We start from the raw sequence: 72,089 nt of genomic DNA, 5'->3' as shown, positions 1-72,089 counted from the left end.
AACAGACAGTTTTATAGATGAAATTCTTGATGATAGCGATGAAGAAAACTCAGTTTACTCTACAACACCATCAAACACAGATGATGATTTTTCCAACTGTTCTACCACACTTAGTATCGATGATGAATACCTATTCGACGGAATAGCACCAACCACAGACCTATTTACACCCGATATCACGACATCGTTACGAAATGCTGAAGAACAAACCCCAGAGCGGACAACCTTGTCTCGCGTCGACAAGAAAAAGAGGGGTACTAAGCGTCGACTTTTCTCGGACGAAGAAGATAATCACCCAGCTAAACGCCGACAAGCATTCACATGTGATGATGAAGATTTATTTTCAGTGCTAGATGGGTTATTTAACCACAATCAATGACATTAACGGTAATAACTGTTTTCATGCTATATAAGGATTTATTTTACTCAACTTGCTCAAATATATATTGTAGAACAGTGCGATATGACGAATGGTGCTTCAGTTTTATGGTGCTGAAATGTTATTACTAGTGCAAAATGTTTGTTAAAAGACTTTGTTATTGTTTATATGTTATGAAATAGTGCAAAAATAAATAGTTAAAAATTTACCTATTGCTGTTTTATTTCAATAACCTATGCAAGGACGTTAGATTTTTAGGCTTATTGTTCTAGTTAAGATTAAATAATTCATATACTAAAAGAACTGCTTTTCTATGAATAGATGTTAAAATGATGGAGGAGGAGAGAGTATACGATCTTAAATCAACAAAACTGTGACAGTCTATTTACCGTCTGTTGGAATATGAATAGCTAGAAGGATTACAACCAACTTCTTCTATATGGAGATATTTCAATTAAGATACAAAAACATAAATTTCAAGATGTGGAATATTGTTAGTAAAAATGATAAGTTAGATATTTGGTAAAATGTTGATTGGATGTTGGTCATTTACATGTTATATGTTTAATTCCATGCAGATACCATTTTTGTATCATATGATATGGGTTCATTGCAATAGAGACCATAACTTACGATGTCAATGCAGTATTATATGTGACAACTGAACGCTACAGATAAGCATTTTGTGCAGTACCACATAGTTCGAAATCGTAAACGAATATCCTCTATATCCTTTCAAGATTATATACAATTATATACAGGATTGCTTAGAAACTGCTGCATATTGCAAAATGCTCCCTCCCCCAAATAAAAAAAAGAAGAAAAGAATATTGATACAACTAATCTCGAGGGTTGAACCACGTGATTAGTTTCTTAGAATTCGAGGAAATTACTCACAGATGCCTTATCTTTAACTTCTCTATCTAAGCTTTCTTATAGCCTCAATATATAGCAATCAAGTAAATCTTTGTTGACATTCGGATACTCATGCATTGAAATGAAGCATCGATGAGCTCTTATAGCTCTTATATGTAAGACTTATAACCGACTGACCAAAATCAAGGTAAACAGACACACACAACAGATAAATGAACGTACTACGAAGCGATTTTCTGGATATATATAAAATTATATATACATACATAAAAGAGCCTTATTCGCTAACCTATCGACATTTTGCTTTTCGAAGGTACTGCCTATATATTTTAGTTTTAGAGATAATTAGCAAAAGACTCGAAATAAGTCCAAAATAGTCATGGAAGGTAAATAAGTTATAAAAAATGTCATCCAAAGATTTCGTTCAATTTTGTATTGTTTTTAGATCTGGTATTGCTGATCATTTTTGCTGTTTACGGTTTCTACCTATCTATTATAGTTTAGATTTATTCCAGAGGAAATAACTCATATATAAGAAACTGACATTTTCAACCATTTGACTCGTATGACTGTAGATCTTATTTTGATGATCATTGTTTCTTCCTATTTACTAAAGATTTTGACGAAAATGGACAAAATGGGTAAAAAGTGTCTTTCAATGTCAATAATTTCTGTATGGGGTCAATTAACGATTTCTATAATCTTGACTTATTTATAGATCTTATTTTGCTGAACCATTTTTTGGGGTTTTTTTTTAAATTTCCTTCTTTCTATTATGGCTTCTGCAAAAATCGAAAAAAAAATGTGTAAACAAATGGTCTTTATCCTGCAAAACCTTCTAAAAAAGGGTCAACTGAAGTTTTCGACCATGTTGACTCTTTCGAAGATCATTTTTCTATGTGCAATTTCTCTCCATCTATTATCGCTCCTGGAAAAAAAACAAAAACGGTAATACATATTGAAATACAGAGATTTGTCTCTCCTGTATGTAATCTAATAATAAATTGCAAATGCTGAAATGAAAATGACAATATACACCAACATATGTAAAAGATGAAAAAAAAATCAATTCAATAAAGCATGACTAAGGTGCAAGGTCAAATAATATGTATGGAAATGTACCTATATGCTAATACAACTGCATACCAAATATCATTGACTTTCTATTAGACCTTTTCAACAATTGTCTACACCTACAGTTGACAACGACTACGACAGGTAAGATGTAAGTGGTCGTCTCAAAGTAGTAATGGTTGTATATAATGGTTACCAGTAACTGAATTAAAAGGATTTATTTGTTGCCTATATATATTTACCACAACGATATTTTTTCTTTTTTTGGTTGTAAACCATTTACTGATTTAAATTCTTTGATTTTATTTTTGAATTAAGTATATGAATGAGGGTCTTGATGGGGCTTACAGAATAGACATAAATGGACCAATACTACAGAATCGTGGGGCAAAAAAATTAAGAATAGACAAAAATAGACAAAAAAAAATGAAGAATTGAGGACAATGGGGGTGCTAAATTATAAAGAATAGAGAATAATGGGCAACACAAATAAAAATAGAAAATGGCTTAAAAAGTAAGAGAATACAAAATTGAGGGACCCCCATGAATGAATAAAAGGGAGATCTTTAATATTCTATGCAATATTTTTAGAAGATGAGATTAAAGCAACTTCAAACTAGGAAAATGAAAAAAATAAAAGTAGTGTAAATATTTAAACAGACAATTGTTTTATGTCTATTGACATGGGCGGCACATTTCTATACAAAGTCCGTTATTTTTGGACTCGAGATTCCTTCGTTATGTACTTTATACTTAGCAGTTTTTTTTTTTAATTCACTCATACTATGTTCAATTTAAATCTGTATTCAGTGACAAGTTGTACAGAACATTTAGATAAAGCGAATGTCCTATTTCATATTTTGGTTATATTTTGTTTTTAATTCCAAAAGCACAAAACAGACTTTGACTGGCAATAATGGGATAAGGCAGACACGGCACGAATAAAGCATAAAATCTCACAATGCAACACATAAAACAGACATTTAGAGTTACCGCGTGATCTTCAATACTGTCGGTTAATCATTATCAAGCAGCGAGATCTGATCGACCCCGACAAGAAAAAAGGGATCAAATCCAATGCCGCATGCAGCATAATATTGTAAAATAAAAATTCTTCCGAGAAAAGAATGTACCATTGACCAACATATTCCGGGCTTGGAACCGTCGCATAACATATTCGGAGGGGGTTTTACTTATATAATTGGATCCAACACCTCTCCCTATGTTTGGTCAGAGGTGAAATAAAAAAGACAATTGGGAAGCATAGTGAAACTAGATAAGAGTAGAAAACCGAAGCGTAGATCAACAAAAGGGAAAATCAAGAAACAAAAACAAATCCGTGGACAAGAGAAAAGGACAATTTTCTCATAGAAAACCAAAGTTATATGAATAAAAACTGAAACGCTTAAACGCAAGTGCTTCGACAGGCTATGTAGTACTAGCTTCTGACAAGACACTAGACGTGTTTCTCGGTAACGGAGAAAATGTATCAATAACAAAGAGACAATTTATAACAGTCAATTATATTGAATATGTACAGGAGTATAGTGAAGATCTGTTGAGAAACGCAACCTCTACGATGTCCACAAGTGTGTTTTGGACGCGTAACGGACAGATAGAAAGTCCCGTTACAATGACAACCTCTCCGTAACTTCATTAATATGGGGATGATAAAATGTAGAGTCAAAACTGAAATAACATTCCAAAAACGAGTTAACGGCTATTGGCAAGCGGTGCGGTCTTCCATGGAAAACTCGTCAGCTAAATATTAATAATGATATTTATATTAAATAGATTGCCGATATTTTTTTTTCCGATTCATAGATTTGAAAGAGAAATGGTTTATTAATAAATGCTTATTAGTATATGAAAGAAAGGGACAAAAACACAGAAAATCCACAATAGCTATATTTGCTTAATATCCGTCCTTTTTCAAAATAATACCGTTCAAATCGAACGTGTACGTATATGTTACATGTATGTTATATATATACCTGAATGATTTTTATCTTTGATACGACCCCTCTATTTCTCCTGTAAACTTTAGGTGTCAATAGTCGGTGTCGAGAGTTGTTGAAAAGGTCTATTAGTAGTTTGCTGTTCCCCTTACAAAGACTTAATCACGAACTGTAACAAATTGTTGACGCCCCACCGTTTATACCAGCACTCCTAAGCTTCTTCGTCGATGCTTGAAAAATCTTTCAAGTGCAATAACTCATATACGGGGTAGATTGTAAGCTGGTTCTCGACTGACTACTACACTTTGTTCATAGGACCAGCTTAGGTAGATTGACGATGTCGGCCATGTTTGACTTATTTGTAGATATTCTATATTGCTGATCATTTTTTAATCTATCTATCTGCTGTAGTTTCCACAACAAGGCAATACACGGTAATAAAAAAAATCATCATTCGACGGCATTAACTCCTATAACGGACCAACCAACGACTTCGGATCGGTCATGCACTCTTATTTGTAGTTTTGGTTATTTTACTGTTTGAAGTTTCCTCCTATCTACTATAGTTTCAAAATAATTTAAAAAAAAGCTAAATTGTCAAAAAATGACGTAAAAGGGCAATAACTCCAAAAAAGATAAGTGATGACGATAGCCCACATGGCCCATTAATATTAGAAAAGAAGATTCAAAATAAAAACCCATTTAAGTGATGGCAATAGCTCACAAATATAAAAATATGGAGATGAGATGTGATTGCCAATAAGACAACTATCCACCAAAGTTCAAATAAAATGGATGTAAGAAATTATAGGCAACCGTATGGCCTTCAACAATGAGAAAAAAACCCATACCATATAGTCGGCTATAAAAGGCCCCAACACGAAAAATATTAAACAATTCAATTGGGAAAACTAACGGCCTAATTTATAACAAAACAATTAACGAATAACAAATATGACAGACATGAACCAGCGACAACCACTGAACTACAGGCTCCTGACTTGGGACAGGCACATAAAGCATGTGGCGGGGTTAAACATGTTCATGACCCTTAAGGCCAGGTAAGCCAAAACATGCAAGTAATTCAAATCTGCATACATAAAAGAAAGAAAATAGCATCGCCTTTTTTATCTCAATTCAAGTTAATCTTACCCATGTTAACTCTGGCATTCTGTTCAGGTAACAGTGTAAATAATACTTTTAACACATGTTATTATGTCCGTCATAATCATTGCAAAACAGAGTCTGCATGAGTATCTGTACTATATAACAAAAGAAAGTGAAAAAAGAAGTAAGAACAAATTCCAATTGCGTTTATCGTTCTTCCTTGTACCAATACATATCAATCTATTGGTGACAGGCTCTTCTAACCATGACAGATTTACCAATAAAACATTGCATGCCAATCTGGTGTATGGAACCCTGGAAAAATCTGATGTTGCAAAAGATTTATATGTGGAAAAAAAACTAACAAAAACACATGGAACCGCCTGTATGGTCATGTTTAATTTATTTATGTGTAATAAAATGTAAGCCCTATTAAGATCTGTTAATTTTTCATGATATAGCTTACTAATACTATTCTCAATAGAAAGCCTCTATACAGTATAGTATTCTGACATATTTTTGTTATATAACTTAGCTGGGACATAATAGTCCCAGAACTTAGACATGGTTATAACTGGGACATAATATATTAGTATAAGATAAGATCATATTTACTTCAGACTCAAAGGTCGATAGAGATGTACCAGTGTATGTAATGTGCGAATCCTGAAATGTCATTTGTACTGTATCCGTGATGAAGTTCTGATGTAGAATGATAAATAAACAGACGACAAATTCGTGATTTTTGAAAAAAATAAGAAATAATATATATTGTGTACTGTTTTATAAATTCATGATATAGGTAACACTATGAGATGCGGACGGGTTTTCATCGCGCCTACAGCCATCCAGGCGCAAAACTCGGATATACAAATAGATAAATATTAAGAATAGTTCACAAACAGAGCGTGCAAGGGATTTAAAAGTAGCAGTTAAGTTTCATTTGCAGAAAAATGTACATTTTAACATAATTATTAATGTTGTTTAACTTAAAACAGGTTTTGTTATTCAGCTTGTTGATATTGAATCAAATTCCACTATGCTGTTTTAATTATGCGATTCATGTTTACTGTCGAATAATGATACTAGACTTTCATTTTCACTGTAGGGCGATTCATTTCTATTGTATATGCGAAGCATTTTCACAGAAGGAAATTAATTAATTTTCGTTATATAAAGTCTTGATTCAGCCGACTCTCTAAAAAAATTTATGAAGTCAGAAGGATTGCTTATAAATATACTTAGTGAGTGAAAGTCTGAGGTAATATATCAATAAATTCCTTAAAAATGGTATTTATTGCTAATATAGTCAATTTTATTTTTTCTAATAATTTGTCCAGATCCAGATCTATATGTAGGATAAAATTTATCCTTTCCTATGACATGCCATCATTTAATACATATATCTTGGACAGTTCAGCCAATCCACGTCACCGAAAAAGCAAAGTTTCTGTTTCGGTCTAAATGTACATCGCATACTAATAAATTAAAACGTCGTATTAGCTATTTTTCTAATGCTTATAGTTTAAAGGTGTGGTTGGCTTGCTTGCTTTGATTGTGTAAATGTTGCCCTAATCATTGTAACTAAGATTGAGCAAACACAAAACGATCTCAATTCATGATTGAATGAGTGGAAACGTTTTCATCTTGCACAAACAATTGACGCTTGGATGACTGGACAACTGATATTTATCATGCCATTGTGTATACAGTAAAGGAAGTTCAAGCAACAGTCGAGTCACCTTAAATATGTTTGAATTTCTTATAAGACGGTGTTAAAAATAAGCAAATCCGCAAAGTGAGAATACAAAGAAATATTGAAAACAGTTTATTGTTACATGTTTATATGGGTTTATACCACGGGGTATAACCGCCGTACAGTTGATTCCTGACGTTAATCACTACATCGCGAAGCGATGTTGGTAGGTAGACCGTTCTTATATTTTCACCAAAGACTAATTGATGTACTGTTCAGTTTTTGTGTAACTCAAACTTGATTAAACTACAAATAAAGCATAGTTGGTTGGCTCTTACACTGAATACGACCGTGTATTTTGTGCTTTGTTGTTGTTAAAAATGAATCTCTTAACGAGGGTTTCTTATCGTCGAGTTGCAAGTTGCGAGTTGAAAAGGCCGAGTTGCGAGTTACGAAAGTCGAGTTGCGAGTTACGAAAGTCGAGTTGCGAGTTACTAAGGTCGAGTTTCGAGTTACAAAAGTCGAGTTGCGAGTTACGAAAGTCGAGTTGCGAGTTACAAAAGTCGAGTTGCGAGTTACAAAAGTCGAGTTGCGAGTTACAAAAGTCGAGTTGCGAGTTACAAAAGTCGAGTTGCGAGTTAAGAAGGTCGAGTTGCGAGTTACAAAAGTCGAGTTGCGAGTTACGAAAGTCGAGTTGCGAGTTACGAAAGTCGAGTGGCGAGTTACGAAAGTCGAGTTGCGAGTTACGAAAGCCAGTCGAGTTGCGAGTTACGAAGGTCGAGTTGCAAGTTACAAAAATATTATGTTTCTCTAATTTCTGAAGAATTATATATAAACGGTCGTGTCGTCTGATTTTTGAAACAGAATTTTCAGGTTTACTTCGCATTTAATAAACAAAGCATACATGTACCCGAACTAAGTTATATACTGCATAAGGAAGGGTCCCGGTATTTTGATTGCAGGATTTGAAAGAGTTATGTGATACTTATTTATAAGAGTTTATATGTTGCAAAGTCACGCACGCTTAAATTTCTTTCATGAGAACGACATTGTTCATTTTCTAAAATTAAACAAGATATACTGTAGATATAAGACAAAATGTATACCGTACTGAACAAATCAAGCATAAGAAGATAAATCATGTAGACAAATGAAATATACCTTCAAACAGGGGCGGATACAGGCGGGGGCGTGGCGGGCGCGCGCCCCCTACAATTTGCAAAGCATGGGTTGTCCTCAGCTTAATAAAGTATCTAAACAGCTAAAGAGACGACGAAAATTAAAGCCGTCGCATTCCATCCGTTTTAACATTCAAATTATATTATAAACAGTAAGTTTAACAGAACCAACGTGAATTGATTACTCATCAACTGAACTACGGTTTATTTAAGTTCTATAAATATTATATACTTCAAAGGAATGTGTCAAACGCGGTGATGCGTTTGATGACAAGTATTAGAGGTTTTTAGCAGTTAAAGTAAAAACAATTGCTACATTGTATTTACGGTTTTTATAAACAGTTTCTTTGATAATCGAAGTTTCAAAACATCCCTAACTCACATTCCCACGAAGTAGGTGAATGTGCCCTAACCGCGGTTGGGTTGGTTATTTCATCATGGCACAGCCAAGAAAACAATCCAGGTTATATTCAATCTTAATGAAAGATAGAAATACTGTTTCAAGCGAAAGGTTAGTTTATTAATTTGTATCATTATTTAATATCTCTGTGTCTATATATATTTCTCACTTGCAACCTTAAATTTTGCCGAAGTATGCATAAACGATCAAGGCCCCCGACCCGTACTACCGTATTACATGGGATCCCAAGAAAATAAACATAACTTCGTAAAAGCATCTAATTTTGATTTTAGTGGTTTGCGGCAAAAACAGTATATATAAAGTCTGGCACGACCTCCGAAAATCAAAAAATTAAAAACTCATTATGAATCCCTTAGGGCGTAAGTTAGGGATGTTAGGAGATCGTTGTTGATTTTTCCAATTTTGTAGGATACCTTGCCATCTAACCTCAGAGGCTCTTCGCGAAAACAGGGACATAGTTTTACTTCTGTCCGTTCATCCAACAGTCAGTCACTTGATATTTGGTCCGGAGGATCCGCTAGGAGTCCAGTATTGCATTTGCACGCATACAAATCTATTACATATTACTTCATTTCCCCCCGAATATATTCAATTGACTCATATGAATGTTACACCAGTTTTCTCATTAACCATTGACATAACATTCACTTGATTTTTTTTATATGGAGGGTCAGCTTGTGTACTCCGGATTGAGGTCTGTCTCTATTCTACTTGTCTTACGTCCCGTTTTCTGGTAAATATATGGGGTTAGTCTCAATGAATAGAAGCTCACAGATTTCTTGTACATTAATTTATGGTGATTGTAGATTGTTGTCAGGGGTGGATTTAGGCGGTTTTAGCTTGAAACTTTAATTTCTCGCTAATTTTACCACAAAATATTTTCGCTTGGCGAGATATCTACATTGCACCCACTCTAGAAGAACATTTCGATAATTTTACCTCAAATTTTTTTTTCTGCATATCAATCGATTCCTTTGGAATTTTTTCCCTGACTTTCTCGGATCTAGCTGTATATATATTCGGATAATTAGCATGTTCCATAAAGGTAAAAATAAATTGAAGTTGGTAACGTTTTCCCGTGAATCCATAATTGATAGCGTCCTTCCTAAAATGGGACAACATTGAGAAGATCCTGTTTTTAATATTTACAGGGGAGGTAATATGTTGTCACTAGATTTCCCACTGATGCAGCCTTGATACAAATGTTGTAGTTTCAGATATCAGCTGGGTATTGTACATTTTTCTAACCAAAAAAGTGCTTCCTTTTCATTTTAATATCATGTATAACCTGTCACGAGAGCACATGAAAAAAGTTTTACCCAGGTAAGTATGGCATCAAGTTGTACATTCAGGTATCTGCCATCCATATTTTGGAAAAGCGTAGGTTTTTTTTAAAGAATTGTTTGATTCTGAATTCCTTGAGAAAAAAATTGTCTAAAATGGAAGTGAATAAATTTAAAGATTATTTCTACTGAAAATTAGGAGAAAATATATATATTGACATTAAGTTTCTAATAAATTGTTCGGATTTTAATGAAAACAAAACACATTTGGTGTTTTATTTCTGGAAATGTTTGAAAAAAATGTATCCTTAAAGGACGCATGCACCCCAAAAAAAAAATGAATTAAATAGCCATTGTGTATCATATAAAACAACGTTTTAAAAAAGTCAAAAGAGTTATATTTGTCAGCATGTTATTCCTAAATTAACTTCATTGATTTGGTTATGATTTTTTTTTATTAGTTGTTAGTGGCTTTAAACTGCTGTCAGTAACTGCGAGTACTCTCAGATCTGTCACAGTACTAAGTGTCTTTCTGTTGTTTGGATGTACAAGTACCCGGCCACGTCCACTTGTATTTGTAGTATTTGTATTTTTATCCATCTGATGAGTTAAGCCTGTTTGAACTGATTTTTATAGTTCGTTCTTATGTTGTACTGTTACACCACTGTCCCAGGTTAAGGGGGGGGGGGGGGATCCCGCTAACATGTTTAACCCCGCCACATTTTGTATGTATGTGCCTGTCCCAAGCCAGGAGCCTGTAATTCAGTGGTTGTCGTTTGTTATTTTGTTACATATTTGTTTTTCGTTCATTTTTTGTACATAAATTAGGCCGTTAGTTTTCTCGTTTGAATTGTTTTATATACTTTGTCATTATAGCTGACTGTGCAGAATGGGCTTTGCTGATTGTTGAAGGCCGTACGTTGACCTATAAATGTTAATTTCTGTGTCATTTGGTCTCTTGTGGAGAGTTGTCTCATCGGCAATCATACCACATCTTCTTTTTTGTATTGGTTATGATTAACCCGTTTTTTAGAAAGAAGTTACATATTCCAATACTGCTTCTTTTGTCTCTTTTACAAAAGTATCTTTGACAGCTACATGTATAGAATAAAGAATGGAAATGGGGAATGTGTCAAAGAGATAACAACCCAACCAAAATATACAAGTCAACCCAAGGCCACCAATGTGTCTTCAACACAGCGAGAAATCCCACACCCAGAGGCAGCCCCGAGTAGGCCCCGAAACACAATGAACACTATATCAAGAATATGGACGCCATTCTATGCTCCAAAACATGTAGATGAACCAAAATTAAAACATATACAAGACCAACAAAGGCAAGAGGTTCCTGACTTAGGACAGACGCAAAAATGCGGCGGGGTTAAACAGGTATTATGAGCGTTCAACCTTCCCCCTTCACCTCTAGCCAATTTAGAAATACATAACTTAAACGTCCACAATTTTGAGTGTCACTGCCAAAGAATAAATTTTGGGGTCCCTAACAAATATTTCCTCTGCAGCTGCCACAAATAGTCCACTCTTAACAAAATCTGCAGAAGGGGTCTTTTACATATATGTACTATAGTTTAGTTGCTATCTCCCTTTACGTTTAATATGACGGTGCTAGCTATGAAATTTAATGATAATTAGAATACAAGCCATCCGCTGTATTTCAAAAGGCTATCTGTTTCTTCAGAAAATAACCATACGTTGCGTAGTGATTATATGTAAGCAATCCATTCATTTTTTTTTACACGAGACTCAGATGAAGTCCAAACAACAAAAAGAATCAACAATACTGTATACAATTCAATAAGCAATCATCATTCAAAAATGTTAAAGAGGTTCACCAAAAAATTTAAAATAGTTTACCCCATTTTCACGCAAATCTAATTTTGTAACTCGCAACTCGACTTTCGTAACTCGCAACTCGACTTTCGTAACTCGCAACTCGACTTTCGTAACTCGCAACTCGACATTTGTAACTCGCAACTCGACTTTCGAAACTCGCAACTCGACTTTTGTAACTCGCAACTCGACTTTCATAACTCGCAACTCGACTTTTGTAACTTGCAACTCGATACTCGACAACAAGTGAATAAAAATACATAATACGAATGAAAAACCCATTGTTTTAATTTTATTTGAAGACATTTACTTGAAAAACTGACCTCAGAATTTTGGCACTGTACGATTCATTCTCTTTGTATTTTGTTTACTTTCTTTACTATCGTTCGTTGTAGATATCAATATGAAGAAATATGTATGACACGGCGTGACAAATTTTCAAAGCGTTTTTTAAGCGAGTTCTTAAACTTTTCATCGTAGAAATACGTTATATTCATGGATGTTCTGCTCCAGTAAATTTTCGGATCCATGACAAGCTAATAACAAACACACCAACAATTTTTGAATATGCATGATATGAACGTGGTTACCTTATACCCGTGTATATTCAAGTAAGTATCTACGACTAGCTTGCATTTTAAATATCATCAATATCAAAGTTATTTAAAAACTATTTTCAGTTGTTGCATGTCGAATTATCATATAAAACGACAATGAAAATTCATCGCACCTCCAAAAATTCCACATCAGAAATGATTGCACTTACAGTGATAATTCATCGCATCTATAGTTAAAATGAATCGCATTCAGAAATTAATATTATGGATTCTGCTGCTTAAATTACACTTTCTTGGACTTTAATCCTGTTATTATGAATTAAAAATTTATATTCTATTGAAATTCTGTTAAAACATATATTCAAATCAATTATTTTGTATTTTCAAAAAGTAAACAAACGCAGTTTTTCCCATCATCCTTTATTCTACAATAGACATACTCGCATACAACAGTGAAAATGAACTAACTGGATACGCACTTTACACTGTGTACATGACACAAAACATTCTGTTTAAACGGAATACAACGGTTTACAATCCCACGGTTATATTAAGGCCGAAACACAATGGAGATTGTCCTATATAATTCGATCCACTGAAAAGAAATCTATGGCGGACTTAAATCGTATGGAAAAAGAAAGTAGAATACTAAACATGATGAAGGTAAATTATGCAAATATGTATGCTAAACGAAAGCTAATTTAGAAGGGAATAAAGTAGCCCAGTAACAAAGAGTTTAGTTATTATATATCTTATTAAAACAAATTAATGAGACAAGGAGTGTTGACAAGGGTTAGCATTTTGCCAAAATTGCCGTGTTTACAATATTTACGATTATTGGTATCCAGGTATTAGTCTATTAATAGTTAGGAGTGGGACTTGTAAAAAGCCCTATGCATTTTAGAATGTAAATATTCAAGTTTTGATAAGAAAATTTTAGTCGAAATAATAAAAGGATTAACTAGTATTATTACAACAATAAGATGATTAAACTAGAGGCTATCAAGAGCCTGTGTCGCTCACCTTTATTTACTGATGCTTTGGAAATCATGTTAAATAAGGTTAAAATCATAATTAATAGTATTAGATATATTAGATATTATAATGATATCTAAGATAACAACAAAAAACTGCAATTTTTTTGTAAAATTACTAACTCAGGGGCAGCAACCCAACAACGGGTTGTCGGATTTGTCTGAAAATTACAGGGCAGATAAATCTAAATCTGATGAACATATTTGCCACCTGTCAGATTTGCTCTAAATGCTTTAGTTTCAGAGATATAAACCAAAAACTGCATTTTACCCCTATGTTCTATTTTTAACCAAATTGGCCATGATGGTTGGTAGGCGGGGGTCATCGGACAAATTTTTTAAACTAGATACCCTAATAATGATTATGGCCAAGTATGGTTAAATTTGTCTCAGTAGTTTCAGAGAAGAAGATTTTTGTAAAAGATTACAAAAATTTACGAAAAATTGTTAAAAATTGACTATTAAGGGCAATAACTCCTAAAGGGGTCGACTGACAATTTTGGTCATGCAACTTATTTGTAGATCTTACTTTGCTGAACATTATTGCTGTTTACAGTTTATCTCTTTCTATAATAATATTCAAGATAATAACCAAAAACTGCAAAATTTCCTTAAAATTACCAATTCAGGGGCAGCAACCCAACAACAGGTTGTCAGATTTGTCTGAAAATTTCAGGGAAGATAGATCTTGACCTGATAATAAGTTTTACCCTATGTCAGATTTACTCTAAATGCTTTGGTTTCAGAGATATAAGCCAAAATCTACATTTTACCCCTATGTTCTATTTTTAGCCATGGCGGCCATCTTGGTTGGTTGGCGGGGTCATCGGACACATTTTTAAAACTAGATACCCTAATGATGATTGTGGCCAAGTTTGGTTAAATTTGGCCCAGTGGTTTCAGAGGAGAAGATTTGTAAACGGTAAAAAGCTAACGACGATGGAGGACGACGGACGACGGACGCCAAGTGATGAGAAAAGCTCACTTGGCCCTTCGGGTAGTAATAAGCATTGTGTATAAGTGTCATAACATTTTGTTGAGGCAAACTTAAGTAAGAGAACTAAAACTAAAAATTTTGCAATTTTTCCATTTAAAAAGGGGCATAACTCTGGAATGGTTAAAGTGACGCCATCAAAATTCAAACTTGATCTGTGTTTTGTGGTAAAAAGCATTGTGTATAAGTTTCATAACATTTGGTTGAGACAAACTCAAGTTAGAGAACAGAAACCAATTTTGGGACGTACGTACGTACAGACGGACAAGGGTAAAACTTAATGCCCTCACCGCATAAAAAGTACAATGTAATGAGATAAAATTGCTTATTTTTCAATATACACTGTACATATTCGTGATGGGTGTTTAGAAAAATATATTAGTTTCATGAAGAAATGTAGAAATATCTGTATATATATATTTTTTTGGGGTGATTTATTATGTTAAAGTTAGTTCTACAGAACACTTGTAGTATTCAGTTAGTTCTACAGAACACTTGTAATATTCATTTTAACAATGAAAAGAGTTATTTCCCCTAGACTGTTGTATTGTTAGCAGTCATGAATAAAAAAAAATAAAAAAATAAATATTTGGAACTATTATTATAGTTTAAATCTATCATGTTTATAGAAACATTAACCAAACTGTCTAATTATAATTGAAGGTTTTCTGGCCAACAAGAAGGTTTAATATATAACTGGCACTAGTCAAAATTAAAAATGAACAGAGTTCATAAAAAATTGTCAATTTCCTCATGGAAATTGTACATGGCCTTGGGGATAAGATGAAAGACCCAATGTTTCTGGATTTTTTAAATAAAGATATAAATATACTTTTAAAAACCTGGAAGGGGGGGGGTCGGAAGATTTTAAAATTGAAGGCTATAACATTATCTCTAAAATACGCAAGAAAACCAAAAAAGCCAATAGACATAGTGGAGGCATTATAGTCACGATTAAAAAACAATTTTACAAGGGGATTTCTTATCTTAAAGATGCTACGTCATCCCAGAATAGATTATGGTTAAAGCTAAAGTATTTCTTTGGACTAAAACAAGAATTATATCTTTGTGCTGTTTATATTCCCCCTTTTTCATCAGCACATTATGATAGTGACTTAGAAAATCTTGAAAATGAAATTAGTTCATTTTCTATTGAAGGACAAATTATTTTAATTGGGGATTTTAATTCTAGAACTGCAATGAAAGCAGATTACATAGAAAATGACTCAGATGAAATAAATAATTTTGGTGGTACATGTATTAACCTTCTTCCAGAGAGCTATATAACTGATATTGAAATCAGAAGAGTAAATCAAGATAACACTTTGAATACTCTGGGGAATAAATTACTTGAATTATGTTCATCCTCAAGGCTACATATACTCAATGGCCGTTTTTTTTGGGGGAGATTTCCTGGGATATTTTACTTATATGTGTAATACTAGGTTCAGTACAGTTGATTATGCCATTGCAAGTGAGAGTCTCCTGTCTGAGGTAAAATACTTTAAAACAAATGACTTTACATGTTTATCAGATCATGTTCAAATAAACTTATATATGAATTGTTCTATTATATCAGATACATCAGAGACATATAATATTGTATTATATGTCTCTGGATACATGTATGAAGAAATGTTTAGATGAAAAGAGATGGCATTTGATTAAATCATACAAATGGACAGAATTGTCATTTTCAAAATTAATTGATGTTCTATTAACAGAAAATGTTAAAAAGGAAATTTTAGATTTAGAGATGCAACATTTTGATAGCAATAAACTAGGCGTTGATGGTGCAACTGAAAAACTTACAAAAATTTTACAAACTTTTGCAGAAAATACATGTACTGTGTGTTAAGGCATATCTAAACCAACTAAAAAGAAAAAGAAAAAAATTAAACAAGTTATATGGACAGTACATGTGTATATGAAACAAAAAGACAAATAAACTATATGGGAAATAAAATCAAGAATAACTTAAATGACAATGAAAGTTTAAAACCTAAATATTTTGAATTATGTAAAAAACTAAAAAAAATGATTAAACAGAAAAAAATTGAATATCACCAAAAACTTTATAAATCACTTTCAGATAATTTTAAAAATAATCCAAAAGAATACTGGAATGTTCTAAAGGCAATAAACAGAAACCAAATATTGAAGAAGATATTCCTGAAATTTTAATGAATGAAAATAAAATCATAAAACATTTTCAGGATCAGGGTACACCAGCATCATATGATAAACCCTTTGTAGATAAACTGGAACATGAATTAAACATTCTAGAGGATAATATTGAATTGAATATGGAAACTGATGCACCAATTACATTTGCTGAGGTAAAACTGGTCATTTCAAACCTTAAAGTAAACAAACCAGCAGGTCCAGATAGAATTGTGAATGAAATAATATTGATAGAATTGTGAATGGAATAAACATTCACAACCTGTGATAATTAATTCTATTGTAAAAGTTTTTAATTTGAATTTAATGACAGGTAATTATCCAGATTCATGGAAATTTTCTTTCATGATCCCTTTACATAAAAAGGTGACAAGTTAGACCCTAGTAATTATAGAGGAATTTGTCTTATAAGTAATCGACCAAAAATTTTTAATGCCATATTGAATAATAGGCTAATCAAGATTGTTGACAAACAATTAAGTGATTGTCAGTTTGGTTTCAGAGAAAATCACAGAACAGCTGATAGCATCTTTTTATTGAAGTCCTTGATTAATAAATATTTACATAAAAAGAAAAAAAAAAGATTTATGCCTGCTTTATAGATCTAAAAAAAGACATTTGATTCAGTATGGAGAACTGCTTTACTTTATAAATTATGCAAAATGGGAGTTGGCAGGTCTTTTTACAGAGTTCTAAAACAACAATACTTAAATACTAAAACATCTTTGAAAAACAAAGATTATGTAACAGAATTTTTTAATATTGCTAGAGGGGTTAAACAAGGAGACACCCTGAGCCTCACTTTATTTAATGTCTTCATAAATGATATTTTAAAATTTTTTGAGGGAGATGATTCAAGTCCCCTTAAGCTTATAAATAGTAAGTTGGGATGCCTCCTTTTTGCGGATAATCTTTTGATCCTGTCAGAATTGAAAGAGGGTCTTCAAAACACTTTAAATAATGTTAAATTATTTTGTAACAAATGACAACTCTCTTTAAATACAAATAAAACAAAATCCATGATTTTCAGTCAGTCCAAACAAAATGGTGAAACATCACATATTTCCTATGAGAATGAAGCCATAGAGAGCATATCAGAATATTCATTTTTGGGAATGTTGATAAAATGTAAAGGAAATTTATCACAAAGTACTTTAGAGCTGACAAAAAAAGCAAAAAAAGTATTTTTTGCAATAAAGTCCTATACTAAATCATTGAATTATCTACCTATAAAAGTAGCAAATAGTCTTTTTGATTCTTTAGTAAAACCAATTATGACTATAATTCAGAAGTAACATACTTGGATACATATATTTCTTTTCATAGAGCCAAAAACAGAGCCTTATCTTCAGGAAAACAAATTAATCAACTTGATTTTACTGACAAAACCCCTATTGAAAATATGCATCTTAAATTTTGTAAATCTACTCTAGGAATAAGAAAAAATGCATCCAATTTAGGAGCAAGAGTTGAATTAGGGGCTTATTCTCATTTCGCCTTAGCTGTCAAAATCATTATATAAAATTAATCCCAGTTCGCCTTAGTACAAATTTGCAGGTACACAAGAATTAACTAAGGCGAAATGGGAGCTTGTGTAAACAATGTAATTAAGATATTTTTTGTTTGTATTGCAATTAGTTGATATTTGTTATTTTGATGCCAAATTCTGCCATGAAATACTTTTTAAAAGAAGATGTTTTTTTTTTAATTTTTGGTGTCTACCCGATTGTCCAACTTTTTAAATAATTCTTTTTTATAGTTGCACTTCTTTTTCTGAATATGTATCTTTTTACTTGTGCAATATATTTTGTAAATAAAGTCTTATTAGAGATGACAAATAGGATACGGAATATTTCATATTTTAATGAATAAATAAAGACAAATATCACACAATCATAAACAAATATTTTATTTCTGAATCAGCACTGAATTACAAGCACACACAATTTTAGATTAGCATACTAATAGAGAAAATGTACATGTAATAAATAATAGCATGAGAAAAAAGCACTGATACATAAAACATAAGAATTGTTTCCATAAACATAAATAAATAGTACTATATATGATAGTTCATATTGTGAAAAACAAGGCACTGATGAACACATTTGAATGTTCAAAATTCATTTAGTTCCCAAATTTAAGGATGTAGGATACAGCATCACCATACTGAATATAGTCAGTTGTACCATATGTAGGTTTTCCTTCAGAGTGGTGAATCTTTCTTCTACTTATCTATACTTTTTAGTTTTTCCCCTCATCTTGCCACCTGCTGCATACTGTACTTTCTTTACATCGTTAGCTGCTTGCTCTTTCTTGAACACATTGATAATTTCAAATATGTTTGGATGTGCTGTTTTGATCCTCTTTTTCAGCTTGTTATGCCAGCCCTCTAAATGATTATTTATCCTGGGTCCTTCTGTTTGGAGGTGGTTCCAGGTTGGTTGTGGGTATCTGCCCTCTATCCATGTCAGAATTACATAGGCGGTTAATTTGGTGCAAGCATCTGTCTGTGGTGCGTTTTCCAAGGCGTGTAACCAAACGATCCAAGGGCAGTAATGGTAAGGCTGCTGCACAACGGACGAGTTTGTTGACATCCGGGACATCTTTGTATTGAGTTTGAAGCCCATATTCTTGTGTCTTTTTCCATATGGCTTTTGCGTAGTGGAACAAACAACCTTTGAGTTCTGCGTTTGGAAAGACATGAGCAACTGCATTTCTGGATGCACATTAACACAATTTTAACGATTTTTTATTATTTCATTTTTTTATTAAAGTTTTTGTTTAATATATATGCTAACAAGTCTGTGGGAAAACAGTTGTTTTTTTTTGTTCTTTTTAACTTTTTGTGTTGCATAATGTAAAGTTTTCTAATTGCATAAAATTCATAAAATTGCAACTTTTATTAAATTAAAAACAAGAGAAGCAACTTTCGTACTGACTAATGTTTTTATTGAAGATTGTTTCTGATTTCACAACTTTTGAAATCATAAAAATTGTCACTTTTAATAAATGAATATAAAAATGATAATTCAAGAGAAACACTTCCTTAATTACATGTTGTTTAAATTGTTATAAAAACACAGAGGTTTAATTTGTTTATTTATTTTTTTTATCTAAACTCACATTTCACCTTAGTTCAATTCCCATATCGCCTTAGTATTTTTTTTACCTTTTTTACCTGGAATTCACAGCTAAGGCGAAATGGGAACACACCGAATTAGAAAGATTGCCTATAGAATGTTTTATTAAAACACAAACCCTTTTATATTTAGCTAGACTATATACTAATAATATTAATCCATTGATAAAGGAAGCTTTTTCTCTAGCACATGCAGTCTCTAGATTTGACTGGAACTTATTCATGGTATACATATGCAAAAAATATTGTTGAATAGACTAATATTGACCTTAATATTCTTTCTACTTGTAAGGACATAAAAGATGTAAATAAAATAAAAAAGATATAAAGTTAAAAATGAATAAAATGCTTCGCTGGGGCGCAGCTTGATACGACCGCAGAGGTCGAACCCTGAACAGTTGGGGCAAGTATGGACACAACATTCAAGCTTGATACAGCTCTGAATTTGGATTGTTATTAAATATTTGACACAGCATAGGTTTCTGACACAGAAAGAATGTGGTCTAAGAACCTGAATATTTTTAATTTACCTATTATGGTCCAATGTCCAAAATCAAAATACATGGTTAGATTCAGCATATCAAAGAACCCCATATATTCAATTTTTGTTGAAATCAAACAAAGTTTAAATACTGGACCCTATCTTGGACCAACTTGAAAACTGGGCCCATAATCAAAAATCTTAACACATGTTTAGATTCAGCATATCAAAGAACCCCAAGAATTCAATTTTTGCTAAAATCAAACTAAGTTTAATTTTGGACCCTTTGGACCTTAATGTAGACCAATTTAAAAAACGGGACTTAAAATTAAAAATCTAAATACACGGTTAGATTTGGAATATCAAAGAACCCCAATAATTCAATTTTTGATGAAATCAAACAAAGTTTAATTTTGGACCCTTTTGACCTTAATATGAACCAATATGATAATGGAGTTCACAAATTAAAAATCTAAATACGTGGCTAGATTCAGCATATCAAAGAACCCCATATATTCAATTTTTGTTGAAATCAAAAAAAGTTTAATTTTGGACCCCAACTTGGACCAACTTGAAAACTGGGCCCATAATCAAAAATCTAAACACATGTTTAGATTCAGCATATCAAAGAACCCCAAGAATTCAATTTTTGTTTAAATCAAACTAAGTTTTATTTTGGACCCTTTGGACCTCAATGAAGACCAATTTAAAAAACGGGACCCAAATTAAAATACCAAAAACACGGTTAGATTTGGCATATCAAAGAACCCCAATAATTCAATTTTTGATGAAATCAAACAAAGTTAAATTTTGGACCCTTTTGACCTCAATATGAACCAATTTGATAGCGGGATCACAAATAAAAAATCTAAATACATGGTTAGATTCAGCATATCAAAGAACCTCATATATTCAATTTTTGTTGAAATCAAACAAAGTTTAATTTTGGACCCCAATTTGGACCAACTTGAAAACTGGACCCATAATCAAAAATCTTAATACATGTTTAGATTCAGCATATCAAAGAACCCCATATATTCAATTTTTGTTGAAATCAAAAAAAGTTTAATTTTGGACCCCAACTTGGACCAACTTGAAAACTGGGCCCATAATCAAAAATCTAAACACATGTTTAGATTCAGCATATCAAAGAACCCCAAGAATTCAATTTTTGTTTAAATCAAACTAAGTTTAATTTTGGACCCTTTGGACCTCAATGAAGACCAATTTGAAAAACGGGACCCAAATTAAAATACCAAAAACACGGTTAGATTTGGCATATCAAAGAACCCCAATAATTCAATTTTTGATGAAATCAAACAAAGTTAAATTTTGGACCCTTTTGACCTCAATATGAACCAATTTGATAGCGGGATCACAAATAAAAAATCTAAATACATGGTTAGATTCAGCATATCAAAGAACCTCATATATTCAATTTTTGTTGAAATCAAACAAAGTTTAATTTTGGACCCCAATTTGGACCAACTTGAAAACTGGACCCATAATCAAAAATCTAAATACATGTTTAGATTCAGCATATCAAAGAACCCCATATATTCAATTTTTGTTGAAATCAAACAAAGTTTAAATACTGGACCCTATCTTGGACCAACTTGAAAACTGGGCCTATAATCAAAAATCTAAACACATGTTTAGATTCAGCATATCAAAGAACCCCAAGAATTCAATTTTTGTTAAAATCAGACTAAGTTTAATTTTGGACCCTTTTGACCTTAATAAGAACCAATTTGATAACGGGGTACACAGAAAAAATTTAAATACATGGTTAGATTCAGCATATCAAAGAACCCCATATATTCAATTTTTGTTGAAATCAAACAAAGTTTAATTTTGGACCCCAATTTAGACCAACTTGAAAACAGGGCCAAAAATCAAAATTCTAAATACATGTTTAGATTCAGCATATCAAAGAACCTCATATATTCAATTTTTGCTAAAATCAAACAAAAAAGTTTAATTTTGGACCCTTTGGACCTTAATGTAGACCAATTTGAAAACTGGGCCCATAATCAAAAATCTAAATACATGTTTAGATTCAGCATATCAAAGAACCCTAAAAATTCAATTTTTGTTAAAATCAAACTAAGTTTAATTTTGGACCCTTTGGACCTTAATGTAGACCAATTTGAAAACGGAACCAAAAATTAAGAATCTAAATACACGGTTAGATTCGGCATATCAAAGAACCCCAATAATTCAATTTTTGATGAAATCAAACAAAGTTTAATTTTGGACCCTTTGGACCTCAATGTGGACCAATTAAAAAACGGGTCCCAAAATCCAAAAACTTAATACACAGTTAGATTCAGCATATTAAAGAACCCCAAGAATTCAAGAATAAAACCCCATTGAAATTGATCAAGAAATAAGCAATTTATATGAAGTATCTTCTTTTGCACAATACTGTGCAATTGAATATTTCTTGCTATTGCGCAATACTGTACAATTGACAATTTCTTGCTATTGCGCAATATTGTGCTATTGGATATTTCTTGCTATTGCGCAATACTGTGCAATTGAAGATTTCTTGCTATTGCGCAATACTGTGCAATTGAAGATTTCTTGCTATTGTGCAATACTGTGCAATTGAAAATTTCTTGCTATTGCACAATACTTATTATATAATAATTTACACATCCTGTTTGGTGTGTATCTCCTACCATATCATTATTATTTGCTTTTAAATATAAATCAGAAATAACCAACTTAAAATGGAAAATTTTAAAAGAAAAAAAAAAGGAAAAAAAGAAAAGAAAAAAAATCCCCCCCCCCAAATTTTTTGAACCCCCTTATGATTCATCACCCCCAAACTCAATCCCAGCCTTCCCTTTGTGGTATGGTACCTTGCAGTACAATTTCAGAGAGATCCATACACTTGAACACAAGTTATTGTCTGGAAACTAGAAAAATGCTTATTTTTGGCCCCTTTTTGGCCCCCAATTCCTAAACGTTTCGGGCAATTACCCCCAAACTCAATTCCAGCTTTCCCTTTGTGATATGGAACCTTGTAGTACAATTTCAGAAATATCCAAACACTTACACACAAGTTATTGTCATGAAACTAGAAAAATGCTTGTTTTTTGCCCCTTTTTTGGCCCCTTATTCCTAAAATTTTGAGGCAATTACCCCCAAAATCAATTACAGCCTTCCCTTTGTGATATGGAACCTTGTGGTACAATGTCAGAGAGATCCATACACTTACACACAAGTTATTGTCTGGAAGTTACAAAAATGCTTATTTTTGGCCCCTTTTTGGCCCCTAATTCCTTAACTGTACCATAACCCCCAAAATCAATCCCAACCTTCCTTTCGTGGTATTGAACCTTATGGTAAAATTTCATGGAGATCCATTCACTTAAACTAAAGTTAGAGTGCGAAAACCAATGTGTCTTCGGACGACGCCGGACGACGCCAGACGACGACAACGACGACGACGACGACGACGCCAACGTCATACCAATATACGACCAAAAAATGTTTAATTTTTGCGGTCGTATAAAAATAGATATGAAGATTTAATTGAAACTAAATTTGAAAACATTGATGATAAAAGTAAATTTTATCTATATAAAAAACTTAAAAAAGATTGCAAACTAGAATCTTATCTAAATATATCTAATTTTTAGATAAGGAGATTGATCACTAAATTTAGACTAAGTGATCACTCCCTCTTAATTGAAAAGGGGAGATATTTTAAAATCCCAAGAAAGGAACGACTTTGTCATAAATGTAAAATACTAGAGGATGAGAAACATTTTTACTCTATTGTGATTATAATAAAACACTAAGAAATGCCTTTTTTGAACACATATGTACTGAAAATAATAACTTTAATAATTTAAATGAAGAAGAAAAAATTCATTCCTGACTAAATTCATCAACGCCTTACAAACAAACAAGTTAGGATCCTTCTTGAAAAAGTCATTAGAACTGAGGGCAGGGGACTCTTAACAGCTTGTTTGTTTTTATAAATTTTGATGCTGTTTTTTATTGTGTATGTTTGATATGTATGTATATATGTTTATTGTGTTAATACATGTTGGTCACAAACTGTAAAGTTTATACGACAATAAAATATTCGATTTGATTTGATTTGATTTACCATATTTGTAGTTCCTTGTGCGGGGCCCGGGCACCCTTAATCTGCCACTGCAACTGGAAAGGGTTTTAAACACCTGTTTACGGTACTTAGTATGGTATACAGTTGTCCGTCATATTAAATTTATTTGTAGATCTTACTTTGCTGAACATTTTTGCTGTTTACAGTTTATCTTTATCTATAATAATAATCAAGATAATAACCAATAAACTGCTTCGCTGAGCGCAGCTGGATACGCCCGCAGAGGTCCAACCCTGAACAGTTGGGGCAAAAATGGACACAATATTCCGGCTTGATACAGGTCTGCATTTGGATTTTATTAAATATTTGACATATTATAGGTTTCTGAATAAATGTAGTCAAAGAACTTGAAATTGGTTATATGAATTGAATTTATATTCAATTAAAGATTTCTTGCTGTTGTGCAATACACTGTGCTGTTGCGCAATACTTAGTAAATCTGTTGTCAGACTATAAACAATTAAAGTTCAATTAATTCTCAATGTCATATTAGAAATTTATGAAAATGTTACGGGAGCTTACATCACTAGATATAAACAATTCACCAAAGTTTCATGAGAATTGCTAACAGCACTTTTGAGTTATTGTCTGAAAACTGGAAAATCCCCCCTTTTTTACTGAATAAAACCCCATAACTCAGAAATGTAAAATGTAAAATTGATAAAATTCTAAACGGAGCTTACATCAATAGATATAAACAATTCACCAAAGTTTCATAAGAACTGCTGAAAGCATTTTTGATTTTTTGTATGAAAACTGGAAAATCCCCCTTTTTTTATGAATAAAACCCTGTAACTCGGAAATGTAAAATCTAAAATATATAAAAATCGAAAGGGAGCTCATGTCAATAGATATAAACAATTCACCACAATTTCTTGCAAGTTGGTGAAAGCATTCTTGAGTTATTGTCCGACATGTTGACGACGGACAGACAGACGGACGGTCGGACAGACGGACAACGGTATACCATGATACGACCCGTAAACGGGCATATAAGAACTGCAAAATTTCCTTAAAATTATCAATTCAGGGGCAATAACATTAAAATCAGATACCCGATTTAGCTGATAATTTCAGGGCAGGTAGACCTTGACCTAATGAAGACTTCTTGTCTGATTTGCTCTAAATGCTTTAGTTTTTGGGATATAAGTCAAAAACTGCATTTTACCCTATGTTCTATTTTTAGCCATGGCGGCCATGTTTTCTGCGGAAACAGAAAATTAAACACAAACTTTATTTTAGATAACCTAAGAATCATTCAGCTTAAGTTTGGTTTAATTTGGTTCTATAGTTTCAGAGGAGAAGATTTTTTAAAGTTAGAAAACATGATAAACAAATTGTGTAAAATTGTCTTTAAAGGGCAATAACTCCTTAAGGGGTCAATTGACAATTTTGGTCATATAAAACTTATTTGTAGATCTTACTTTGCTGAATATTTTGGCTGTTTACAGTTTATCTTTATCTATAATAATATTCACTCCAAGTGATGGCAAAAGCTCACATTTCCTTTTAGGAAAGGTGAGCTAAAAAAGGGGGATTTTCCAGTTTTCGGACAATAACTCAAAAATGCTTTGAGCAGTTTTCATGAAACTTTGATGAATAATTTATATCTATTGACGTGAACTCCCTTTTGATTTATATAAATTTTAGATTTTACGTTTCAAAGTTATAGGGTTTTATTCATTAATAAAATGCTCCGCAGGGCGCAGCTTGATACGACCGCAGAGGTCGAACCCTGAACAGTTGGGGCAAGTATGGACACAACATTCAAGCTTGATACAGCTTTGCATTTGGATTGTGATTAAATATTTGACACAGCATAGGTTTCAGACACAGAATGAATGTGGTCTAAGAACTTAAAAATTTTAAATTGGACATTCACCTATTATGGTCCAATATCCAAAATCTAAATACATGGTTAGATTCAGCATATGAAAGAACCCCAAGAATTCAATTTTTGATGAAATCAAACAAAGTTTAATTTTGGACCCTTTTGACCTCAATGTGGACAAAGTTGATAACGGGGCCCAAAAACCAAAAATCTAAATACATGGTTAGATTCAGCATATCAAAGAACCCCATATATTCAATTTTTGTTGAAATCAAACAAAGTTTAATTTTGGACCCCGATTTGGACCAACTTGAAAACTGGGCCCATAATCTAAAATCTAAATACATGTTTAGATTCAGCATATCAAAGAACCCTAAGAATTAAATTTTTGTTAAAATCAAACGAAGTTTAATTTTGGACCCTTTGGACCTTAATGTAGACCAATTTGAAAACAGAACCAAAAATTAAGAATCTAAATACACGGTTAGATTCGGCATATCAAAGAACCCCAATAATTCAATTTTTGATGAAATCAAACAAAGTTTAATTTTGGACCCTTTGGACCTCAATGTGGACCAATTTAAAAACGGGGCCCAAAATCCAAAAACTAAATACACGGTTAGATTCAGCATATTAAAGAACCCCAAGAATTCAAGAATAAAACCCCATTGAAATTGGTCAAGAAATACGCAATTTATACGAAGTATCTTCTTTTGCACAATACTGTGCAATTAAATATATCTTGCTATTGCGCAATACTGTACAATTGACAATTTCTTGCTATTGCGCAATATTGTGCTATTGGATATTTCTTGCTATTGCGCAATACTGTGCAATTGAAGATTTCTTGCTATTGCGCAATACTGTGCAATTGAAGATTTCTTGCTATTGTGCAATACTGTGCAATTGAAAATTTCTTGCTATTGCACAATACTTATTATATAATAATTTACACATCCTGTTTGGTGTGTATCTCCTACCATATCATTATTATTTGCTTTTAAATATAAATCAGAAATAACCAACTTAAAATGGAAAATTTTAAAAGAAAAAAAAAAGAAAAAAAAGAAAAAAAAGCAAACCCCCCCCCCCCCCAATTTTTTGAACCCCCTTATGATTCATCACCCCCAAACTCAATCCCAGCCTTCCCTTTGTGGTATGGTACCTTGCAGTACAATTTCAGAGAGATCCATACACTTGAACACAAGTTATTGTCTGGAAACTAGAAAAATGCTTATTTTTGGCCCCTTTTTGGCCCCTTTTTGGCCCCAAATTCCTAAACGTTTAGGGCAATTACCCCTAAACTCAAACCCAGCTTTCCCTTTGTGATATGGAACCTTGTAGTACAATTTCAGAAAGATCCATACACTTACACACAAGTTATTGTCCTGAAACTAGAAAAATGCTTGTTTTTTGCCCCTTTTTGGCCCCTAATTCCTAAAATATTGAGGCAATTACCCCCATCATCAATTCCAGCCTTCCCTTTGTGGTATGGTACCTTGCAGTACAATTTCAGAGAGATCCATACACTTGAACACAAGTTATTGTCTGGAAACTAGAAAAATGCTTATTTTTGGCCCCTTTTTGGCTCCCAATTCCTAAACGTTTCGGCAATTACCCCCAAACTCAATTCCAGCTTTCCCTTTGTGATATTGAACCTTGTAGTACAATTTCAGAAAGATCCATACACTAACACACAAGTTATTGTCCTGAAACTAGAAAAATGCTTGTTTTTTGCCCCTTTTTTGGCCCCTAATTCCTAAAATTTTGAGGCAATTACCCCCAAAATCAATCCCAGCATTCCTTTTGTGATATGGAACCTTGTGGTACAATGTCAGAGAGATCCATACACTAGCACACAAGTTATGTCTGGAAGTTACAAAAATGCTTATTTTTGGCCCCTAATTCCTTTACTATTGGTACCATAACCCCCAAAATCAATCCCAACCTTCCTTTTGTGGTATTGAACCTTGTGGTAAAATTTCATAGAGATCCATTCACTTAAACTAAAGTTAGAGTGCGAAAACCAATGTGTCTTCGGACGACGACGACGACGACGACGACGACGACGCCAACGTCATACCAATATACGACCACAAAAATTTTTTTGCGGTCGTATAAAAAAGGGGGATTTTCCATTTTTTAGCTAACCGGGGCCTGAAGGGCCCCATGTGAGCTTATGCCATCACTTGGCGTCCGTCGTCGTCCGTCGTCTGTCGTCGTCGTCTGTTGTCGTCGTCTGTTGTCGTAAACTATTTCAAAAATCTTCTCCTCTGAAACTACTGGGCCAAATACCTTCAAACTTTAACTAAATGTTCCTTAGGGTATCTAGTTTATAAATTGTATCCGAAGTTTTGATCCATCGACAAACATGGCCGCCATGGCTAAAAATAGAACATGGGGGTCAAATGCAGTTTTTGGCTTATATCTCAAAAACTAAAGCTTTTAGAGCAAATCTGACATGGGATAAATTGTTCAATTGGTCGAGATCTATCAGCTCTGAAATTTTCAGACGAATCGAACAACCCATTGTTTGGTTGCTGCCACCGAATTGGTAGTTTTAACAAAATTTTGCAGTTTTTTGTTATTATTCTGAATATTATTATAGATATATATAAACTGTAAGCAGCAATAATGTTCAGCAAAGTAAGATCTACAAAAAAGTTAATATGACCATAATTGTCAATTGACCCCTTAAGGAGTTATTGCCCTTTAAAGACAATTTTACACAATTTGTTCATCAAGTTTGCTAACATTTAAAAATCTTCTCCTCTGAAATACGGGTCAGCGATTCAGGCTCTTGAGAGCCTCTTGTTTAGGACAATAACTCAAAAGTGCTTTAAGCAGTTTTCATGAACCTTTGGTGACTGGTTTATATCTATTAAAATAAGCTCCCTTTAGTTTTTTTTATGAATTTCTGATATGAAATTGATGAGTTATGGAACATTAATCTTTGAAAAAGCAACGGCGTATCATGCGCTCACGGCGCAGCTCTTTATTTTGGCATGGTAGGCCCTAAATATCATTTGTTTTTACCTTTCCCTTGTTATTTGGTGTTTATTTATTTTTGTAGTAAACATTCATAGATAAATTAACCAATTTTCACTGTATTAATGTGTGCTTGCTCTCATCAAGAACACATTAAATAAGTGAAAAGAAGTAAAAATGTTAAAGAATATTTACTGAATATTTTAATGGAATCATTTGTATTTTTTTAACATGATGCCTTTTAAAAATCATAAAATGAAGATTCATCATAACAAATGGACAGATATGATTGTTTACATCTCAAAAGTTGCTCTGAATTCAGACAAACCTGTGGAAATGTTCTAAAGTCTAGAAGCACATTGATACATAAAAGTTAAATGCTTTCATATAGTGTTTCAGAAAATCAAAATCCAGGAAAGGGTCTTTCAGAAACACAAAATGCATTTCAAATTTATATATCAATCTGCTGCTAGGCTTTAAAACCTTTCCTGGTGCAAAGGTTTGTCTATATTCAGAGTAATTTTCAAGTTGTAAACAGAAGTTAATGTCCTTTTGTTATGATGAAACTTAAGATCTGGAGTAGAAATATGTGGTGTACGAGTGAGTGTTCCACAATTGCAAAAATCTTAAATTTGATATTATTTATGTTTTGTAGTGACAAGTTACTTTTGCATCATGGCAAGTAATATACCCCAATGTGAGCCATGTGCTGAAGATGGGTCCTATCTTGAAGCAACACGATGGTGCTGCGAGTGTCAACAGTGGCTTTGTGACCATTGCGGAAAATATCACAAACGTCTAGCTGCTACCAAAGCACATACTTTGCTATCAAAGTTAGAATATGAAAAACTTCCAAATATGGCATCAGCTATAAGCAGAAAATGCCATAAACATTCAGATAAGGATCTTGAATTCTATTGTAGTAATCACATTTCTGCTATCTGCTTTTCTTGCATGAAAGAAGAACATGCATTATGCAAAAGCGTAAACAAACTAAAGGATGTTGCATCAGGAATAAAATCGTCTGCAGCATTCACTGACATAATGGCTACATTAGAAGATTTTGTTGATGTCTTTGAAAAGCTACAAGAAGATCGAAAGAAAAATAAGGACAACCTAAAAGCAGCAAAACATGTTATTGATACAAAAGTCCAGAACCTTCTTGATGAAAACCAAAAATATCTAAAACAGCTAGCAGCTGACTTGCAATCAGAAGTACACAAGAAATATACTGAAGAAGCATCATCTTTAGATTTAGAAATAGACACTTATAAAACCAAAAGGTCTGTTTTAGAGAAGAAATTATCTGATGTAAAAACAATGGTGGAATATGCATCAGATGAACAAATGGTTTTGTCTCTTGAAGACATAAACAGAGATGTTTCAAAACATGAAGAATACCTGCAAAGTCTAAATGGACATGTATTCACAAAAACACTTGCAGTTGATCTAAATTTGAACGCCTTGCATTTAAATGATTTAGTGCCTTCCTTTGGTCAGGTATCCGTTCAATCTGTAAAATGTCCAGTGAGGCTTACTGGTAAAAACAAAGCAATGGTGGCAACAAATTTATTGCAAACAGCAAAGTCAACAGATGATGTACGAAGAAAAGCTGAAGCAAGACCAATTGATAACACCTTTATTCTAGTACGTCAATTTGCCATTCCCCTATCGAGACAGAAACAGAATGTTATAAGAGATATCAAATGCCTTCCTAATGGATACCTTGCAATGACTGATAGTGAAAATAATCGAGTTCTTATAATTGATCAAAATGGATCGACAATGTTACAAGAATCTCTTCAAGGTAGCCCAAGATGTCTTACCTTCACAAAAGATGGGAGAATTGCAGTTACGCTATTTGATCAGCAGAAAGTGCTCATCTGGAACCCATATCAACCATCAAAAAAGGAAAACATTGATGTCAATGATGAGTGTACTGGGATTGCTTGTGTCAATGATATTTTGATCATTAATTGTCAAAGAAGAGGTCTTCTGTTTTATAATGTAATAGACACAAATAGCAAAAGACTTATAGAGTACACAGGAAAATTGGACATACATGAACTTGGTGTAGATAATCTTTATATTTACAAGTCAAAAACTAACGACTTCATAACTCTGGACATAAATTCAGGACTTGAGAATAAAAGATTTAAAGTGTACTCTAAAATGCCATCCTGTCTAGCAAAAGATGATGTTGACAACTTCTACATTATCGATTCTTCAAATGCTATAAGAAAAATTGATACCAGAACATGTAAAAGTGAAATTGTTCTTGATATGACGTGTGGGATTAACAAACCACAAGCAGTAGCAACTTTTGTCGAAAAGTCAAGAGGCTTCATGTCATTTCAAAGTGTCACTAAATTTTACCTCTTTGTTGTTAACAATGAGGGTAGTTCTATTTTAATGTTTCAAAAAAAGTAATTACTTTTGTCAGTGACATTTTGAATTTATGTTTGCTATCGTAGTCACATAGCAAAAAAAACAAGCATTCTGAGAGTATTGTATGGCAATACATAGTCCCCTACCAGGTAAACATTCATTTTACTGGAACAAAATGCTAACTTGTTCTATAACTTGTCATGGTGTAAACAAAAAGTAAATATCATGTCACTATCTTCAAGCATGACTTAAAACAGTGTGGAAAACTGATTATAGAGTGAAAAAAACATTAGATATGATTAATAGTTCTCTAAAATTAGATATGATGTAGTACAATGTATATCTATTTTCAAATTATAATCAAATATAATTAATATTTTTTCTTTCATTTGTCACAAAGTAATATAGATTTGTAACTTATCTATAAAATGTCAACAACTTTTATCTACACAATGTAATGTATTGAAATATATACATTAATAAAAATAGATTATTATATAATTAAAGGATTTCTCTTCATAATTTTTTTTTATATATATAGCATTCAGAAAATTAGATTATACTAAATAACAAACAAACCTGCCAAAAAATTCTTCAACTAATATAACAAAGAATGTCTTTTAAAAAATGAGTTATCACCCATTTGTACAGCAATATGGTTTAACATAGTACCCTTACATTAGATATGGTCCAGATTTATGGTCCATAACTCTGGACTAAATCATCAGACCGGAACAAGATTCAAACTTGATCTATATCTTCTCATGATAAACTATATATACCAAATATCAAATAAATATCTTCAAGAACAAAGAAAAAAAGTGCGGAAAGCTGATTTGCCGGACTGACGGATGGACAGACGGACAGACAGACGGACAGAGTGCAAACCTGAAGTCCCCTTCGACTTCGTCGGTAGGGGACTAAAAACAATAACTTTATGTTCTAAATTGTGAAAAATTTACTTGTGAAAATAGGTTGGTTAATTGTGTTAATAATTATAAATATCTTGGTTTGCTTTTTAGTGCATCAGGGTCATTTTCATTTGCTCAGACTGAACTGTATAAAAAGTCTTTGAAGGCTTATTATAAATTGTATAGGAATTTGATATCACTTTGATAATCCAAGCATAAGTACCAGTTTACATGTATTTGATCATACCATAAAACCAATACTCCTATATGGGTCTGAAATATGTGGAACTTTTAACCCATTTTCAGCAAGATTCAGAAATGGAACCTAACCATTTGATAAAATCTATTCCAGTTTAAAATGTGAGCGACTACACATCAAATTTAGTAAACTTGTTTTAGGTGTTCATAAAAAAACCCACGAATTTTGGAATTTTATCCGAGCTAGGGCAATTCCCATTATATTATGATATAATTAAATCTATGTTGAATTACTGGTATCACTTGGAAAATCTTGATTCCAGTTTCTTTCTTCTCAAAGATGCTTATTTAACATCACAAAATCTTTTTCATTAAAAAAAAAACATCTTGGTATGGCTCTATGAAGTCAGTTCTTGAAACAATCCCAGACATCAATCATATAGCTTTATCATCACCATTAAGTAATAGCTTTGAAAGCTAATATGAAAAAAATATAAAAATCATACTTTTTATTTAACTATGGCACACTTAAAGGATAAATTATTTAGATGGTAAAGTTAGAACTTGTGTTACATTTAAATCAAATTTTGGAAGAGAAAAATATCTTTCCATTATGGGAAATTTTGAACAGAATTTCATCACACCACTTAAGAATTGAGTCCGGAAGGTGTCAGGGTACGCTCCTAAATGACAACTTGTACTCGTGTAACTCTGGAGATGTGGAGGATGAATATCATTTTCTATTTCAATGTGTTAAATTTAATGATGACCGCATTCATCTATTTCAAGAAATAACTAAAAATTGCCCCAATTTTCTAAGTCATAACTCAAAAGATAAACTGATATGGCTTATGAACACAGAAGATAAGTCGATTCTCACTGCTGCTGGTAAATTTTTTTCTAAAAATTATTAGTGGTGTGGCTTTCTTGTCTGCTTCAGACACGAGGAGGACTGCTCCTTGAGCACCAACCCTGGTGTCTGTTGCAGTGGGGAAATCTACACTATTCTCAATACCTATTACTGCAGTATATGTTATTTGCTGTGAATAAACTTGAACTTTTGTTACATTTATGTTTGTTTCTCTGCATCAGATACGAGGAGGTTTGTTAGAGCTCTTAAGCTCACAATCCTAGTGCATCGTCCCTTGGTACCTGTTGCAGCTAATCAATCAATTATATTTATACATTTCCAGTAAAAATATTAAATAAATAAAATAAAAGAACAGAGTTCCAATGTCCCCCGCGCTGCACATATTTTATATTTCCAAGGGGCATAACTCTTTTTAAAAAAGTCGATCGTCCTACATTATAAAACTTGTTCGAGATATTGCTGATATTAACCTATAGTATAAGTTTTATAAAAATCTGGCAAGAATTGTACCCGTGAGAGCGCTAACAAGGCAATTTTCCATAAATTTAATATTTCCAAGGGGCATAACTTTTAAAAAAAAAAGTCAATTGGCCACCATGATAAAACTTGTTCGAGGTATTGCTGATATTAACCTATAGTATAAGTTTTATAAATATCTGGCAATAATTGTACCCGTGAGAGCGCTAACGAGGCCATTTTCCATAAATTTAATATTTCCAAGGGGCATAACTCTTTTAAAAAAAAGTCAATCGACCACCATGATATAACATGTCTGAGATTGCTGATATTAACTTATAGTATAAATTTTATAAAAATCTGGCAAGAACTGTACCTGTGAGTGCGCTAACAAGACGGGACAGACAGACGAACACCCGGTATTTCCATGTCCCCTGCAACGCATAACGCGGGGGACAATAAAAACAACTGCAAATAAAATCAAGTGAAAGGACATTTGCCACATCTCTGGAATAGCAAATCTTAAATACTTTTTTTTATTTAACATATAATAGCCTGTATCACTTTATATCAATATTTTAGGTGTATTATATGAATGTCATGTAAAATACTGTATGTTGTAAAGATTATATTTGTTATATGTGTATACCCGCTTGGGATCCTAATTTGGAAATAATAAATCTTATCTAAATGCACCATGTTCGGTAGTTCTATTTTATTGTTTCAAAAAAAGTAATTACTTTTGTCAGTGACATTTTGAATTTATGTTTGCTATCATAGTCAAAGCAAAAAAATCAAATAACTTTATATTCTAAATGCACCATGTTGGAGACAACATGACATATTTCTGTGCTTAGATTGGTGTTCGTTTAAACCCTCATACAGAATAAGGCAAGACTTTTTCTGACACTGTAAGGGGATCTCATTGGGAGGAAGGGGGGGGGGGGGGGGGGGTCTGATCCAGGATCCTGCTTATTGTTTTGTCAGATTCCTGTATCCCTCTATAATCATTGTAATAATAGCCCCTGTAATTTCACATGTCCCGCCCTACTTTATTTCTCTTTTTCACACACAATAATTTGACTTTCACGAGTAATGCTTACAAAAAATCGGTCAATCCCATGGCACGCTTTGACCCCAATGAGACCCACCTATAAGACATGAAGACCATTTCATTTATTCAAATAATTCTTTGTTCTATAAATGTCCATTCATAAAAAAAAAAAAATGTCCTTTACAATTTACACTGCTGCTAAAACACTTCACCGAGTCAGATCACTAAAAATGAATATATTCTAAATGCACCATGTTGGAGACAACATAACATATTTCTGTGCTTAGATTGGTGTTCGTTTAAACCCTCATACAGAATAAGGCAAGACTTTTTCTGACACTGTAAGGGGATCTCATTGGGAGGAAGGGGGGGGGGGGGGGGGGGGGGTCTGATCCAGGATCCTGCTTATTGTTTTGTCAGATTCCTGTATCCCTCTATAATCATTGTAATAATAGCCCCTGTAATTTCACATGTCCCGCCCTACTTTATTTCTCTTTTTCACACACAATAATTTGACTTTCACGAGTAATGCTTACAAAAAATCGGTCAATCCCATGGCACGCTTTGACCCCAATGAGACCCACCTATAAGACATGAAGACCATTTCATTTATTCAAATAATTCTTTGTTCTATAAATGTCCATTCATAAAAAAAAAAAAATGTCCTTTACAATTTACACTGCTGCTAAAACACTTCACCGAGTCAGATCACTAAAAATGAATATTACATAGTCAGTAAACTGAAAAAAAAAGTTAAATCAAGATGCATTCACATACAGCTTTCAATAAACTTAATAAAATGCTCCGCTGGGCGCAGCTTGATACGACCGCAGAGGTCAAACCCTGAACAGTTGGGGCAAGTATGGACACAACATTCCAGCTTGATACAGCACTGAATTTGGATTGTGATTAAATATTTGACACAGCATAGGTTTCTGACACAGAATGAATGTGGTCTAAGAACTTAAAAAATTTTAGTTTACCTATTCAAACCATATCATTATTATTTGCTTTTATATATAAATCAGAAATTACCAATTTAAAATGGAAAATTTTAAAGAAAAAAAAAATCCCTCCCCCAAATTTTTTGAACCCCCTTATGATTCATCACCCCCAAACTCAATCCCAGCCTTCCCTTTGTGGTATGATACCTTGCAGTACAATTTCAGAGAGATCCATACACTTGAACAAAAGTTATTGTCTGGAAACTAGAAAAATGCTTGTTTTTAGGCCCCTTTTTGGACCCAAATTCCTAATCGTTTAGGGCAATTACCCCCAAACTCAAACCCAGCTTTCCCTTTGTGATATGGAACCTTGTAGTACAATTTCATAAAGATCCATACACTTACACACAAGTTATTGTCCTGAAACTAGAAAAATGCTTGTTTTTTGCCCTTTTTTGGCCTCTAATTCCTAAAATTTGGAGGCAATTACCCCCAAAATCAATCCCAGCATTCCCTTTGTGGTATGGTACCTTGCAGTACAATTTCAGAGAGATCCATACACTTAAACACAAGTTATTGTCTGGAAACTAGAAAAATGCTTATTTTTGGCCCCTTTTTGGCCCCTTATTCCTAAACGTTTTGGGCAATTACCCCAAAACTCAATTTCAGCTTTCCCTTTGTGATATGGAACCTTGTAGTACAATTTCAGAAAGATCCATATGCTTACACACAAGTTATTGTCATGAAACTAGAAAAATGCTTGTTTTTTGCCCTTTTTTGGCCCCTAATTCCTAAAATTTTGAGGCAATTACCCCCAACATCAATCCCAGCATTCCCTTTGTGATATGGAACCTTGTGGTACAATGTCAGAGAGATCCATACACTAACACACAAGTTATGTCTGGAAGTTACAAAAATGCTTATTTTTGGCCCCTAATTCCTTAACTGTTGGTACCATAACCCCCAAAATCAATCCCAACCTTCCTTTTGTGGTATTGAACCTTATGGTAAAATTTCATAGAGATCCATTCACTTAAACTAAAGTTAGAGTGCGAAAACCAATGTGTCTTTGGACGACGACGACAATGCCAACGTCATACCAATAAACGACCGCAAAATTTTTTTGCGGTCGTATAAAAACCTGTTATCCAATCTATTAAATACCCAACTTATTTGCATATTAACTGGTTTGTTCCCTTGTTATAAAACACGAGACAAAAATAAATAACTTTTAAACATTGGCATAATTTAATTGATTCAATTTGTTATGTAAATTTTCATCATAAACTATATGTTAATGAAAAACTCACTCAGGCAGAGTTGAGCTGAAATGGTTTTGTGTTTTTGACTTTCTATTTAGGCCCATTTGGTTTTTATGCTTTCAAACATTTTTGTTGTTGTTGAGTTTTTGAAACTTTTGGTTATGAGTGTACCTAAGAAAGGTTACCCCAGACATGTGTTATGGAAATCATGTCCTTTGTTTTCTACATGATCTAAACTTAAGATTTAAAGATTGCAATTATATATATTAGCAATTCAAAAATTTATGGAATAGGTCTAAATACCAAGAAACTAGAGGTTCCTAAATGTCTAAAGCCCCCACCACAAAAATATGCCATTCTGATATTTATATTCGTTTTAATCCTAATCTTTTATCACAATCAAAATGTTATTCCTAGAAAAGATTATTTGTTTTCAAATTGATGAAGAAATCAATGCATTTTTTTTTCTTTAATTTTTAGTTATAGTTCAACAAGCCAAAGGTGTATGCAAAATTTAACTAAAATCTGTGACAGCCTATTTACTGTATACTTTGAACTTTAAGGCAATAACCCCTATAAGGAGTCATCTGATAATTTGAGTGGAATTAAATATGGTATTATGAACATAATAAGATGATAAGTAAAAAATCGTGAATTTTCCCTTTAACCTTAACATTCTGGACATTTTTTGAGTTATCATATTTTCTTTATCCATTATGGTCTTAAATATTACAAACTTTATACTAGATGCCAAAATTTTCATTCAAATCAAGTTTGGTTTCATTTTGTACAGTGGTATCAGGATTTTTTTTAAACAAGACTTGACAGACAGATGTATGGACGCCTTGTATTTCTATGTCCCCCGCAACGTCTCGTGCGGCGACAAAAAAGTTTATGAAGATTGATGCCAAGTGATGGAAATCACTCACATGGCCAATAGGGCCAAGGGGGTTAGCTAAAACAGAATAACAAAAGTTTAGTTTAAAAACAGAACATAAATCATCTCCTGTAGTTAGGTGTCAGCATTTACTATGGGTTTAAGCCTGACTGTGACTTTGAGATGTAAACATACAAATTCATGTCACTTTTGACAATTCAATATAATTTTGTATTGTTTATTTAGTTTGCGTGCTCTTAGTTTTCATCTAATAAGGTATTCACCATTTAATTAAGGTGTTGTTTCAAAACACAATGCATTCTTTCTTTCTACAGTACTATCATCACTTTGATTAGTAATATCTTCAAGTATCAAGGCTTTTATTCAAAACCAAACATTAACAAATAACATAATTGGGCATTTCTTTTTTCACCAGAATGAACAAAAGCCTGTTCTTATCTGTTCATATTATCAGGCAACTCAGGATTTCAATAAAACTTTAAATTATTGCAATGGTAATTTTAATTTTCATCTCTTTGGTTGTTACAGCAACATTATGGGAACAATGTATTTATTCTCACAGTTTCACAGTTTTATATAATATATTCTATTACACATTTTTTCAAGGAAACAATTTTGTGGTTACCTTGAACATGTTTATATTAGTACATCCGAGTAATGTCAGATGATAGATTCTCACAGCTGACCTGGTGAACATCGCAGAATACCTAATTACCGGATGACATGTAGGATTTCAAAGTAAAACCATACTGGTGTAAATTTTTTAATTCAGTAGGTCAAGTAATGTCATTCATCAGTTTGTTGCACCTGTCCTGGAGGACATCACAGAATACTTCATAATGATGATTGATACCAGACTGTACATGAAGTTTATATTTAGATCCTAAAGCACCTTCTGGATGTGGGCTCCCATAGAAAACCCTTGATATTCTGGAATGTACTAAAGCCATTGCACACCTAAAATAAAAATGATTTTGTCAACTATATTGTTTCATGGTACATGTATTTTGATTCAGACTGTAACTGTACAATACTGACATTGCTGTGTTTGGTGCTCATTTCTTAATTTGCCTTCCTTAAGACTTATCACAGGGTTTGTTCTTACATGAGCAACCCAATGGGTGCCACATGTGGAGCAGAATCTGCTGACACTTCCAGAGCACCTGAGATCACCCCCAGTTTTTGGTGGGGTTTATGTTGCTCAGTCTATAGGTTACTATGTTGTGTTTTGTTTACAATTGTTTGTCGTTTGGTCTTTTTGTATTTTGTCATGGCATTGTCAGTTTGCTTTTTGGCATATGAGTTTGAATATCTCTTTTGTATCTTTCGCTTCTTTTTAAAGAATGCTCAGAGTAAAAAATTGAGTAGCTAAGACCATCTAAGATCAACTTTATTTGAAGCAGCTTCAACCTTAATTTTCGTACAAATCATAAAATTGAGTTGTGATTGTCAGAATGTATTTACTGTGGATTCATCCAGTTCATAGATTTTAAAGGGAAAATTCTATTTTCATGGATACATTATTTCATGGCTTTGACAAATTCTGATATGAAATTTGTACATTTTGTATTTACTTAAGCATGTTGACCCTGAAATTCCTGATTCACCTATACCAGGGACCTATACTATGGAAATTAGTACCAAACAAAAAATCATTAATCCACAGTAAGAATTCAAGACCAATATCCCTAAAATTACCAAGGGACAGATGATAACAGCAGTAGTATTGACCTAATAAATGCAATTCATGGTGAGCAATACAAAATTGATACTTTCACTGAATATTTATGCCCCGCCAAAGCGGAGGGGGCATTAAGTTTTACCCTTGTCTGTCCGTACGTCCGTACGTCCCAAAATTGGTTTCCGTTCTCTAACTTTAGTTTGCCTCTACCAAATGTTATGAAACTTATACACAATGCTCATTACCACAAAACTCAGATTAAGTACAAATTTGGCTAGCTTCACTTTTACAGTTCTTGAGTTATGGCCCTTTAGAAAGTTATATGCAAGCGGGGGCATCATCTGGTCCCATGGACACATTCCCCATTTATTTTTTTTAACTATCATCAATTATAACACATAAACACAAATTTTGCCTTGATAAATTCAGCTTTAATTGGTGTTTTTTGTCATATAAACATGTATAAACAAGAATGTGTCCATAGTACACGGATGCCCCACTCGCACTACCATTTTCTATGTTCAGTGGTCCGTGAAATTGGGGTCATAACTCTAATTTGGCATTAAAATTAGAAAGATTATATCATAGGGAACATGTGTACTAAGTTTCAAATTGATTGGACTTCAACTTCATCAAAAACTACCTTGACCAAAAACTTAAACCTGAAGCGGGGCAGACGGATGGACGAACGAACCAACACGTGGGACCAGAAAACATAATGCCCCTACTACTATAGTAGTATCCTATGTCATTTGGTCTCTGGTGGAGAGTTGTCTCATTGGCAATTATACCAAATCTTTTTATTTTTATAAATACCAGTTTCAAGAAAAAATATTTTATTGATACACAGAATATTAGTATTATAATACTTGCATAATGCATGGTTCTGTGGTAACATACAAGTCATAACCAGTACACAAATAGGGGCCTGTTTTGTCTTTCTTCTGTATGCAACAGAATTCTTTTTGTAAATTGTTGCAACATTTATCTGCAAAGAAAACCAAATATGCAACTAAAAACCCATGGTATTAGATATTAGATATTAGAAGCCTTCATAACCAGCATGCTTAGACTTGATCATAAACTGCAATAGACGGCAAACTAACAAGCAATGTGTCTTGTTTTCCAGGAAAATTAGAATAATATCCCATTACTGTTTTAATTTGCAATTCACAGTAGTTGCTGAGCATGCCTGAATATAAGAATGAAAGGATTTATATATGCATGCAGAGGTATAACAAATTTCATGGATCTATTGATCAATTAAAACAACAAAATCTATATTTTCAACTTATTTGATCAACCAGCTGAATGATTATTTTCCCTTTAATTCAACACTGGGTAGCATGGTCAATTCCTTAGGAATTGCACATTTGCGTCATTAAAATCATTTCAATTTTAATATATTATTTCACAAATAATTATTACCATAAATAAGTTTGACAATCCCCATTCATATATAATCAGTGCAACCTTTTCCACCACATGAATTCAAGGAAAAAATGTTTAGTAATTTGGTAAAACACTGAAAAATTCTCTACTTTTTTAAAACATACCTGATAATTGCCACATTCCACCCCCTTGAACTGTGGCCACCTGATCTATTGCCACCATTACAGCATGCTGAAGAGGATGTTTTCCTTGTCGCAAGTCACATGACTTTGCTATTATTGTGTCCGACTGGGGATCTACTATCACAGCTCCTATATGTAACTTTAAAAAAATAAATAAAACATGGACTATAACAAACTCACAACAGCATATAGTATTTATAGGACAAAATGTCAATGTATGATAAATTAAGTTTTATATGTGTAAAGAGAACAATCATTTCTATTTCAAATTAAATATAGAAGAAGAAAACAAAATACTGAAATGGCAATTTTTGACAGGTAATTCTGGACTGATGTTAAAAATTGATAGTTTATATATATATCTAGTCTAATAAAAACTGAACTGATATGGATATAACAGTAAAACCTGGTAAGCTGAAGACTTGGCAACAGAAATAGCTTCTTCCATGTTCTTATTTATAAGATTCACTTCTTCTGTACTGAAAAAGCTTCTGTTCAAAAGTTTGGTTATCCTGTAAACAAATATTAAACATATCTTAAAATTAATATCATTTTGTAATTCTAATTGATTGAATGATTCTTCAGGGAAATATGTTTTTAATTACAAATTAAAAGTTTTTGACTTTGCTCAAAAAGTTTGTCTAAATGTTAGTGTTTATTGTTATATTGTGTGCTTTTCTTTTGCTTTTTTTTTATTGATCATGGATTGCCGTTTGATTTCTGATTTTCCAACTTTTCTAATAAAATGGGATTGTGTGAATTAAGTTTGGTTTTGTTGTTTGTTGAAAAATTGTTGGTTTATGGATTGAAAATAAAAAAGTTTTAGACCTAACAAATTACAAATCAATGAAAAATTATTGGGTATCAAAATTCACTGTTTTGACTGAGCACATTAAAATCCATGCAAATAAAAGAACAGAGTTCCAATGTCCCCCGCATTTCACATATTTTATCGAACCAAGGACAATAACTAAAAACAGTACTTTTTTTTGGTTCTTTAAAACAATTTATTAATATCTAAGAGAAATGAAGGCTTCAGAGCAAATGCAATGCCATTTCCGTTGTAATTAATTTTTTCAAGGGGCATAACTTGTTAAAAATATTTGATCACCACTTATTTTCAAAAGTGTCAAAGACATTGCTGATATAAACTGATGATATAAGTTTCATAAAATTCTTGCAAGATTTGCAGAATTTTACACATGAGAGCACTAACAATGCAATGTGCCATATAATCAATATTTCCAAAGGGACATGACTCTTTTAAAAATAATTGATCGGCAATAATTCTCAAATTTGTCTGAGACATTGATTATATAAACCTATAATTTCAATTTCATAAAAATCTGGCTAGAATTTGTACAGATAAGAGCGCTCATAAGGCAATTTTCCATATATTTAATATTTCCAAGGGGCATAACTCTTTTAAAAATAATTGATTGACACTGATTTTTGAACTCATCAAAGACATTGCTGATTTAAACCTATGATATAAGTTTCATAAAATTCTAACAAAAATTGTACACATGAGAGCCCTAGCGATGCAAATTTCCATATAATTAATGTTTCCAAGGGGCATAACTCTTTTAAAAATAATTGATCGACACTGATTTTCGAACTCGTCCAAGACATTGCTAATATAAACCTATGATATAAGTTTCATAAAATTCTGGCAAGAACTGTACACATGAGAACGCTAACGATGCAATTTTCCATATAATTGATGTTTCCAAGGGGCTTAACTCTTTTAAAAATATTTGATCCGCACTGATTTTTGAACTCGTCCAAGACATTACAGATATAAAGCAACGATATAAGTTTCATAAAAATCTGGCAAGAACTGTACACCTGAGAGCACTAACAAGACCCGACGGACAGACGCCCATTCTTTCCATGTCCCTTGCAATGCATTTCGCGGGGAACAATAAAAAAAAACTGATGAATAAAAGCACTTTAAAAAAAATCCTTTGGTATAGTCAACTTTAAAAAAAATTAAATTATAGTCCCCTTATATTTTCTTTTTTTTTTAATAGGAATACCTTTTATCTTCATGGAAACTACATGGCCAATATTGTACTGCATTGTTATACTGTTGTCTGGTCAAGGGAGGTAATTTAGGTACTTTTACCATATATGGTTTACTAACATGACAATAGACTGAATTCTTTTCACACAAATCTGTCCAGATATCAGTCAAGAAATCATCTTCATAATTCTCAGCAACAATTATCTGCAATTCGTTGGCTGAAAGATATTTACACCACATTAAACACATTTTTTAATTGTATTTATCCAAGCTGGTAAAGATGGTTTGAAGTTTTAACATTTGTCAATGCTGTTTCAAAGAAAATTAAAATAATTTCACCAGCAGGAATGATTTATATATTATATATTTCATAAGCAGGCAAAATTTTTCCTGCATGTAATTAAGGCAATTACCAAATAAATAATATGAAACAGTATACTGTGGATTCATTTATTTTTGGTGGATACCAATTTTCACGGATTTTGTGGGTAAAAATGAACCATGAATATAAATGTTCAAAGAAGTACAATTTTCTATAGGCTTGTATGCAGACTGGCAAAACCAGGAAATCAAATTTCGAGTCTACGTACAAGCCTATAGAAAATTTGTACTTTGTTGAACATTTATACTAATCTTCACCCAAAAAATCCATGAAAATGGGCATCCATGAACAGTATATACATTTACAACCATTTACATGTGACTGTTATAGTAACACATGTTACTATTTTGTCTGTTTTAGTTTATAAGTAAATGTATTTAAATTGCACCACTTACTTCCAAATTTAAGCTATCTTAAAATAAATATCACTTTGTTATTATAAATAATTGAAGGATTCTTCATGTCCAAAATATACTGTGATATGTTATTGCTATTTTCTTATTATTTAACTAAAACCAAAATTTTGTGCAAAAAAGTTTTATGCAAACATATAATGAAATTTTTACATATTTATTCTATGGTCCTCTGCATTTTGAGATTTGTAATGTCATAATATTGGACTTGCTGAGCTTAAAAATTATTTCTCTTTTAAAATTAAGTTTTGAGTTCCTCATTTTGAGGCAAATAAAGGACCTACAAAGAATATGTCTACCATACTGAACATTTTTATGTCTTTCTACTTCTTTTAAATCTGATAATTTTCCCTTGGTGTAATTTTTGTCGAGCCTGCAACTTTTGTCGCAGAAAGCTGAACATAGGGATAGTGATCCGGTGGTGGCGGCGGCGATGTTAACTAACTTCTTAAAAGCTTAATATTTCAGAAGGTAGAAGACCTGGATGCTTCATACTTTGTATACAGATGGCTAAGATGCCTTATGATATGAAATTTCCGTCTGTCATATGTCCATTTTCCTTGACCTCATTTTCATCGTTCAGTGACTATTTGAAAAAAAAGTTAAGATTTTTTGTAATGTTAATTTCTCTCGTATTATGAGTAATAGGATAACTTTATTTGGTTTGTGCGTACCTTGCAAGTCCTCATGCCTGTCAGATAGTTTTCACTTGACCTCGACCTCATTTCATGGATCAGTGAACAAGGTTACGTTTTCTTGGTCAAGTCTACATCTCAGATACTATAAGTAAAAGGTCTACTATATTTGGTGTATGTAATGATTGTAAGTTGTACATGTCCAACTGGCAGGTGTCATCTGACCTTGACCTCATTTTCATGGTTCAGTGGTAAAAGTTAAGTTTTTGTGTTTTGGTCTGTATTTCTAATACTGTATGCAATAGGTCCACTATATTTGGTGTATGGAAATATTTTACGATGTACATGTCAGTCTGGCAGGTTTTATTTAACCTTGACCTCATTTTCACGGTTCATTGCTCAATGTTAAGTTTTTCTGTTTTGGTCTGTTTTTCAAATAATGTATGGAAATCTTTTACGATGTACATGTCAGTCTGGCAGGTATCATCTGACGTTCACATCATTTTCATGGTTCATTGGTCAATGTTCAGTTTTCTTGGTTAACTTTGTTTCTTAGATACTATAAGCAATAGGTCAAATATATTTGATGCATTGAATGATTTTAAGGTGATCATGTCTGTCTGGCAGGGTTCATCTGACCTTGACCTCATTTTTATGGCTCATTGATCAATATAAAATTTCAATCGTTTGGTCTGTTTCTTAGATACTATAAGCCATAAGTCATCAATATTCAGTGTATGTAATGATTGTATTAAAGGTGTACATGTATTTCTGGCTTGGTTTATCTGACCTTGACCTCATTTTCTTGGATCATAAATGTTAATGTGATACTAGTAAAACTTTATATTTATGACTTTCAACATAAAATCAATGGTCAGTATAGTAGGCGAGACATATCAGCGTATGCACTCTTGTGGAAGTTGTTTCATTCTACATCTATCAATAAGATAAATAAATATAATATAAAAATCAATAAAATAATACCTTGATTTGTATTGGATCTGACTCTTTTCAGGTGGGATAACTTGTCCAAAGGTAAATGTTTACAAATGTTTCTGTAAAGTAAATAAACTAGACATCATTGAGATGGGAGCCATTTCTGTGGGCCCCGCTGTGAATAACATGTGGTAAAAAATTTGTATCTTTACCATAGGACATGGGGTTGTCATCTGAAACCAAAGTTTTTGACCTTGACCTTTGACCTAAGCAGTTGTACATACTTCATGACACACCCTCTGGTGTTGGTTAATATACATGTCAGGTATAAACTTTGAAATCATAACGGTTCTCTAGATATAGAGCGAACACGATCTTTACCATAGAACATGGGGTTGTCAAATGAAAACCAAAGTTTTTGACCTTGACCTTTGACCTAGGAAGTCGTACATACATCATGACACACCTTCTGGTGTTGGTTAACTTAATATACATATAAGTATAAAGTATGAAATCATAACGGTTCTTTAGATATAGAGTGGAAACAATTTGTTACGGACAGAAGGACAGACAGACTGATCACTACAGGGCTACCTGCCATTCGCCGGGGCCCTAATAAAATCCTCTGTTAAAAAGATGGAATAATCACACATTGAATCAATGCATGTATTAAACATAATGTACAAGAAAGAAAGACATTAGGAAAAACAAAATAAACTGTTATCACAGAGATATGTCTCGCCTTTTTGTAATTTTGATAACACTAATGTTGAAATTAAAATAGCAATACTTTAACATGTAAGTTATGCAAATATTCAAAGTCGATGAACCATGACTGAAGGTTCATGGCTAAACAATCTCCATGGAATGAGATGTGCCAATGCTAATACAACTGCATACCAAATACCATTGACTTATTATAAGTCGTTCCCTTTAAACAAACCTAAACACAAACATTAACTTGTAAACTATGTAAAAGTTTCAAAGTCAATGAACCATGATCAGGGGTGGGTCTATATAATCTCCATGGAAACGATACTTGCAAATGCCAATAAATTTGCATACCAAATATTATTGACTTAACATTAGCAGTTCATCTTAAACTGATCTAATCACAAACTAATACATGTTAACTAAGCAAAATTTTCAAAGTCTATAGACCATGACTGAGGGGGCGGAGCCAAATAATCTCCATGGAAATAAGATATGCCAATGCTTATACAACTGCATACCAAATATCATTGACCTACCACTAGTGGTTCCCCATAAATTGGTCTAATCAAAAACTAATACATGTAAACTATGAAAAGTTTCAAAGTCAATAGACCTTGACTGAGGGGGCGGGGCCAAATAATCTCCATGGTAATGAGATGTGCCAATGCTAATACAACCGCATACCAAATATCATTGACCTACCACTAGTGGTTCACCATGAACTAGACCTAATCACAAACTATTACATTGTTGACACCGCCGTCAATGCTGGAAACAGCATACCTATTTCTTGCTTTTTGACTCCGTCAAGGCGAGACAAAAACCCAACAGGAATAACAGGAATTTCCTAAAACATTTGACATCAAAACTATCTATGCCATCTCATCCCTGAACGAAAACCCACAATAAACACTAGCTTACAACATTTACAGGATACTACTTCATTTTTGGTTAATTGCAACTTACTTCACTATTTCTGAGGTCTTCTTTTTGTCTTTAATTGTACACACAAATATGTCAACTGAAAAAAATGAATAAATAAAATAAAGTTTTTAAAGTTATGGGCAACTGATTTCAAAGGATTCATTTAGTAATATTTCAGAAAATAAAAGAGATAAATACATCATATTTTTTCAACTTTCTGTTATAGTTCAAGGAGCAAATGTTATATGCAAATTCTATTAAGATCTATGAAATAACATTTACTGTACCTTGACTTAAAATGATACAATCTTACTGAGGTAATCCAGTTACTTTTTTGCACATTATTTTCTGAATGGTCATTGATTTCTAGGTATATGTTTTATCCCTGTCTTGTGTTGAATATTTTTTGTACTGAATTCTGACAAATTGTCTGAGAGCTTCGGTCAAACTTGGCTGAAATATGCCTAGTAATAATAGTTTTTAAAAGAAACTATTTTTTTTGTAAAAGAGTGAACAAGAGTGCACATGCTGAAATGTTTCACCTCTTTTACTTACCATGATTAATTTTATGTTGATAGTCCTCAAGATAAAGTATTACTACAAATATTATCAATGATCCGTGAAAATAAGGTCAAGGTCAGATAAACCATTCGATACACTAAATATAGTTGAGCTAATTGCTTATAGTATCTGAGAAACAGATTTAACCAGAAAACCAAACATTGACAAATGACCCATAAAAATGAGGTCAAGGACAGACGATACCAGTCAGACTGACATGTACTCATTATAATCATTCCATACACCAAATGAAGTTGACCTATTGCTTATAGAATTCGAAAAACAGACCAAAACACAAAAACATCACACTGACCAATGAACCGCGAAAAATTAGGTCAAGGTTAGATGATAAGTGCCAGACAGACATGTACACCTTACAATCATTCCATACACCAAACAAGTTAACCTATTGCTTTTAGTATTTAAAAAAAAACGGACCTTATAACAAAAAACTTAACATTAACTGAACCATGATAATGAGGTCAAGGTCAGATGAAACCTGCCAGACGACATGTGCCCTTCACAATTATCAACTACACCACATATAGTTGACCTACTGCTTATAGTATCAGTGAAACAGACATAATCTAGTAACTTTAACCTTAATCACCGATCGATGAAATGAGGTTGAGGTCAGATGAACACTGTCTGACGGACATGTAGATGTTCACAGGAACCCATATACCAAAATATAGTTATCCTACTACTCATAATAAGCTACAAATTCAAAGCTATAGCGGTGGGGGCATTAAGTTTTACCCTTGTCCGTCTGTATGTACGTACGTCCCAAAATTGGTTTTCGTTCTCTAACTTCAGTTTGCCTCAACCAAATGATATGAAACTTCTACACAATGCTTATTACCACAAAACACAGATCAAGTTTGAATTTTGGTAGCATCACTTTTACTGTTCTAGAGTTATGCCCCTTTACAAATTTTTAGTTTCCGTTCTCTAACTTAAGTTTGTCTCAACTAAATGTTATGAAACTTATACACAATGCTTAATACCACAAAACACAGATCAAATATGAATTTTGGTGCGTCACTTCAACCGTTCTAGAGTTATGCCCCTTTACAAATGGAAAAATTGCAAAAAAAATTTTTTCTTCTAAATATCAAGTAATTTTTAAAATTGGAGTTATCTTCCTTTGTCCATGATTATAGTTGAATCAACTACAATCAATGCTTTATACAATGCAATATTTAATTTTGACTTCCACTGATAAAACACAGATCAAGTTGAATTTGGGTAGTGTCGCTTTTACCGTTCTTCAGTTATGTCCCTGTATAACTATATGCTATGCAAGCGGGGGCATCATCTGTGTCCACATGTGGACACTATCCACATTTATTTTTCAAGCAGTCGCTGAACCATAGAAATGAGTCAAGGACAATGGACATATGACAGAAAGAAACTTTGTAACTTAAAGTATCTGCATACAAGGTATAAAGCATTAACCTGATGAAGGTCTCCTACCTTCTGAAATATTAAGCTTTATACAAATTGTTTACATTGCCACTGCCGCAGCCAGATAGTAATCCCTATGTCTCACTTGATGCAAATTTTGTCGCAGGCAAGTCAAAAATGAATCACATGATGACACCTAAATCCAAATGAAAGTAGCTCATATTACACTGTAAAAAGTATTCTTTAAAAAAAAATTGTTCATTATCTCAACCATGAAAGTAAAAAATATTAACAAATGGGAATTAATTCTTACAAACCTAACTTAAGTGAACGATAATATACATCATCTAAAACCGCTTCTGGTTGTTTTATTGAAGTTGTTTCTTTACTGAATTGTTTCTTTGAGCTGGAACTAATATTATTTTCACAGCAATCGCTCAAAACCTCCATGTTCTTAATCCAAAGTTCACAACTGTCATCGTAATCTACATCAGGATGGTCCACCTACTTTCAGTTATAAATACAGATCTGATGAAGAAAAGGAAAAATATTATGGATAATAATGATATATGTCAAGGACATACGTCCTTGTATATGTGTAACAGATATTTTAATTTTTGTTAATAATTCCTTTGATAAATATCATGAATATTTCAAGTTCTGCAGTCTTCCTAGGAAACTTTAAAAGATAATAACTTCTTGCAATGACCTTGACATTAGAGCATATGACCTCAATATTTTTTTTCCAATTAGGGATCCAGACAATTTTAGACCAAGGCTGACTCACACCTTTTTTGTTTCTTTATGTTTGTAACACAAGAATATACATGATGACAATAGCTCATTACATCATCACAGTTAATCTATTGGATTAGCATGATTAGCAACTTAAGGATAATCACAGATTTACCTGTTACTAGCCTTAATTACCTGTATACATTTAAAAAACTCTATTCTCCAATTCCTACTTCAGTTATATTTGATTAGTATTTCTTTGATCTACAGAACAACACATTTTTATGCTAGACATCCAAATTCAGCAATGCTGCTTCATGGACTTGGGAACTGGGGTCCTGGAGATCCCTATCTACAATATCATGAGTATGTATATCTTTATATTATTAAGGATTTGCAATTCTTTAAAACTGGATCACATGTACATTTGTATTTACTCAGTTTGCACGCCAATGTGTTACTGTTGTATTTAGCTTTTTGTAGGTAAAAAAACAGCATATTGCACAGGGCATATAGCATGTTACTAAAAATATGCTTCTCTTAGGTTGATATAACCTTGTATTGACCACATACAAAGGCTATAATTGTATAATATATAAACATGCACCTATTTATTAGACAGGTTTTTAATAACAAATTTAATTATATATGATTATGGGAAGATCATGGGAAGAAGTATTAAAATGGTTCTTTCTTATATTTAAACATGGTTGTTTTATATATATGTAATTATGCCAGAAATAGGTTATTAAAAAAAGAAGAAATGAAGTCATTGACAACAAATATCCACCAAATGCAAAGAGTTCTTCTAGTAATGCCCAATGATTATTACACTGCCACTGCCACCAGAAATGAGCGGGATGTTTACAGTGTATTGCTGTAATCTCTTTATTACATGTCTATGGGAGAACAGACACCAGGGTAAACTAGACTTAGGGTGAACATGTTACCCCCCCCCCTGGACTTAGGATGAACATGTTACCCCCCCACATATCATTCCAAGTTAATCATGTTAATATAATTTTTCAAAGACAAAGGTATGCTGAGGTTCCTTTTTTCAATTATGGAATATCTGAGGACCTATAAATGGAAAACATTGTCCTAAGAAATTTTGAACTAACACTCTAATCGTGAGTGGAGTAATTCTATGTGATTAGTTTGAGTATATGGACTGCATGGGATCTCTGTATATTCTTAACCGGAAAATATGTCCGACAAGGTTTTGTCTTTTAGAAATTTGGAAAGAAAATATATTAAACAACGTTCTATTGGCTGAAATTACAGATTTGTCCAATCGTACGTTCTGTATTATGCCAATGTAATTTAGATGTGAGCCGGAGAGCTCGATGAGCTGAAGAACACTTTCGCAAATTACACGGTGATTAAAACACTGTAATTAACATATATTACTTGATTTTTGCTTTCAACGTAAACAAAAGATTCGAATGAAGCATATCAATGCTTGTCACCCAATAAATTGAACAAGCACAGTCTTACTAAGTCTTGTAAAGATGTTAACGATATACCTTTACCAAGGATTTTTATTATAAAATCATTACCTTAAATTGTCCAAAAAATCATAACGTCTTGTTATCCTGGGAACAGTAAATCTATAGGCAGTATATATGTTCCTGTGTAATGCTATTCAGTATTCTTGTTTTTGGCAATTTGCTGTGACGACTGTAATATTAGGAGTACATTACAATTTACAGCCAAAAAATGAAAAAGCCTCTGTATTTTCCCATGGATATTTAAAGAAGCGGACACAAATTTCAGTTGCCATGCTTTCATCAGCACAGCTATGTTTCCTACTGTGAAAAAATTGAAGCTGTGTTTATTAATAATTTATTGAAATAATTTAAAATGACAGTAGTATCCTATTTTGAAACAGGTGAAAGCATGTGTTCTGAAACTCTACCAACTGGTAATTGTTAACACTTGGATTGCTTGAATGTAAATATTAGATAGAAGTCTGATCCATTTTGATGCACATCTCCCACATATCTTACAAATATCTCACCCAACACCTAGATTTGACATCAAGAGTTAGGGTAATAAAAAAACCCTGATATTTCAAATATTTCAAAGCAAATATTGTGTTTGAAAGAAATTTCATCAGATATAGGTGAAAAACACTAAAGTTGAGGTTTTTCACATTTATTTTCTTAAACTATAATCACAGCAATCAGTATATTTTCTGATTGGCTTATACACATTGTTATTTTTTTTTAACTGACATGGTTGTTTGATTATGTGAAAGAATACACATCACTGATACAAAGTTGAAATGAGTTGTAGAATCCTAGATAGTGAACTTTTACATTGTAATTTTTAGTAAAATTTCAGTTACTTGAGTTGTTATTTGGAAGTGCAATTTGATAGGTTGTAGACATACTGGTACTAAAGAATCACTGCTGAATCTAATTTTGCAATAAATGTTTCTACTCTTTACAGGTCTACAGCCAGTAAAATGGATTTTCAAGCATACCCCAGAAATATGGGGAACAAAAGTTCCCATGCATTAAAGTTGCAGCAACATTTATATGATCAGATGTCATCTCAAACTGAATTCTGTGATGTTACCCTGATGGTGGGAGATATTGTAAGTATATATGTAAAAATTTACAGCTGATTCCAACGAGTGTGTAGCTAAAGGTAGAATCTTTGGTTAGCTTCCTTGCTAGCTCAACCATGAAATAATTATTACCTTAAGATTGGGAGGAGCAAAGCACCATTTTAACATCCAATGAAAACATTTATATCAATGGCCTGTTTATTATTTATAATATATGTATGTTTCATACAAAGGTTTACCTAGACTACTTTGCAAATAAAATTTCATTTCTTAGTCTTTGATTGAATTAAAAAATCTTTTTATTACAATAAATTAGAAGCGGAGTAACGTTTTTTTTTAAATATTTACGCCGTGAATAGGCAGTTTAGTTAATTAGTGTCTTTAGGTGCATGCAAAAAACATTGTTATGGTCTTGGTGTCTTTCCTTCATATATATGTATAGTTTTTAGAACTAAAATCTTCTATATTCGCATTTATTTTTAAACTGACTTGTAAAACTAGATTTACAATGTTTATATTCTATCACTTAATTCTGATTGGTTCTCTGCTTAACTATTGATTCCACCCAAAGGCTGGATGTGCCTTACCTAATAATGATTTCATGGTTGAGCTAGCAAGGAAGCTAACCAAAGATTCTACCTTTAGCTACACACTCGTTGAAATCGGCTGTAAATCAAATTTGCTGAAGTACTTTTATTTGTAATTGATTCATTCCTCTGTGGAATCAAATATTCATTTTTCAGCTAGTCTTCATGATTACACCCATTGGTGGCCTTCGGCTGTTATCTGCTCTTTGGTCGGGTTGTTGTCTCTTTGCATGTTAATGCACAAATTGCTGTCTGAAACAGATCTGCAAGTTCTACACACATTAAGTGTATTGGATTTGTTTTAAGCAAAACCATTTAAAAATGAATGAGAGTACAAATGATCAAATAGTAATATATTGAAGGGCCAATGCCTCTCTCTAAAAACTCACCCTTTCTTTCTTGTGTTCTTAACAGATTTAAAGACATTAGTTTTCCTTTGATTTTACAGTAATGTGATCCCTGGGATTGACCTTATTTTCATGGTTTATTGTTCAACAAAAAGATTAGCACTTAGGTCAGTTTCTCAATCAATGTAATTTACCAATCAACTGTAATCTATAATCATCGTAAGAGCTACATGTCCTTCTGAAATGTTTTTTTTTGGGGGGAAGCTAGTTTCCTTAATTTTTTTGATATACTAGTATATAGAAATCAGTAGACATTATAGATATATCACCTTTCCATACAAGCCTTCAAATAGATTCTCTCTAGATTATATTTAATACTAGTGTCATTACCATTTAGATGGCCTTTATAATACAAACCTGTAGTATTTCAACACAACCATTTGAGAGGGGCCTGATGGGTTATTTTCGTTCTTCGTGATCGGCGCATTTTCGCTTTCGTGATCCGTTTTTCTACAGATTTTTATACGACCGCAAAAATTTTTAATTTTTTGGTCGTATATTGGTATGACGTTGGCGTCGTCGTCGTCGTCGTCATCGTCCGGCGTCGTCCGAAGACACATTGGTTTTCGCACTCTAACTTTAGTTTAAGTGAATGGATCTCCATGAAATTTCACCATAAGGTTCAATACCACGAAAGGAAGGTTGGGATTGATTTTGGGGGTTATGGTACCAACAGTTAAGGAATTAGGGGCCAAAAATAAGCATTTTTGTAACTTTCAGACAATAACTTGTGTGTAAGTGTATGGATCTCTCTGACATTGTACCACAAGGTTCCATATCACAAAGAGAAGGCTGTAATTGATTTTGGGGGTAATTGCCTCAAAATTTTAGGAATTAGGGGCCAAAAAAGGGGCAAAAAACAAGCATTTTTCTAGTTTCATGACAATAACTTGTGTGTAAGTGTTTGGATATTTCTGAAATTGTACTACAAGGTTCCATATCACAAAGGGAAAGCTGGAATTGAGTTTGGGGGTAATTGCCCGAAACGTTTAGGAATTGGGGGCCAAAAAGGGGCCAAAAATAAGCATTTTTCTAGTTTCCAGACAATAACTTGTGTTCAAGTGTATGGATCTCTCTGAAATTGTACTGCAAGGTACCATACCACAAAGGGAAGGCTGGGATTGAGTTTGGGGGTGATGAATCATAAGGGGGTTCAAAAAATTTGGGGGGGGGATTTTTTTTTTTTTTTTTTTCTTTTTTTCCTTTTTTTTTCTTTTAAAATTTTCCATTTTAAGTTGGTTATTTCTGATTTATATTTAAAAGCAAATAATAATGATAGGGTAGGAGATACACACCAAACAGGATGTGTAAATTATTATATAATAAGTATTGTGCAATAGCAAGAAATTTTCAATTGCACAGTATTGCACAATAGCAAGAAATCTTCAATTGCACAGTATTGCGCAATAGCAAGAAATCTTCAATTGCACAGTATTGCGCAATAGCAAGAAATATCCAATAGCACAATATTGCGCAATAGCAAGAAATTGCCAATTGTACAGTATTGCGCAATAGCAAGAAATATTCAATTGCACAGTATTGTGCAAAAGAAGATACTTCGTATAAATTGCTTATTTCTTGATCAATTTCAATGGGGTTTTATTCTTGAATTCTTGGGGTTCTTTAATATGCTGAATCTAACCGTGTATTAAGTTTTTGGATTTTGGGCCCCGTTTTTAAATTGGTCCACATTGAGGTCCAAAGGGTCCAAAATTTAACTTTGTTTGATTTCATCAAAAATTGAATTATTGGGGTTCTTTGATATGCCAAATCTAACCGTGTAATAAGATTTTTAATTTTGGGTCCCGTTTTTTAAATTGGTCTACATTAAGGTCCAAAGGGTCCAAAATTAAACTTAGTTTGATTTTAACAAAAATTGAATTCTTGGGGTTCTTTGATATGCTGAATCTAAACATGTGTTTAGATTTTTGATTATGGGCCCAGTTTTCAAGTTGGTCCAAGTTGGGTCCAAAATTAAACTTTGTTTGATTTCAACAAAAATTGAATATATGGGGTTCTTTGATATGCTGAATCTAAACATGTATTTAGATTTTAGATTTTTGGCCCAGTTTTCAAGTTGGTCCAAATTGGGGTCCAAAATTAAACTTTGTTTGATTTCAACAAAAATTGAATATATGGGGTTCTTTGATATGCTGAATCTTACCATGTATTTAGATTTTTTATTTGTGGGCCCGCTATCAAATTGGTTCATATTGAGGTCAAAAGGGTCCAAAATTAAACTTTGTTTGATTTCATCAAAAATTGAATTATTGGGGTTCTTTGATATGCCAAATCTAACCGTGTATTTAGATTTTTAATTTTGGGTCCTGTTTTTTAAATTGGTCTACATTAAGGTCCAAAGGGTCCAAAATTAAACTTAGTTTGATTTTAACAAAAATTGAATTTTTGGGGTTCTTTGATATGCTGAATCTAAACATGTGTTTAGATTTTTGATTATGGGACCAGTTTTCAAGTTGGTCCAAGTTGGGGTCCAAAATTAAACTTTGTTTGATTTCAACAAAAATTGAATTTTTGGGGTACTTTGATATGCTGATTCTAAACATGTGTTTAGATTTTTGATTATGGGACCAGTTTTCAAGTTTGTCCAAGTTGGGGTCCAAAATTAAACTTTGTTTGATTTCAACAAAAATTGAATATATATGGGGTTCTTTGATATGCTGAATCTAACCATGTATTTTGATTTTGGACATTGGACCATAATAGGTAAATTAAAAAAATTGAAGTTCTTAGACCACATTCTTTCTGTGTCAGAAACCTATGCTGTGTCAAATATTTAATCACAATCCAAATTCAGAGCTGTATCAAGCTTGAATGTTGTGTCCATACTTGCCCCAACTGTTCAGGGTTCGACCTCTGCGGTCGTATCAAGCTGCGCCCAGCGAAGCATTTTATTTTTTTTATATTTTCATGATCTGTGATCATGGAAATTTATTTTCTGTGAATTGTGATTGACAAAAAAATCAACCCGTGAATCGTGATGAGACCCCCCCATCAGGCCCCTCATTTGAGTCTTACCAAATTGATTTTAACAGAGTATGCTTGTGAATCATGTGTATGTAAATAATTCACTCTGATATTAAAAATTTGTATGTTTGATAAGATTATAAATCAAGAATATTCCGAAGAGGGTATTGTGTACCTGCTACATATTTTGTTTTAATTTACAGGAAGTGAAGGCCCACTGGAATGTACTGGTATCCTGTCCCTACTTTCAGTCCTTATATGATAGTGGGATGGATGAAAAAGTATCAGGTATTAAAATTGTCTCTACAAAAAGTTAAAATAAGAATCACAAAGAACATTAATTCTTGTATGCTTGAAATGTATTTTTTGAATATCTCATTTAACATGTTTAACATCCTTTAGCTGCACATAACAATAAAGTTTACAGAATTTTTAGCAGAGTTGTCACAAAATTGAACTATGCTTATAATATTTTTGTTTCTGGACAAATTTTTGGTACATCTATGACAAAGGCCTATTGCTTTAAGATTAAATTCAAGATAGTTACAAAAAACCAAATGTCACATCTTAAAGCTAAGTTAAATTGATTTGTCATAAAAGAATATCCAACAGTTCAGGATTTGGTCATATAGCTCCTCAAGTATTTATACATCCTTGCTCATGTTGGTTCTCAATATTCATTTAAGAATTGAATGCTCCTTTTTATACGACCGCAAATTTTTGCGGTCGTATATTGGTATTACGTTGGCGTTGTCGTTGTCGTCCAGTGTCGTCCTAAGACACATAAGTTTTCGCACTCTAACTTAAGTTTAAGTGAATGGATCTCTATGAAATTTTACCATAAGGTTCAATACCACAAAAGGAAGGTTGGGGGTTATGGTACCAACAGTTAAGGAATTAGGGGCCAAAAATAAGCATTTTTGTAACTTCCAGACATAACTTGTGTGTTAGTGTATGGATCTCTCTGACATTGTACCACAAGATTCCATATCACTCAGGGAATGCTGGGAATGATTTTGGGGGTAATTGCCTCAAAATATTAGGAATTAGGGGCCAAAAAAGGGGCAAAAAACAAGCATTTTTCTAGTTTCATGACAATAACTTGCGTGTAAGTGTATGGATCTTTCTGAAATTGTACTACAAGGTTCCATATCTCAAAGGGAAAGCTGGAATTGAGTTTGGGGGTAATTGCCCAAAACGTTTAGGAACAAGGGGCCAAAAATAAGCATTTTTCTAGTTTCCAGACAATAACTTGTGTTCAAGTGTATGGATCTCTCTGAAATTGTACCACAAGGTTCCATATCACACAGGGAATGCTGGGATTGATTTTGGGGGTACTTGCCTCAAAATATTAGGAATTAGGGGCCAAAAAAGGGGCAAAAAACAAGCATTTTTCTAGTTTCATGATAATAACTTGTGTGTAAGTGTATGGATCTTTCTGAAATTGTACTACAAGGTTCCATATCACAAAGGGAAAGCTGGAATTGAGTTTGGGGGTAATTGCCCAAAACGTTTAGGAATAAGGGGCCAAAATGGGGCCAAAAATAAGGATTTTTCTTGTTTCCAGACAATAACTTGTGTTCAAGTGTATGGATCTCTCTGAAATTGTACTGCAAGGTACCATACCACAAAGGGAAGGCTGGGATTGAGTTTGGGGTGATGAATCATAAGGGGGTTCAAAAAATTTGGGGGGGGGGGATTTTTTTTTTTTCCTTTTTTTTCTTTTTTTCCTTTTTTTTTTCTTTTAAAATTTCCATTTTAAGTTGGTTATTTCTGTTTTATATTTAAAAGCAAATAATAATGATATGGTAGGAGATACACACCAAACAGGATGTGTAAATTATTATATAATAAGTATTGTGCAATAGCAAGAAATTTTCAATTGCACAGTATTGCACAATAGCAAGAAATCTTCAATTGCACAGTATTGCGCAATAGCAAGAAATCTTCAATTGCACAGTATTGTGCAATAGCAAGAAATATCCAATAGCACAATATTGCGCAATAGCAAGAAATTGTCAATTGTACAGTATTGCGCAATAGCAAGAAATATTCAATTGCACAGTATTGTGCAAAAGAAGATACTTCGTATAAATTGCTTATTTCTTGACCAATTTCAATGGGTTTTTATTCTTGAATTCTTGGGGTTCTTTAATATGCTGATTCTAGCCGTGTATTAAGTTTTTGGATTTTGGGCCCCGTTTTTAAATTGGTCCACATTGAGGTCCAAAGGGTCCAAAATTAAAGTTTGTTTGATTTCATCAAAAATTGAATTATTGGGGTTCTTTGATATGCCGAATCTAACCGTGTATTTAGATTCTTAATTTTTGGTTCCGTTTTCAAATTGGTCTACATTAAGGTCCAAAGGGTCCAAAATTAAACTTAGTTTGATTTTAACAAAAATTGAATTCTTAGGGTTCTTTGATATGCTGAATCTAAACATGTATTTAGATTTTTGATTATGGGCCCAGTTTTCAAGTTGGTCAAATCGGGGTCCAAAATTAAACTTTGTTTGATTTCAACAAAAATTGAATATATGGGGTTCTTTGATATGCTGAATCTAACCATGTATTTAGATTTTTGATTTTTGGGCCCCATTATCAACTTTGTCCACATTGAGGTCAAAAGGGTCCAAAATTAAACTTTGTTTGATTTCATCAAAAATTGAATTCTTGGGGTTCTTTGATATGCTGAATCTAACCATGTATTTAGATTTTGGATATTGGACCATAATAGGTGAATGTCCAATTTAAAATTTTTAAGTTCTTAGACCACATTCATTCTGTGTCAGAAACCTATGCTGTGTCAAATATTTAATCACAATCCAAATTCAGAGCTGTATCAAGCTTGAATGTTGTGTCCATACTTGCCCCAACTGTTCAGGGTTCGACCTCTGCGGTCGTATCAAGCTGCGCCCTGCGGAGCATTTTATTGTAAATTTATTGAGGTGTAAAAGCGTTGACCGAAGTACATTTTGTATGGAAGCGCTTCATTCTTAAACTGTGTGCACAGTCAACGCTTTTATGACCCTATAAAATTACTAAAAGAAGCATTCGATACTTATAACACCATTTCTATCAAGTTTTTATGCCCCCGCCGTAGCGGAGGGGGCATTAAGTTTTACCCTTGTCCGTCTGTACGTACATACCTCCCAAAATTGGTTTCCGTTCTCTTACTTTAGTTTGCCTCAACCAAATGTTATGAAACTTATACACAATGCTTATTACCACAAAACACAGATCAAGTTTGAATTTTGGTGGCGTCACTTCTACCGTTCTAGAGCTATGCCCCTTTACAAATGGAAAATTGCTGAATTTATCATTTCCATTCTCTAACTTTAGTTTGCCTCAACCAAATGTTATGAAACTTATACACAATGCTTATTATCACAAAACACAGATCAAGTACAAATTTGGGTATTTCCCTTCTCTAACTTTAGTTTGCCTCAACCAAATATATTGAAACTTATACACAATGCTTATTACCACAAAACACAGATCAAGTTTGAATTTTGGTGGCGTCACTTTAACCGTTCTAGAGTAATGCCCCTTTATAAATGGAAAAATTGCAAAATTTTTATTTTCTTCTAAATATCAAGTAATTTTTAAAATCAGATTTGTCTTCCTTTGTCCATGATTATAGTTGAATCAACTACAATCAATGCTTTATACAATGCAATGTTTAATTTTGACTTCCACTGATAAAACACAGATCAAGTCGAATTTGGGTAATGTCACCTTAACCATTATTGAGTTATGCCCCGTTATAAATCAAAAGATTGCAAAATTTTTAGTTTCCATTCTGTAACTTAAGTTTGCCCCAACCTAACATTATGAAACCTATACTCAATATTCATTACCACAAAAATAAGATCGAGTACAAATTTTTGTTTCCGTTTTCTAACTTTAGTTTGCCTCAACCAAATGTTATGAAACTTATACCCAATGCTTATTACTACATAATACAGATTAAGTACGAAATTAGGTGGCGACACTTTTACCGTTCTTCAGTTATGTCCCTTTATACCTATATGATATGCAAGCGGGGGCATCATCTGTGTCCACATGTGGACACTATCCACATTTATTCTTTTATTTACCTGTGCACTTTATTGTGGAAGCTCGTGTCATCATGAATGTTGCATTTCATTTTGAAATGAAGGTTAATTTCAGAATGACGCAAGATTGCTGTTAACCAATCATAATAACGTATTATAATTATGAAACATACATGTAATTTATTATAATGTCAGAATGGAAATCCAGAAAAGCCCATATATATACACTTAAAGGAAAACTGACTTTTGTTGATTTGATATTCATGAATATGTTTTGACATCTAAAACATGTTTATGACTAAATTGAATATTTTAAATTTGGATCTCAGTCGCAGAGTAGTAAAAAAAATAAGCAGGAGATACCATAGTGACAATCAAATTCATATTTTGAACTGAATCAGACAAAACCATGGCAAAAAAGGAAAAAAACAATGAAAAGAAAAACAATCTACAAAACCCTACATAGAAAATGAAAGACTGAGCAACATAAAACTCACCAAAACTGGTAGTAATCTCAGCACTCCATGAGGGGTAGGCAGATCCTGCTCCAAATGTGGTACCCATCACATAGTTCAGCATGTCAATTCTGAGGTTTTAGTTTGAATCCAGCTCTTTCCAAGTTGTGTTTGAATTAATTGACAAGGTTTGCCAAATTTCCTGCCTAAGGTTGGTGATTCTCTGACTTCCTCCACAAATAAATAAAATGCTTCGCAGAGCGCAGCCTGATACGACCGCAGAGGTCGAACCTTGACCAGTTGGGGCAAGTTTGGACACAATATTCAAGCTTGATACTGTCTGAATTTGGATTGTGATCAAATTTTTGACATAATATAGGTTTCTGACACAAAATAAATGTGGTCAAAGAGCTTAAAAATTTGAAATGGGACATTCATTTTACCTAGAATGGTCTGATATCCAAAATCTAACAACATGGTTAGATTCAGCATATAAAAAAACACCAAAAAATTTAATTTTAGTTGAAATCAATCAAAAGTTTAATTTTGGACCCTTCAAACCTTAATATGGACTAATTTGAAAACAGGGCCCAAAATAAAAAATCTAAATACACAATAAGATTCAGCATATCATACAGCTGCAATCATTCAGTTTTTGATGAAATCAAACAAAGTTTAATTTTGGACCCTTTTGACCTCAATGTAGACCAATTTAAAAATGGGGCCCAATATCCAAAAAAGTAATACAAGGTAAGAACCCCCAAAAATTAAAGACTTTAAATGAATCCCATTGAAATTGGTTAAAAGATTTGTATTTATTTTCAATTGAAGATTTCTTGCTATTGCACAATACTGTGCCATTGAAGATTTCTTGCTATTGCGCAATACTGTGTAATTGAAGATTTCTTGCTATTGCGCAATACTGTGCTATTGTGCAATACTGTGCTATTGCGCAATACTGTGTTGTTGCGCAATACTGTGTTGTTGCGCAATACTGTGCAATTAAAGATTTCTTGCTTTTGCGCAATACTATGCAATTGAAGATTTCTTGCTATTGCCCAATACTGTGAAATTGCTCAATACTGTGCAATTGGAGATTTCTTGTTATTGCGCAATACTGTGCAATTGAAGATTACAAAAACTTTGAAGAAAAAAAATATGAACCCCAAAAAATTGGGGAAAAAAATCCCCCCCCCCCCCCCCCCAGTACAATTTTAGAGAGATCCATACACTTACACACAAGTTATTGTCTGGAAACTAGAAAAAATGCAATGAAGTTTATTAAACTAAAGTTATTGGCAAATTTCCAATGAAATTTATTAAAAATAAAGTTTTTGGCAAATTTCCAATGAAGTTCATTAAACTAAAGTTATTGGCATATTTCCAATGGAATTTATTAATAATAAAGTTTTTGGCAAATTTCCAATATACATAATTTAAAAGCAGTTTAGGTGAGATAAACAAAAAAGCTCCATCAGCAACATTTTATATTGGCAAATTTCCAATGAAGTTCATTAAACTAAAGTACTTGGCAAATTTCCAATGGAATTTATTAATAATAAAGTTTTTGGCAAATTTCCAATATACATAATTTAAAAGCAGTTTAGGTGAGATATTCAAATGAGTTTCAATTACCAACCTTACACTGCCTTTTAAATTATGTTTTGTACTTAAGTATTCAAACAAAGTTAAATTTTGGACCCTTTGGACCTCAATGTGGACCAATTTAAAAACGGGGCCCAAAATCCAAAAACTTAATACACGGTAAGATTCAGCATATTAAAGAACCCCAAGAATTCAAGAATAAAACCCCATTGAAATTGATCAAGAAATAAGCAATTTATACGAAGTATCTTCTTTTGCACAATACTGTGCAATTGAATATTTCTTGCTATTGCGCAATACTGTACAATTGACAATTTCTTGCTATTGCGCAATATTGTACTATTGGATATTTCTTGCTATTGCGCAATACTGTGCAATTGAAGATTTCTTGCTATTGCGCAATACTGTGCAATTGAAGATTTCTTGCTATTGTGCAATACTGTGCAATTGAAAATTTCTTGCTATTGCACAATACTTATTATATAATAATTTACACATCCTGTTTGGTGTGTATCTCCTACCATATCATTATTATTTGCTTTTAAATATAAATCAGAAATAACCAACTTAAAATGGAAAATTTTAAAAGAAAAAAAAAAAATCCCCCCCCCCAAATTTTTTGAACCCCCTTATGATTCATCACCCCCAAACTCAATCCCAGCCTTCCCTTTGTGGTATGGTACCTTGCAGTACAATTTCAGAGAGATCCATACACTTGAACACAAGTTATTGTCTGGAAACTAGAAAAATGCTTATTTTTGGCCCCTTTTTGGCCCCCAATTCCTTAACATTTAGGGCAATTACCCCCAAACTCAATTCCAGCTTTCCCTTTGTGATATGGAACCTTGTAGTACAATTTCATAAAGATCCATACACTTACACACAAGTTATTGTCATGAAACTAGAAAAATGCTTGTTTTTGCCCCTTTTTTGGTCCCTAATTCCTAAAATTTTGAGGCAATTACCCCCATAATCAATTACAGCCTTCCCTTTGTGATATGGAACCTTGTGGTACAATGTCAGAGAGATCCATACACTTACACACAAGTTATTGTCTGAAAGTTACAAAAATGCTTATTTTTGGCCCCTTTTTGGCCCCTAATTCCTTAACTGTTGGTACCATAACCCCCAAAATCAATCCCAACCTTCCTTTCGTGGTATTGAACCTTAGGGTAAAATTTCATGGAGATCCATTCACTTAAACTAAAGTTAGAGTGCGAAAACCAATGTGTCTTCGGACGACGCCGGACGACGACGACGCCAACGTCATACCAATATACGACCAAAAAATTTTCAATTTTTGCGGTCGTATAAAAATGGCCACCATGATAAAAGCCATAAAAGTTGCAGAAATTGGCTTTTAACACCAATAAACAAACACTATATTTTTGATTAATTTTGTTATTTCATTGTAGGTAAAGTGATACTGCATATAGGGAAATTAGCAGCCATCAGGTCAGCTATAGCCTTTCTTTATGTGGGAACTGTAGAAATTTCATATGAAAATGTGAGGGACTTACTGGAAGTTGCAGAATACTTCCAGATAAGTGACTTGAAACAAGCATGTCGTGATTACCTCTTCTCTGTGGAGGTCACTGTTGACAACTGTGTTCAAATTTGTCTGCTGTGTAGTCAGTATGACCTTGATATTTATAACAAAACTTATGACTTTCTCAGGGGACATTTACCTGATGTCATGAAGAAAGATGACATTCTAACACTTACCCATGATTCTATTCTGGCATTTATTATGGATCAGACCTTATCATACATTCCGCAGGAAGAATTCTTTAATTTCATCCTAAGATGGGTAAAACATGATGAGGCAAATAGACTTCACTATTTCAGTGAAGTGTTTTGTGCATTAGATCTGCTACAAATGTCTAAACAAGTTATAGAAACAATTCTGGAGAAAAACAATTTGGTTAGCAGACATGAAGACTGTAAAGCTCACATTCTCCGAGCTAAATTGTCAAAAGGCTTGACATTCCAGGAAACTGGACAGCGGGATGTTATACTTGTAGCAGGTGGTTGTAGTCACAGTGTGTATGTAAATAACTTCTTCCATCATTTTTCATCCATCATCAATTCCATAGCTGTTAGTAATATTTATGGGTATGTGATTCAGGACCAAAGATGGACGGAAATAGCTCCGCTACCTCATCAGATGAGAAGGCCATTGTTGACTTACGATAATTCAGGACATTTATACGTGTTTGATACAGAGCATACACACGACAGCACAATGTTTTACATTTACAAGTTCAGAATCAGTGACAAGAGTTGGACAAGTTTCAAAATTAATGTACCAGAGGCTTATTTGAATGCTTCACTTCAGAAAATTATAGCATGTAACAGCAGATTGTATGCTGTTATTTCGAGCCAGCAGTCTGTACTTTTAGAAGCGAAAGAAGATGGAAATGAAAGTGAAATAAAATGTCAGTTGTTCCACAGCAATCCTTCAACTCAGGTTAATGTTCATGTGATAAATAACACTCACATATGTGTATTGGCATGGAAGCATGGCATTAAAGTCAAGAAAAGTCGTCATTATGCCAAATTTATTGTTTATGATGTGCGAAGTCAGAGAAGGTGTGATCATTCTAAGGGTTCGATATTTGAAACCCATATGTTTTCCATAGGAAATGACATCACTGTTTGTAGAATGGGAAAGTTCCATGCTAGGCGGTTTAATTTAAACGACAGGAGATGGAAACCTATCGCTGATCAAGTCCTGCCATTCCCACCGGAAGACCCAGCAAGGACAGATTTTGCAAGCATTTCTGATGGAAACAATTTTTTCCTATTTGGTGGAAAAGACCATTCCACGAAAAAACCTTTGGAAACTGCATACAAATATACATATAGAACAAAATCATGGACAAAGCTAGAAGATATGCCGCAAGCCTTAATGCAAAGTGCTATTTGTATTGCCAGGTTTCCTGTTACAGACGTTAGGTGCCATATTAAGTGTCCACATTGTTTGTATCATTCCAGACGTAGTCAGGCTTTGTACAATGTTGAGTATCCTCCCGATGAGGATGAGTGTACCGATTACTCAAATGATGATGATTACCTTTCGGATCATTGGGTTGATTACTATGATGATTATGAAGCATTCGACGATCCTTTTGAACACTACTGGTATTGATTGTTGTCACTTTTTGTTGAACATTAAAAAATAATTAAAATCTAAACCTACTGCCCAAAGTGTAAATTATGTTTGTTTTTCAATAAATGGCTCATCCTTTTATTGTAATGTTAAGTCGTCATCTGCAAAAATAGATTCTTTATTTTCCATTTAAAACTTTGTAAATTGTGATATTCGAATATCTATTTTAGGATGAGATTTAAGTCTTTAAGAAATTTGCTATTACTTGTTTTTACTTGTTTCAGAACTGTTAGATGAAAAACTTCAAAGCAATTAACATTATACCTTAGGTGTACAGTTTTTTTTATGTTAAAAAAAAAGGTTTAGACACAACTTGGACATTGAATCAAACATCTCAGAAAAAGTAACAACCACCTTTTTAAAAAATCTGAAAATTGTGAATTCGTATTACTTCATAGAATATAAGCTTGCTTCCAAATGTATAATGGATATAATCCAATTTACAGACTTCAATATTGCAATATACAAGGTAATATTTTCTCTTACATGTGGGTTTATCCTTTTGTTATTGCTGTACTAATTTTTATCTGGTGCTATTTGAAATGAAAGATTAAGAATTGAAGTTTTTAGAAATGTACAGCTCATACCAGAATCAGTATTTTAGTTGAAAATTAGTAATTATACTTAATTATCATGATTATAGTTCCATTTTGTATCAATGTATTGATGAAGGACATCTTTGATATTCTTATTTTTGGTGCAGTAGTACAAATTGTCAGACCAGATATTGCATTTATGTACATTCAAATTGTAGTTATGTTTTTTAAGAAGTTTTAAGAAACATTACGATTACAAAATAGGTGTTTTTTTATTTGATTTGGAGTAGCAATTTTCAATGTTAAGTTTTCTGCCTAAGTCAGTTTGATAGAAACTACTTGTGATAGATCAATGATATTTTTTATAAAGTTGCATTACATCTCAGTTTGTCATGGTCCAGCAACTTTGAATTAATTTTCAATGATGCTGTCCATCAGATTGTCTTTTTCTGAATATGCTGCGGTCAGGCGAGACATATGACCTCTATATGAACAGTTTATTCAAAGTTTGTGCTGGTGGTTGTGGGCAATTTTTTTCTGAAATACCTGAGTTCTCTGTACTTTCAATAGATATTATATGATAGGTGACCGTCATAAATCACAAATAAACACCCAGTTTCAAAGTGATTGACTAAACACCCATGACAGTGGTCAAGAGTAACTAATTAAACTTGTTTGTACTGTAGTTGAAATGCAAGTTTTCTCAGTAATTGGAAGAAAACTGCATTTATCTGTTTCATACATCACAAATATTGTTGAAGAAAGATGATCAAGGGATAGAAAAAAAGACCATGCTAGATAGAGAAAAAGACATACCTTCTGAATAATGAAATATTACAAAATACAACACTAAAAGAAGAAACAACAAGAAACCCCCCTTAAAATTTTTGGGGATCTAAGGTGTACTGGAAGTGTAATGAAGCCCCAGCTGCACTAGTTGCATCTTTTGTGTTGCTCATGACAAGTAAGAAACTAGTGATGAGTCACATTTGGTGATGCTTTAAAGAAGGACAGGACTGTGGCTACAAAAAAACAATCATCAATGACACAAATTTTCCATAACAGTCAACCAAATCATTATGTTGTCTGTATAATATTCTGTAAACTAATTTGTACAAGCCATTCATTTTGGCGAGGAGAAAAATAACCCAAACAAATCTTTGCAAAAATGTAAAACACTGATCTTTCCTGATATCAATTCATTAAGAATATTGGTAAAACACAAAAATAAATCTCTGCCAATTTGCCGTTTCAGAATCTATAGAACTCTGAGTAATTTCATTGTTCGTACCCCAAAATGAAAACGCCACGTCATTGAGTGAATTTCAATTGTTTGGGACATTGTTAGCAATCACGACATTTTGGTGTACGCTTTTGAAAATATTACCCAGAATGCATTTGATTCTGAAACGGGGAATTCAGTGAGAAAAAGCTGAATACAAAATTCAGTATCCTAAAAAAATATGTTGGTTTACAGTATACTCATAATTTGACACATTTGACAACATTTTTTTTAAATAGCCTTCATTAGATACACAGGTGAAATTAAAACAATCTGGAATTTTAAATTGAGACTATAAATAAGAAGAGCATTAGTTGAGGAACAAAATAAGCTAAAAATATTCATAGGTTATTGAACTCCTTTTCGAGATATTTAATTAAAAAAAAATGGTGGGAAAAGGCTGACTAGAACTTTTACCTTATATTTAGCATTGGCATTATTTGGGTCTCAAATTTTAAGAAAATAAATCTAGAACCTGCTTAAATTTGGGTAAATGACCTATTGCTTATAGTATCTTGAGAAACAGGAACAATTTAGAAAACTTATCGTTGACCAATGAACTATGCAACTATGGTCAAGGTCAGATGAACCATGCCAGATAGACGTGTACACCTACCAATAATTCCATTCCCTAAATGTAGTTAACCTATTGCTTATAGTATCCAAGTAATGAACCTAATCACATAAACTTAATGCTGACAAATGAGCCATTACAATGAGGTCAAGGTCAGATAGACATGTACACCTACCAATCATTCCATTCAACAAATGTAGTTAACATACTGCTTATAGTATCTGAGAAATGAACTTAATCACCAAAACTTGAACTTTGACCAATGAGCCATGAAAATGAGGTCAAGGTCAGATGAGCCATGGCAGACACTGTAGTTGCACAGACAATCTTTTTTGTTTACCAGCAAAATCATAGCTATAAATCTGAAACTATATTTGCTTCTAACTGGCCCTTTAGTTTCAGCAGACTTTCATGAAAATATTTATATAACTGGATGAGAGATTGAGTTCGGGACAAAAAAAACTCACATTAACCATTATGAAAGGTGAGATAAAAAAACGCATACATACCACTTTCAGCACTATTTGCTATTTCGTGGCGGTCAGTTTTAATTGAAGGGGGAGCCAGAGAGAACCAGTAACCTTCAGAAGGAAAATTGACAATTTCAGTCAATTAAGATTGGAGTCGAGCACACCTGCCACGTGCTGGGTTCTAACTCTCACTCTCAGTGTTGACAGGCTAGGGATACAGTATAAAAATAAGAAGATGTGGTATGATTTCCAATGAGACAACTATCCACCAAAGTTCAAATGAAGTGGATGTAAGCAAGTATAGGCAAAAAAAAAAGGAAAATTAACAATAGGGAAAGAAAAATCATCCCTTTTGTCGTTAATTTTTGTGTAGAGTTTTTGGTGTAATTCTGATCGAAATATCTAAATCTAGGAAAGGACAGTTATTGCTGTTGATATTATAATTATTTAAAGTTCCTTTTGGTAAATTTCAGCAGTATAGTTAAAGAATTCTAGATTATTTAACGAAAACATATCATCAAGATAACGGTAAGTGTTGTTGAATTCATCAATTAAATGGTAGTTGGACTACTTAGACCACTAGACCACTGAGGCCCCTACATTAAGTGTGACTAGGTCAATGAAGTGTACCAATACATGTATAAACAAGAGGCTGTTGAGTGACAGCAAACCGGATTTTCCTGCAGAGGTCGAATCCTGAACAGTTGAGCAAGTATGGACAGAATATAAGCTTAAAACAGCTGTGAATGTGGATTGTGATTTTATATTTAAAATAGATTATTATTTAATTGATAATAGAAATGGTATTTAGGGTTTAAAAAATCAATTGAATGAAATTCACAGTTTGTAAATTATAGAAAGTATCTTTCATTTGTGCATGTTGGGGCCATTAACAATATGCCTTTTGCATTAAGGTAAAAAAATAGTTGATCTTTTTCAACTGCATTTTTAGTCAATTTGTGTTGCATGACGATATATATTTTTTTGGTTGTAATGCAACACTGGCATTTCTAGTAACATTAACTGCTGTTCTTTTTTCCTTAGTTTGTGTAGTATTCAAAAAGAAATATGGAACACCACTGGGACCCTATGTAAAATGCATTACGAATAATTGCGCTCTTTTAACCTTAAAGTGTAATAGCAGTTGATTTGTATTGGAATTGTGGTTATATTTGTTTAAATTTGCATTTAAAGGGAGATAACATTATTAGTTAAGTATGAATTAAGATAGGATTATATTTTTAGTTATAACTGATGTTAATAGAGGAATCACATTCTTTTTAGTTTTGAAAGGGGGGACAAGACAGACAGACAAATAGACGGATGTAGTGCAAACCTAAAGTCACCTAGGGACTAATACAATGTTGATACAAACGATACAAACTAGATATTATTAGAATTGAATTTATCTTTTCAAGGTCTAATACACATCAGTCGTGAAGGTATATATTTAAAAGTGCTTGATGCCCTGTAGTTGTATTTACATCTTCTTAATATTGAGTAAAAGACAATCTGATGGATCTCAATATTTGTATTCAACTTAACGTTTGGGTATTTCACATCCAATCTTTTATGGTAATATTCTTTACAAAGCACAAACATATCAGTATTCACCTCAAAAGCTAACAAAACCTTTAAATAGACTTATTAAGAAGGGATATAGTTACGATACTGTTGTCAGGTCATTAAAGATTGCATATTTTGGCTTTAGTATTAATTCACTTATAGGGTCTTTGCATCGGAATTAAACATATTTATTCTAAAACCAGTTGTTGGCATGACACGGGTTATGTTCTTCTCATATATTTTATGATGGTATAATACTAAACCCCTAACAGGAGGGATTGTGCCTGATATTCATATGATGAAGACATAATCTTTCTATCAGTTTAATTGAGGTCTGGAGCTGGCATGTCAGTAAAAAGTAAAATCAATCTGCTAATAGTAACTGCTTGTAGTCTGTTGTTATTTATGTATTATTGTCATTTTGTTTATTTTGTTTTGTTTCCTATTCTGACATCTGACTCGGACTTCACTTAAACTGAGTTTTACTGTGCGTTTGTTTTTTCTACATTGGATAGAGGTATAGGGGGAGGGTTGAGATCTCAAAAAACATGTTTAACCCCGCCGCATTTTTGCGCCTGTCCCAAATCAGGAGCCTCTTGCCTTTATTAGTCTTGTATCATTTTTAATTTTAGTTTCTTGTGTATAATTTGGAGTTTAGTATGACGTCCATTATCACTGAACTAGTATACATATTTGTTTAGGGGCCAGCTGAAGGACGCCTCCTGGTCCTGGAGTTTCTCGCTGCATTGAAGACCCATTGGTGGCCTTCGGCTGTTGTCTGCTCTATGGTCGGGTTGTTGTCTCTTTGACACATTTCCCATTTCCGTAATCAATTTTATTAATGATTGCTATAAGGTGATTTAGGGACAGGGCTTATATTAGCCTCTGCTTGGGGCTATTTACTATAAAATTAATATTCATTGAAAATTTAAGACTGAAAACTATGTTTGAAATGGTAAGAAAAAGGAAAAAAAATGTCTAACCCCTCCCCCTTTTTTCGTCATCTAGTTTTGACTAGCTTACTTTATGAGTGTTAAGAAACTGTATAACTTATTTTCACATGTAAAAATTTTACATGAATCTTCGTTATTATTTGGCCATCATTTTATTGTAATGCTCATCTATACTAACAAAAAATATGGAGTTGCTGGAAGAATTTGTAATGCATGAGTGATTTGGTCATCTAAATTGTAATGTGTATTACACATCTATTGAATGGACCATTCCATTTAATATCGGAATCTTGGAGAAGGTAACACATCCCTATGTTCAGAAGTTAAATGGAATGTCTGACATTGTTTTATTAACTATTATCCTACCAGACCGGCGTACAACTTTCATGGGTCACGACTAAATTTTTAAAAAAAACATGGTATAACTACCCACAGAACCTGATAATAACGGTCACAATCCCTCTTAGAATTAAGGGAAGGGGACAAAATGCATAGTTCCTCACGGCGTGGATTGGGATGATTATATAGGGAATCACTGAATAATGAATGGAGCTGGTCTATTTTGTAGGCAGTCAATGACCTCTGCCGAGTTTTTAACAAATTCAACTGCACTTTTTGTCTAGTTTAAGGACATTTTCATACAAACCACACGTGTATTTTGCGGTTGTATATTAAATCAAGGATTTGTATAGTGAAAGATGCTTACCAGTCATGATTCTA

At 33.0% G+C, this 72,089-nt stretch overlaps 3 protein-coding genes and 1 long non-coding RNA gene across 5 annotated transcripts; 3 read left to right on the top strand and 1 right to left on the bottom strand.

Moving 5' to 3' along the window:
- The first annotated feature begins 12,785 nt into the window (after window positions 1-12,785).
- Window positions 12,786-34,699, top strand: LOC127698799 (uncharacterized). Its single transcript, XM_052202478.1, has 2 exons — window positions 12,786-13,040; window positions 29,831-34,699. Exon 2 carries the CDS (start codon window positions 29,851-29,853, stop codon window positions 31,603-31,605), a length of 1,755 nt encoding a protein of 584 aa, XP_052058438.1. The 5' UTR covers window positions 12,786-13,040; window positions 29,831-29,850; the 3' UTR covers window positions 31,606-34,699.
- Window positions 34,700-38,499: 3,800 nt separating this feature from the next.
- LOC127698817 (probable inactive tRNA-specific adenosine deaminase-like protein 3) lies at window positions 38,500-51,363 on the bottom strand. 2 transcript variants are annotated; one of them, XM_052202504.1, is made up of 10 exons: window positions 51,267-51,363; window positions 50,341-50,497; window positions 49,728-49,938; window positions 47,485-47,539; window positions 45,853-45,923; window positions 43,452-43,656; window positions 41,819-41,924; window positions 41,395-41,551; window positions 40,712-40,826; window positions 38,500-39,114 (listed from the first exon to the last, which is right to left on the bottom strand). In XM_052202504.1, exons 3-10 carry the CDS (start codon window positions 49,858-49,860, stop codon window positions 38,934-38,936), a joined length of 1,023 nt encoding a protein of 340 aa, XP_052058464.1. In that variant the 5' UTR covers window positions 49,861-49,938; window positions 50,341-50,497; window positions 51,267-51,363; the 3' UTR covers window positions 38,500-38,933. The 2 variants fall into 2 exon arrangements, with proteins under 2 accessions (XP_052058464.1, XP_052058465.1); XM_052202505.1 differs by lacking the exon at window positions 50,341-50,497.
- A 93-nt stretch (window positions 51,364-51,456) lies between these two features.
- LOC127698797 (kelch-like protein 21) lies at window positions 51,457-66,787 on the top strand. Its single transcript, XM_052202477.1, has 4 exons — window positions 51,457-51,537; window positions 52,600-52,747; window positions 56,903-56,987; window positions 64,232-66,787. The coding sequence occupies exons 2-4, from the start codon at window positions 52,616-52,618 to the stop codon at window positions 65,965-65,967; spliced, it is 1,953 nt and encodes a 650-aa protein (XP_052058437.1). The 5' UTR covers window positions 51,457-51,537; window positions 52,600-52,615; the 3' UTR covers window positions 65,968-66,787.
- On the top strand, window positions 54,156-56,637 carry LOC127698841 (uncharacterized). Its single transcript, XR_007980969.1, has 2 exons — window positions 54,156-55,546; window positions 56,069-56,637. It is a non-coding gene; the product is annotated as an uncharacterized LOC127698841 (long non-coding RNA).
- Window positions 66,788-72,089: the final 5,302 nt, after the last annotated feature.

The sequence above is a fragment of the Mytilus californianus genome, unplaced genomic scaffold (assembly GCF_021869535.1).
Source record: "Mytilus californianus isolate M0D057914Y unplaced genomic scaffold, xbMytCali1.0.p SCAF_4, whole genome shotgun sequence".
Classification (NCBI taxonomy): domain Eukaryota; kingdom Metazoa; phylum Mollusca; class Bivalvia; order Mytilida; family Mytilidae; genus Mytilus; species Mytilus californianus.
Note: the sequence above shows the minus strand (reverse complement) of the source record. Positions and strands in the feature narration are given on the sequence as shown.

Bases quoted from the DNA above. Each gene is read 5' to 3' on its own strand.
- LOC127698799 (XM_052202478.1), top strand. From the start codon at position 29,851: ATGGCAAGTAATATACCCCAATGTGAGCCATGTGCTGAAGATGGGTCC.
- LOC127698817 (XM_052202504.1), bottom strand. From the start codon at position 49,860: ATGGAGGTTTTGAGCGATTGCTGTGAAAATAATATTAGTTCCAGCTCA. The intron at 45,924-47,484 runs GTAAGTTGCAAT...TTTACTTTACAG, and splicing joins AAGACCTCAGAAATAGTGAA to AAACATTTGTAAACATTTAC. The intron at 41,925-43,451 runs GTATTCCTATTA...ATTTGTTTACAG, and splicing joins AGTTTCCATGAAGATAAAAG to GATAACCAAACTTTTGAACA.
- LOC127698797 (XM_052202477.1), top strand. From the start codon at position 52,616: ATGGATTTTCAAGCATACCCCAGAAATATGGGGAACAAAAGTTCCCAT. The intron at 52,748-56,902 runs GTAAGTATATAT...TTTAATTTACAG, and splicing joins CCCTGATGGTGGGAGATATT to GAAGTGAAGGCCCACTGGAA. The intron at 56,988-64,231 runs GTATTAAAATTG...ATTTCATTGTAG, and splicing joins GATGGATGAAAAAGTATCAG to GTAAAGTGATACTGCATATA.